This window comes from Cryptomeria japonica, chromosome 10, assembly GCF_030272615.1.
Source record: "Cryptomeria japonica chromosome 10, Sugi_1.0, whole genome shotgun sequence".
In the NCBI taxonomy this organism is placed as follows: domain Eukaryota; kingdom Viridiplantae; phylum Streptophyta; class Pinopsida; order Cupressales; family Cupressaceae; genus Cryptomeria; species Cryptomeria japonica.
The window spans coordinates 80,154,961-80,227,049 of NC_081414.1; positions in this window are offsets into that span (position 1 = coordinate 80,154,961).

Here is a 72,089-nt window from a genome sequence, read left to right on the forward strand (position 1 = left end):
CCTTGCCTATATAAGCAGGCTCATCTACATTGTATGTAACAACTATTGAACTATTGATCATTTTCTATTGATGAGAATACAGTTTATTCTTATCCTATATTGTGTCTCTATTTTGTACATTTCATTGACCCCTTGATCTTGGCAAAATCCAATAGTTATAGTATTACTGATACAACTTAATGCATGAAATAGAAAGAAAAAAAATATCCACAACACATGACACAAAGATTTTGATGTGGAATTCTTGTAAGGGAAAAAAACATGGTAGGAAACCTTACCCACAATCAGATGATACTACTGCAGAAAGTAAGTGAATACAATAATGGGGTCTGCACATGCAAAAAGGCCAACTGCCTAGAGCTCACTGCTCAATCACAAAATTAGGAGTCACACTGACTACACAATTGGCTGGTTAAATCCAATAACAATGTACTGCTTCAATTTAGCATATTCAATGCTGGATTCAGTATCGGTTTAAGCTTTGCACATGAGGACCAAACACCTTCATGACCTTTAACAATCTTCCTTCAACATTTAGATGATATATGCATGATTCGCACAAGGATCTGCTTATTTTCATTCTTCACAATTATCTTCAATATACGCACACACACTTCTTCCATAGCGTTATAATGGTTGCCAATCAGAATCAGAAATCTAGTAGATTGGGATATTGTATAGTGGCTGCTAATCAGAATAAAAAATCTAGTAGACTACGATGTTGTTTGATGAAATAATGATAGTGGTAGGTGTCAAAGTCAATCTCCTGACCTAAATGGAGGTAGTGAAATATTGTAATCTATTTCCCAGCATAATAAAAACCAAAAAAAATATGGTATTCTTGTATAAATAATGTGGAGAAAATTTACATTATTACTTATAACATCCCATGATCTCGTTGTTTTTTCAGAAATGTTGGGATTTTGTGGGAAATGATGCTTTATTGCCTCTTGAGGAATCTAGGAGAAATAGGTCCATTTTAAAAGAAATTAATACTACAATGATTGCAATTATTCCTAAAAAAGAGGATACTAAGACTTTTGCTGACTTCCACCCCATTGCTTTATATAACACTTTGTATAAGATATTTACGAAGGCAATTTCCCTCAGGTTGGCAAAAATTCTACCTAGGATCATTTCATTGGAGCAAGGTGGTTTTGTTCCCGAAAGGGAGATGACAGAGGGTGCAACTATAGCACATGAGGTGCTGCATTCTATTTCCACCCAAAGAACCCTGGCCATGATACTTAAACTAGACATGATGAAGGCTTATGATAGAGTAGAGTGGGGGGCTTTATGTGTTGTTCTTGAGAAGTTAGGTTTTTCCAAGGCCTGGGTCAAATGGATTCGTGCATGTATTTCTTCTGCAAGATTCTCGGTTTTAATTAATGGTTCTCCTTGTGGTTTTTTCACTTCCTCTAGGGGTTTGAGACAGGGAGATCCCCTTTCTCCCTTTTTGTTTATTCTCCTAGCTGAAACCTTTAGTTGGGCTATTAGGGTTGCTAAAGTGGGGGGGCTTTGGAAAGGTATAAGGATTCAAAATATTCCCCAAAGTATTTCTCATTGTCTCTTTGCAGATGATACTCTATTATTTGGACATTCTTTGTTAGTTGAGGCAAAAGTGATTAAAGGAATAATACAAAATTATGCATCATTTTCTAGTCAAAAAGTGAATGGTGATAAATCAAAGATTTTTTTCCTTAATACATCACAACTGGTTCAGCATAGGTTGCAATCCTTTTGGGGATTTGAGACTGGAAATATTCAATGTACTTACCTTGGGATTCCTTTCTTTGTTAAATAGGATAAGATTGGTTTTTGGGATAAGATTATTTTGGTCATTTCTAAAAGAATTCTCTCATGGAATCATAGATGGTTAACTTTGGCAGGTAAAATTTTTCTCATCAAGTCTGTTTTGAATGTTGTTCCCATATATCTCATGTCTATTTTGAAGTCTCCAAAAGCAACCATTGTTAGTTTACAGGATACTCTTAGATATTTTCTTTGGAACAATAATAAAGATGGCAAGAAGAAACTCCCTTTAGTTGCATGGGATAAGGTATGTTTGCCTAAGAAACGTGGGGGAATAGGAATTCGAAGTCTAGAGAATCAAAACTTAGCCTTAGGTGCTAAGCTGGTTTGGAAATTATATGACAATCCTAGCTCCTTATGGGCACAGATTATGTTTGCCAAATATTTAAATAATGGACCGAGAGAGTACATTTTTGAAGTCTCAAATTTGCCTTCGGGTTCTGCTATTTGGAATTTCCTTTGTAAATGAAGATCAATTATTTTGCCTCATCTCTCATGGATTGTTCATAATGGTAGAAAGGTCAAATTCTGGGATGAAGTATGGAATGGACACACACCTTTGGTGAATATTAGGGATTGGTCTCCTCTGATCACTGTTCTTTCCTCCCTTTGGGGTGTTTTTGTAGCAGATTATTTTGAAATTGTGACTAGTGGACCCCTTAAGCTAGCTAGATGGAAGTTGATTGATTTCTTAGATGTTGATCAAAGCATGAAATTAGATTTTGAAAAGATTTTGGGGGATAGAATTGTATTTCTTTCTGATTCTGAGGATGAACTTATTCGGACAAAGAATATTTCTAGTAAGTACACTGTTAAAGATGATTACAACTCTCTTATGGTTGCTAAAGATTTATCTTCTTGGCCTTATAAGTTGTTTTGGCATTCAGCTTGTCTTTCCAAAGCTGGAGCCTTTGCTTGGTTGGTAGTTCAAGATAGAGTCCTTACACGTATGAGACTAGACAGGCTTGGTATTACTACTATTTTCCCTTGTGTCCTTTGTAACAAAAATTTGGAATCTTCTTCACACCTATTCCTACATTGTGATTATGCTTATGAATGTTGGCAGTGGTTGTTTGAGAAGTTAAATATATCCTTTTTTATTGGTAAGGATCTCATTTCCCATTTTAGATCTTGGCCCTTTATGTTTGCCTCATCTTTTTATGCATGCTTTTGGATCATATCTCCATCTATTGTGATTTGGAATGTTTGGCTAGAAAGAAACAATGGGATATTTAAAAAAACAAGGTCTCCTATGTCTGAGGTTCTATTAAAAATTGAGTCTTCAATCTCTGAGGTTGCTTTTTCATTTATTTATAAGAATTTGGAAAATCTTACTTCTTTTTCGCACTGGGATAGTAGAGTTACTAGAGTTCGGAAGTTGCTGTTAGTTTTACCCTCTCATGGTTCAATTTTAAAAAAGAATGATGCAATAGGTAAGAGATGCTCTGCTAGATGGAAACCTCCTCTGCAGGGGCACTTTAAACTGAATTTTGATGGGGCCTCTCATGGTAACCCTAGGCCGCCTGGGGTAGGCATGGTAATTACGATCACAATGCAAATTTTATTCGAGCTAAGTATCATGCTATTGGTTTTAAAACTAACAATTATGCCGAATTTCATGCTTTGTCTTTTGGATTGGATATGGAAATCTCTTTAGGAATTAAGGACTTAATAATTGAAGGTGATTCCATGGTGATTATTCAATGTGTTATGAAAAAGAAATCGAATTGTTGGAATTTGCAGTATATACTTGATCCCATTTTACAAAAATTAGAATTGTTTGAATCTTTCTTGGTATCCCATTGTTACAGAGAAGTTAATAAGATTGCAGATTATTTGGCAAATTTAGCCATTGATAGCAATGCTAATCAACGAGAGGTGGGTTTTGAGGAAATTCCTTCTAGGGTATGGGAAGATTTGCAGCAATAGTCATATGATTTTCTTGAGTAACGTCGATGTAAAATTTTATGATGATAATTATTCATGCTTTCCCCTTTCCTTTCAAGTATTCATGTTTGTTGTCTGGAGAAGAGTTCGAGGTCATGGTATTTGATATAATAGTGTTTTTCCAAAGGTTTTTTGATACTTTCTGTTTTGGCAGGAAGGTTTTTGGCTCATGGGATTTGGCACAGGGCTTTGGAAAATTTTGTCTTCTTCCATTGATAACAGCTATGGAGTCTACATTTGAAAATTATCTGATGGGTTTTTTTTTGGCAAATTGTCATATGGGCTCTATGCAAAACTGATATTATATGTGTTGTGACTGCGTTTTGTATGTGGTTTTGGACGAGGTGTATAAATTGATCAGTTAGATACTATAGGTTTATTTTATGAGCTGTGACCAGAGGTTTTCTTCCCAGGATTCTTTCCTCTGGTATGCTCTTTGAATCCTGTGTAAAAAATAAAACATATTAATAAAAAAGTTTAGTGGAATAATCCACTTTTTTTGAAAAAAAAAATCCCATGATCTCATTTACTAAGATTTAATATACAACTTATTATCATTCTATTTATTTAAGAAGCATTTTAATATAAATTATAGTTATTGATTAATTACAGTTAAGTATGATGGAATATTTTCAATATTCTTATTTATAATATCATGTTTGAAATAAAGGAAGATATATAGTAACTAGATTGAGACAAGTACAATAATGCAAATGATATCGCTAAAATATTCATTAAATCTAACTTGTTCAAACCAAATACATATAAACATCATAATGATCAAGTGTAATGTTGATTGCTCTTGGTTCTCAAAACATGACGTTATGATCAAGATGATTTAATACACAAATGGACTACATAAGAAGATCACAAGATTGGATATCCAAATAAGATGAGAAGTTTCTAAGCTATATAATCTACAAGGAAACTAAGGGCCTAAATGAATTGGTGATGGATTGTTAGGATTGAATGAGGTTTAGGGCCTAGATCAAAAGTTGTATTAATGTGAAATGTCGCATGAGGGTTAAGGGAAATGGTTAGGAGGTGCATTAGAGTATATCCTTATGCAAAATATTGAGTTTTAAAGATTTAGTATGAAATGAATGGATGGGATGCAAATCTAGTTTGGTATTTGTGGCAAGTGTCTAAGTTAAATGAATCTGGACATGATCTTAATTAGTCAGCAACTAGAAATAATCAATTAAATAATGATAAAATTATTTAATTAATTGTTGCAAAAGGGTTATCTAGGAGGATAAATAATGAAATAATTTAAAAAATTAATTAATTTTAATAGATGGGAAAAATATTTAATTAATTAAAAAATCAATTTTATTTAATTAATGTGAGAAATAGGATAAATGTATCACATGGTAACACAAGACAGTGTTAGTAGAATGAATGTCTAGGTGATAATGATCTTGAAAGAGCATGATCAATTTCAAGTGTCGACAAATATATTAATAATTTTGTAATAATGACTCACATGAATCCATGACTCACAACATAATTATTCAATATTATTTCTTATTCATATATACATATTTTATAAATTGAGACAAACTCATTATTAAATTTTAATATACTTCTCTTTTAAATTGATACGTATTGAACATACACAATTTTATTAATATGTATCTTAATAGAGATACCCACAATCTGCATATATGTTTCGAAATAGACGTGCACTTTACTATTTGTGAGACAATATTTGAAAGAATCCTCACAATTATGTTATAGATAAAGACTCATAAACCTTTCCAAAAATACAATATATGTTAAGGGCATATCTCTTGTGAGCCAATATTTGAAAGAAGCCTCACAATTATATGTTATAGATAAAGATCGATAAACCTATCCATAAATACATATATATGATATAAGTTAAGGGCATATCTCTCTAATATGAAAAATTGGATCACTTTACTTAGATTAGTGGATCATCACTTTAACTACTTTATTCAAAAAGAGCTATACCATAAACTTTTTTTAATCAAATTATTGATTTGAGTGGATGATATTATTTGGAATTGATTGGTTGGTAGCAACTTTTATAGTTTGGAATGTTTTCACAACCACTCATTGGAGTTGTCAATATTAATACTAAGAAAGAAATGAATAATGGTGAAAGCTCCCTTTTATGTTGACATTTAAGTCATTAATTGCTATTGTGAAATCAAGTTATATACCATGTTGATTGGATTGCATATCATAATGATTAGTGATTTAAAGGTGGTGATACCATTTTGCATTAGAGAGATATGGGAGTATGATGAATTTAACACTTGAATTAATGCGTTTTATTTTTAATAAGTGGAGGACAAAAATATTATAATTTCTATATAATTTTAATTATTAAGCTAACAAATGTTAAAATCTTTATATTTAATAATTTTTAATGGCATTTCAAACACATAAATGAAAAGGTATTTGTTTTATGATGGTTGCATAGATGGTGTCAAGGATAATCTAAATATTCTAGAAACTACACAAAGACAACAACATTGTAACACTTGCTAGATTTTGCACCCTTTTATAATTTCTCAAAGGCAATATATTATGTTTAGCTTGCTTTTGTGTCTTTATTTACATTTCCATAGCACTATTTTATGATTCCTAAACACGTGTAGTATTTATAACCTTTATTTATATTGGTAGCATCATTATGAAATTTTTAATTAATATTTTGAATACTATTGTGTTCATCATTAAAAGAGGTGTAACCACTATGCCTAATTAATCATTTAGTATTAGAGCTAGTTAATTAGAATTTGAAGAGGTTTGACACAAGAACAAGTTCAAGTTTAAGTGATAATCTAAACCTTTTCAACTAGAGATTAACACAAGAGAGTAGACTTCATCTAAATGAGTCGTGCTAAGATGGAGAAAAGAAAAGGAGGTTTAGTTTAAATTGTTTGAAGATTTTCTATTATTAAGTTGTCTTAACCTTGCAATCATGTCCATAATATATATTCTTTAGGATAAATTAGTCCAAAGCACCTTATGCACCTTCTTATGGAGTTGAAGGTTCATCCATCATTGCACAAATGGTTATAAGAAATGTCACTTGATGTGAAGTAACTATTATATCTTGCACATATGTCCTATTAAAAATAGGGAGCCCCCTCTTTTTTTGTTTTTATGTTAATGAATTTTTCCATTGGGTTCATTCTTGTTCCTTTCTCTTAAGAGTGTTTTTTTATTAAAAGGGGTTTGTAGATTTACTAATGATTCTGTAGACGTATAAATCTAACCACTTTCCTAAATAAATATTCAATATTTATTTTAACCTCATTCCTTCTATTAATTAAATTTTATTTAATTTTTTTTTCATTTTCATCTATTTCATTAAATAATTTAATTAAAATCACCTAAACCTTTCCTAAGCCTTTAATTAAATAAATCACTTTATTTAATTAATTCCCATTTCTTCCCTTTTAAATAAATTTATATTTAATTAAATTTATCCTTGCAAATAAATAAATCTAATTTATTTATTACATCCCCAACTTGTATTTATGCAAGTTGCATCTATTTTGGTTGAAATAAAGTAATTTTATTTTAATTAAAATCATTTTCCCCCATCCATTTGCATTTTCCTACATCTCCCACTTGCCTCCTAAACCCCTTCTAGATTCTTCTAATCACTTCCAATTTAGCCTAATTCATATCCTAATTATTGTCACATTCCTAAGCAAAAGAAAGTCACTTCTCAAAGCCTCCAAAGTCTTCAATAACCATTAAAGGATTTGTGCCTTCAAATGGTTAACCTCTAAAGTCTTCAAAACCAATAAAGGCTCTTACATAACCATTTATGGTTAACTCATCTTTGACCTTTGGTTAGAGACTTTCTTTTAACTTAACCATCCTTTTGGCTCAAGGGTCTCATCAAACACTTATGGCTTTGACCCTAGTTATCCTATTAACCCTTGCACACGAGTTTACCCCTTGGATAAAAGCTTTATCCCTTGGATAACCCTAGATTAACCTTAACCCTTACCTCCTAGGGTAGCCTTCATGTCTTCTCATGCATTTAATGCTTCTTGCATCTCCTCTCACACAACCTCTTCTTGACAATTGTCACCATTTCATTGGTGAGAATTGTAAACATGGATTGATTAACTTTCAATCCTTGCCCTTTTTGAGATTATTCAATCTTGACCATCCATTGCCCTATTTTCCCTATAAATAGAGCTCTCATTCTTCATTATCAATAATATCCAAGTTTTCAAGCATCAACATTTTAGCCTAATTTACTAAAGCATCTTAGCCTCTCTTTGTTAAAACATCATAATAGCATTTAGAAGTAGTTTTCGTTTCATAGAATATTCATGCTAGGCTAGTATATCATGTTACGATAATTGGTTAACCTTTTATCATATCACTATCTTCATCTTAAGTTTAATCATAATAATTTTAACACATCATATAGATATTAGAATGCATTCATGCATGTAGATCAAATATCACTTGTTCTTGGAGTTGTCATTCCTAAGTCATTTTCTCAATGATCTGAGAGCAAAATATTGGCTTTAGGGATCCTATGAGATAGGGAACAATGGGACACCCCTTGGGAAGTTAAATAATTCATTTAGTTCATATACTTGCACCAAGAGTCTCATTGGTACATGGGTCTTTTGACCTTGATTTATTTGTTTTGGTCATCGCATTTTCCCGCATAGATTTTTGGTGCCCACCATGGGGCTCAACCCCAAAAATAACATCATTTTTATTGGAGGATAAGGATTGCAAGCATACTGGAATACTCTTTTAGTGCATTTGGAACATACTGTAGCACATCTGTGGAAAAATTTAGTGCATCAATCGCACTGTTTAGCGCATAGGAACCATCTCAGTGCATTTAAACTTCTTTTTAGCGCATAACCTTTTTTGATATCTCAATGCATAGGAGTATCAGTATAGCGTATTTAGGCATCAAAGTAGTGTGTAGGGATTTTATTTTAGCACTTTTACACCATTCTATAGCACATCTATGTGGAAGTTTAATGCATGGCTCTAATAGAAAGAAAAATGTTGTAACAAAGTCAAAAAACAAATTAGGCTTATGAAGCCCACCATATGATTTTTGATTTTCTAACTTATGTTTTCTTGCAGGTCTAAAAATTTGATGTAGGATTGAAGGAGTTAAAGTAGGATTTGATTTTTAACTTTTCTAGATTTTTCAAAAGTTGGTTAAAATTAACTCATTTTCTTTTCAAGCCAAAAAGGGTCTCATTAAATTTAAATTGGTGAAAGAATCTCACATTTCAATTTGGGGGTTTAAAAAGAATCAAATTTGCAAGTTTAAAAAGAACTACAACTTCACATTTTTCTTCTTGCAACTTAGGCTCACACTTCAAATTTTGGGTTATAAAAGGAACAACAACAATCTTTTATTTTCTTGCAAAGGTTAAAATTCATAATCAATACTTATTTGCAAGATTAAAAAGAACAATCCACATTTTGTTTTGCAAAGAAATTTTCATCTCAAAGCAACGTTCATTATTTTTAAGCTGACCAGGATTTCATTTCCTAGATTAAACAAAAAAAATTGCTTTGTGGGAATAAAAAGAACACCATGCTTTTTGGAGCAACATCTCCAAATACGTCTTAGCAAATCACTGCTTTGGAAGGATAAAAAGAACATTGTTTGTCTTGTCTTGAAAGTGGAAGGTATATGCTCTCCCCTTAATTGGGCGACCAGAAAACCAAACCACTCTTTTATGCTTTCTTTTACTTCAAGCAATTAAAACCTTTAGAAGGCCTACCCTCCAGCGTTGCCCTTAGCGTGCCATTAAGGTTGGTGAGAGGGGAATGACCTAAGTGGGAAACGACTTTATTGCCAAGTGTTCAAACCCACTATAATCAAATGTGGAGGCTGATGAAAGTCCCCTCCAACAGTTTTACTCAGTGATTAGTCTTCGCTCAGTATCTTTAAGATACGTAAAGCCTGTGTTCTAAAGGTTGGGAAGCCTCCCGAGGGAGTTTATCACTGAAGACCAAATGAAAACCTGATTAAAAACCATAGCATTAGAATATTTGAGCTGAGTCAGTTACCAAACATTGGCAATATCATAGTGCAAGGGTGGAGAAGAATCTATCCCCAAGATCACTTACCATATATCTCCTAGGATAACTACCCAATTGTGAAGCAATTCGCTTAGGGTTAATTTCTGGCAAAAGGCAAAAAACCGGGCGCCCCTAGGGGGTGACAAGGTTGTTTGAGCTGACAGAGTATCGAAACTAGTGAGCTATGATATTGTCAATGACCCTTGAATAAAGAGTCTTTTTGATCTGTCTTTTTGTAATCCAAACCAGTGAAAACATCAGGGATTTGAAAACATCCTCAAAAGAACATACACTATTTGTTTAGCATAGACAAGTTGTTATCTCTTCTATCTGCTATGTTTTCAAGTCATTATTCAGAAAATCATCCATCAAGTCACAAAATTTATTTCTCAACATCACAACAAAAACATCAAAACAATCAAGACAGTTAGCATGTAGGGGAAACATCCTACCACATCTCAACCATCCAATATGGCATTCCAACCAATAGTTAGCGCTTTCATCACTTGCATTAGTGTGCTTGTCAACATCATTGTAGCGCATAGGAGCATCAACCTAGCACATCTGAAGCATATTATAGCGCATATATACCAAACATTAGCGTGTCAAAGAGACATATTAGCGCATAACCTATCCAACAATTGTATTACTAAATAGTATAAAATAGCACATTTGAGAGACAACATAGCACATCTAGAACATTTTATAGTGCTTTGAGAACATCCTTTAGTGCATTAGGTCTTTGTCTTAGTGCATGGTTGAAATTAGTGAAAAACAAAGAGAAAACTAGCCACCTCGTGGGATTTTCATCAATAGTTTCGGATACCCTTTTAGGTCCTCTGACAAATCCAACAACAAAAATTTCAAAAAGGGATCATAAGTGAGAAATTTCCAAATCCAACAAAGCACTCTTAGAAAGAGTTTTTAAGTCTTCAACTATCTTGAGATCAAATTTCATCCAACAAAATTAAGGAGTATCAGAAGAGTGATCAAGAGTTCCACCATCCAACAATCTTATCAACATCAATACCTATTTAGGTCCTGAAGTTGTCAAATTAAGTTTCTACATCAAGAAAATTGACTCATATCATTTGACATACGTTGTCGTAGAGGTGAATCAAAATAAACCTCTACTTGACAAGTAAACTTGAGTTTCCAAAACAAAGTATCCATATCCAACATCAACATCAACATTGATCATTTGTGTATGACCACTCCCCATAATTTGAGAAGAAGAAGTCTTCATCAAAAGACTAAGTTGAAGAAGAGACAACCTAGTTCTACGGCACTTATAAAAAGGAACAAATTTCTCTATATCAACCGTTAACTCTTTACATCACATCGCCCATTCTTGCGTCATATGCAATTGTATATCCAAGGGAAAACCAATGAATTTGTAAAAGAACCTTTTAGAAGTAGGGCTTACATTCAGAAAGCGACATTCAACCAATGCCTTAATAGTGGAGGATGGATTAACCCCGCTTTGTTCCCAAAGTTTCTTATCACTTACAATGAAGCTTGATCTGAGCCACCAACTCCACCAAGAACCCCAATAGAAGAAGAAGAATTCACCAAGGTAGAGATATGTTAATGCCCATTGTCACTCGATCTTAGAGAAACAAGAAGAAGGAATCAAAACTTGAATCAATTATGAGTCATAGACTATCCAATCCTTTTGATGAATATGTGAATATGGGAGAAACAAATATCACCGATGAACTTCTCCAAGAATGTCAAGAGAACGTGTCTTTCCAAAAACTCATAGAAAAACTTATCGAAGCGGATAAGGAAAAATATCTACTCATGCTAATTAGCAGAGGAGTCAATATTCCTGAGGATTTTTACACAAAAAACTTAATGAATATAGATGAGAGAATTTCAAGAACAAGAGAAAGAAACTATGCTTATGAAGAACAATGGAGAGAAGAAGAGGCATGTGATCAAGAAAACATAGGCAACCAAGATCACACTCATGAACAAGACAACACTCACGAACAATACCATCCCCACAATCGGGACAATCTTAATGAATGAGGGGAAGCTCCCCATCAAAAGACAAATACACCCATAACTTCTCTTACACACCAACTCCAAACACTTCAAAGACAAATGCAGGACATGAAATAAGGGACCACAATACAATATTCCTTGGATGAAATGTGTCCCTATCCTTTTGATAGGAGATTGAACATGGTACCTTTTGCCCCAAACTTATATATACCAAAGTATGACAAATACGATGGTAAGAGTGATCCTCGTGATCATGTTCGGGAATTTTGTACCATGAGCTTAGGGCTTTCTCATGATGACACATACTTAATGATATTATTCCCAAGAAGTTTGGGACAACAAAAAATGGAGTGGTTGTCTAAACTCACACCTCCCATCAGATCATTTGATGTGTTGTTAAACAAATTCATCACACAATACTCCTATAACATCCAACACGAAATCACCATGCTAGATGTATGTAACATGAAACAGAATAACAATGAAAAATTCATGGTGTTTCTACAATGATGGAGGCACATGGTCTCAAGATATCCATGAGATGTGCTTGAAAAGGAAAAGATGGAAATCTTCATAGACAATCTAAATAGTGAGATGAGTTATCAACTCAAACTACAATGTATACCATCTTTTGCAAAATTAATAAAAAAAGATATTTAAGTAGAGGAAGCTTCCATCAAGAAAGGAACATTGAAGTTCTTTAAGGAAGGTTTTAATTTGTCAAACAATAACACTTTTAACAATCAAAACAATAACAACAATACATACAAGTCCAGATTTTGGACAAGGAATAAAAACATTGTTAATGATGGGGTAATCGATGCCAACAATGTGAATTCTAAACAACCAGTATTGACTAACACTTATTAGTGAAATACCAACCAAGGAGATTCAACATCAAACAACAACAAGAATCATAGAGGCAACAACAACAATAAAGGGAACCACACCAACTAAAGAGGAAACACTAATACTTTCCCATATCGACGAATATACCCACCATTAGGAAAAACCTTGCAATCAATGTTTCGAGAGCTATTAGCAAATAAGATCATCACATTTCTAGCCACAAGAAACTTTAAACCCCTAGTCAAACCATCTTGGTGGAATAACTCACATTATTGTGATTTTCATCGAAACAAAGGGCATAACACAAATGATTGCATGAGGTTAAAGAACATAGTGCAAGACATGATAGACAAGGGTGACTTAATGATCGATGGTCATAAAACAAATGGTGACCATGAAGCTTTCAAAAATCCTCTTCCCAATTACGACAAAGCAGGAGTGTCAACATCAAACAACACCAAGGAGCTTGCATTAATCACATTTATGAAAACACCATCAATCACATATCAGCATGTGACAATCAAGTGAATGTCATAAAAATCAAAGACAAACAAGAACATGCGTCTATAAATGTGACCACAAGAGTGCAAAAATATGTCTTGAAAGGGAACACATCAACATCAACAACTCTCCCTAAGACTCAATATAACTTGGTCGATCAACTACAAAGAACACCCACTCAGATATCTATACTTGAGTTACTCAAAATTTTTGCCAAAACACAAGGATATTTTGGAGAAAGCTCTTATTGAAACAACTGCTCCAAACAATCTGGATATTGATCAATTCCAAGCCATGGTGGCCCATATGATGGTGCCACACAACATATAAATTTTTGAACATGATGATGTCTCTTTGAATCATCTGCATAACACCCCACTACATATTGAGGTCTTAGTCTATAAATATCAGGTAAAAGGAGTATTAATGGATGGAGGAGTTGGTCTCAATATATGTACTCTAAAACTTATCTGTGCATTGGTCTTCTCTGAGCAGACTATTGATCCCAAAAAGAAAATCACTATCAAAGCCTATGATGATGAAGAGAGGTCATCCGAAGGAACTATAATACTACCCATTCAAGTAGGTCCTATAGAAAGAGACACCATGTGCCAAGTCTTGGACATAGAATTGACATACAATATATTATTGGGTCATCCATGGATCCATGAAATGCAAGCGGTGCCTTCCATGTACCATCAATGTATCAAGTTCCCCTACAATAGACAAGAATTTTCAATATCTACAAATAATAACCCTTTTTCAGTATTGCAATGCTATAGGGGAAGCTCAAGATAGACTAGTTCCACACAACATGGAGGCCCAAGTTTCCTCAACATCCAACTATCAAGAAGAACTCAAGCCTCTATCCCTAGACTTCAAGAAAAAGATGAAAATAAAGGACCAAGGCATGAGGGAGTACTCTTTTCAAGCCTTATGTCTATCTAAATTGCCAACTTCACCAGGGTCTTATGGACAACCTTCTACATCAAGACATTAGGAAACACAACCCATCACCAAGTTTGATGGTAAATTTATTCAAATGAGCACGCTGGCTGAAGAATTAGAAGATACAAACATCTGTAACTAGCTCTACAATTGGCAGAAATCAGTTTAGTGTGTGATTGTTGAACCGAAGAATGAGTCTGCAGTTTGAATAAAGGCAGATAGAAGCTTAGATGGATCTGATCAAGTAAATGTAGTGCTATTTAGATAGATCAAGAAACTCCCATTGTTTTCTAACAATTACAGCAGAATTGAAATCCCCTAACTGGGTAAGCTCTAACAAGCTTGGTTACTTATTAAATCCTCTAACAAGGTCATCCATTAGATTGGATTTTCAAATCCTCTACTGAGGCTACTCCTTACATGGTATTTTCTTCTAACAAGGCATTTGTAGTCAATCCCTTAACCAGGTGATTCCTAATAGGATTAGTTCTTAACAGGACTTTTGTACAATCTTTAACATGCTTGGCTCCTAATAGGGCAAACTTGACAAGAGTTCAGATATTATCTTGTGAGTCTAATCTCACCATAGTTTTTACCTATTTACGTTTTCCATGTATAAATACTTGTGTCATGTGGTGAATTTTTTTGTGTTTATGATCTTATGGTTGATTTGATTAACTATTTCTGATAAGGCATGATAACCGGAAGCATTGAGAAATGAAGCATTGGCATATGATAAAGCATTTGGATGTTTACAAGTTAAATGTTGTTTACTGTTAAGTTACTGTAACAGTCAACTGGTATTCTTATGAGTATTGATATTGATAGTGGTATTTCATTGATAAGTTTACTTTGTATGTTTGAATTTGAGTTTGGGAAACTTGTATTAGTTTTTCTATTTACTGATTCACTCCCCCCCCCTCTCAATAATCTACCGGATACTTATTCTTTCATCATACCATCAATTGGTATTAGAGCATCTTAGGTCCTCTAATGTCTAAGCCTAACAACTTGAGGTAAAGATCTGCTAGATCATGATGAAGAAGGAAGGTCTGAAGTTCAACAGAGAAAACTATAGGATATGGAGCGATAGAATGAAGATTTACATCAAGAGTCTGGGAAGTTAGTATTGGGATCATGTAGATACTAAGTGATGCTCTGCAAAAAGGATATTGTTAGGATGACAAACACAATCAACAAGCAAGAAACCAATTATTAGTGTTAGTGTTAGAAATCACAAATTAAAAACTATCCTAGGCAAGCATATCAAGAGAGACACTACACACAAAACATAAAGCTTAATGAAACTAAGAAATGCAACAAGACATATCCAAATGCCCTCCACCATGTTTGTAGCTTCTCCTCCCTTATTCCTCTCCTCTCCAAGTTCCCAAATGAGTGTAGCTCTCAGTAGCATTTTGCACTATTTTTTGGATGTCTTATGTAGGTTCAAGATTGTGAATAAAAGCTCATGAAAATGCAAACATGAACAAGCTAAAAATGAGATATTATCTAATCTAGTGTTGAATTTAGTCCAAAAGAGTAAATGTAAATGCTTATGATAAATGCTCTCTAAAATTCACTATAGGTAAAATTCATACAAGTTTTTAGGATTATAGATGTTCTTGAGAATGCTTGAGGATTTGAAAATGAGGAACGTGAGCTCTATTTATAGGTAAAATGGAGCAATGGATGGTTGACATTGAGTAATCTCAACAAGGGTTAGGATTGATGGGTTTATGATCCATGTGAGGGCTTTCAACCCAATCCCAAGATGACAAATGTCAACATGAGATGGGTTAAGGGGAGAGGAAAGAAGAATTAAATGATTGACATGACTTGATGGTTAACATGGGAGGTAAGGTTAATGTTGAGTTGAATGAATAAAGCCATTATCCAATAAATAATGCCTTTATCCAATAGATAAACTCTTGTGCAATATTTAGTGAGGATAACCATGTTCAAAGCAATAAATGCTTGAAGAGACCCATGGGTTAAATGAGGGTTGAGTTAGAGAGAAAGTCTCTAACCATGGGAGAAAGTGGATTTAACCATAAATGGTTATGTAAGAGCCATTAATGTTCATGTAAGAGCCATTAGTGGTTTGGAAGACTTTAGGGGTTACCTTGTTGATCACATAAAGTATTAAATGTTTTTCAAAGACTTTGGAGGCTTTGAGAAGTGACTTCAAGTTTCTTAGGAATGTGACAATATTTAGGAGATGGATTAGGCTAATTAGGAATGATTAGAAAGTGGTTAGAAGGGTCTAGAAGGGGATTTAGGATTGCAAGTGGATTTGGTGGGTGAGGGAAAATAGGATTTAAATTAAAATAAAATTAATTTATTTCAACTTGTGGTTGCAACTTGCATTTGTAGGGGAATGCAAGTGGGGGGGGTTTAATGATTTCAATAAATGTTTTATTTATTTATTTAAAAGAAGAAAGGGGATTAAATTAAATAAATAAGATTTATTCATTTAATTGATTGTGAATTTGGTTAAATGAATTATTTGAAATAAATTTATTTAATTAATAGGAGAATGATTGAAGATGAATTAATTAAATGTTAATTTAATTAACTGATGGCTAGTGGATTTATTAATCAAAATAAATAGTAAATATTCATTTAATCAAAATGGACAGATTTATGTGACTACACTAAGTATATTGCACCTACTAGAATTTTCACTAATGATGAGAAGAAAGAACAACAAGAAAATCATCAAGCATTGGAGGCTATTATCAGTTCCCTATCTGATGTTGAATATGTAGATGTTCATGGTCTTGAAACTGCATATGAAGTATGGAAAAAACTTGAAGAGATTTATAGCAGTGATGAACATGTTAAGATTGCTAAAGAGGAGAGTCTAAGAGGAAATTTTGATGACATAAGGATGTTTGAAGGTGAGAATGTCTAGCAGTATGGTTGAAGGATAAAGAGATAGTCAGTGAAATTAAGAGTGCAGGAGGGAAAGTGGAAGATGCCATAGTAATCAGTAAGGTACTGAGAGCCCTGCTACCGGTCTATGCTATTCGAGTTGCCACTATTCAGGAGCTCAAGTCCATTGATAAAACTAAGGTAACTCTTGACTCCATCATTGGCAACCTTACTTCTTTTGAATTAAACAGTTATGATGGTAGTGTATAAATATCCGAGTCTGCATTTAGAGCTTCTATTTCCAACCCATCTATGAGAAAAAGTAGAGATACTAGTCATGGTTATGAATCTAGATCCGGCAAAGATGCTGATGATGAAAATAGTTTAGTGGAGCTTGAAGCATTATTGGCAAAGCGGTTTCCTAGAGGCACTGGCAAATACAGAGGTAAATTACCTTTAAAATATTTTGCATGCAACAAGATTGGTCACATAGTGGCTAATTGTCCTAATTGTGATAATGAACACAAGAGAGATAAATTCAAGAAGTATAAGGGTAAAGGCAAAAGAGATTGTCTTATTGCTATTGATATTGGTATCACTGGTGAAGAATCTGATGATGATGCTTGTGAAGATATTGTGTTTGTAGCTATTAAGGAAGAGATATTAGATTAGAAGGCATTAGTATTCAGGATGGATAACTTTGATGATTGGATCATTGATAGTGGTTGTTCACATCATATGACCGGTGATCAGAGCAAATTTCTTTCCTTGAAAGAATTTGATGGCAATGTTGTTAGATTTGGCAATGACTCACCCTGCATGGTTAAAGGTAAAGAAGTTATTTCTCTTAATGGGAAGAGCAGTGCAGATGATGTCTACTGGGTTGAAGGACTAAAGCACAATCTTTTGAGTGTGGCACGACTTAATGATAAAGGATACCCACCAGAGTTTTAAAATGGTATGTGCAAAATCTTTGACAACAAAGTTGAATTGATTGCAACCAGGAAGCAAACTAAAGGTAACATGTTTCATCTTAATTCTAAAGTTAGCAATTGTTTTATTGCTAAAATAGATGATAATTGGCTTTGGCATAGGAGATTTTGTCATAGAAACTTTGATAACATTGTTAAAGTGAGTAAGTCCAAGATGGTGAGAGGTTTGCCTCAGTTAGACAAATTGGTTAATGCTTTTTGCAAAGAAGGTTAGTTAGGAAAGACAACTTCTTCAACTTTCAAAAGAAAATCCTTTTCAGCAGAGCACTTGTTAGATTTGGTTCATATAGATCTTTGTGGACCAATAAGAACAAAAATAATTCAAGGTGACATATATTTTATGATTCTCACTCATGATTTCTCAAGGATGATGTGGGTCACATTCTTGAAGGATAAGACTGAAGCTTTTGTTAAGTTCAAGGCATTCAGGGCCTTAGTTGAGAAAGAGAGTGGTAAGAAGATAAAATGTCTAAGGACAGATCAAGGCGGTGAATTTACTTCTAAGGAACTCACTAGGTACTATGAAGAGAATGGTATCAAATGACAACTTTCTGCACTGAGGACACCACAACAGAATGGTATCGCAGAAAGAAATAACCGATTCATTGTTGAAGCTGCTAGGACAATGTTGATACAAGGAGGTGTAGCAAAAACCTTTTGGAGAGAATTTGTCAGCACAACTATCTACACAATGAACCAGGTTCTGGTAAAGAGAGGTAAGGAGAACACTCCTTATGAATATTGGTATGGAAGATCACCTGATGTTAGCTATTTTAAGATATTTGGAAGCAAATGGTTTATTAAGAGAGGTGATTACATTAGCAAATTTGAGGCTAAGAGTGATGAAGGCATATTTCTTGGCTATTCCACCAAGAGTAAGGCCTACAAATGTTTTAACAACAGGACACAGAGAATTGTTGAGAGTGCTGATGTTCGAGTGGATGAATTTCTTGAAGTCTCAAAAGGAACCAGTTCAGAGAAAAAGGATGAAGATCCTTGAATTTTGATTTTAGAACCATAAACTATGAAATCTGAAACCGACAAAGAAAATTCTAATGCACCAATTCAACCAAAATAGATAAATTTAGAAGAAGATGATGACAACGAAGAAGCTGAACCTTAAGATAATGATCATGTTATTCCTAGATATGTGAGACTGAATCACAATCCTGAGTAGATTGTTGGAGATAAGGATGTTGTAGTGCTAACTAGAAGAAGAATCAAAGATAATTCTTGCGTGATCTCCACATTGAACTAAGAACTGCTAAGGAGTCATTTGGTGATGATCATTGGGTTAAAGCTATGGAGGAGGAATTGGATCAAATTGAGAAGAACAACACTTGGACCCTAGTATCTCAATCGTTAAATAAGAATGTTATAGGTACTAAATGGGTATACAAGAACAAATTGAGTGAAGATGGTGTTGTAGTTCGCAACAAGGAAAGATTAGTCTGCAAGGGTTATGCTCAAGAAGAAGGAGAAGATTATGGCAAATCTTTTGCACCAGTAGCAAGAATAGAAGGTGTCGGAACTTTACTTGCATTTGCAGCCCATAAAAATTTCAAGGTATATCAGATGGATGTTAAGTCTGCATTTTTGATTGGGATATTGGAAGAAGAGGTATACATAGAGCAGCCAGATGGTTATGCTTTGACTGATGAGAAAGACATGGTATGCAGATTGTATAAGGCTTTATATGGATTAAAATAGGCACCCAGAGCATGGTATGAAAGGCTTCATACACATCTAATGAAGATAGGCTTTCTAAGAACCAGTGATGATAGTAACATATATCTTGAGTCTTAAGGAGATGAAATACTAGTCAGTGAAGAATTTGTTGATGATATTATATTTGGAGGTAATGATGTCATGAGCAACATTTTTGCAAAGTAAATGAAAAATGAGTTTGAAATGTCTTTAGTAGGGGAAATAAAAAATTTTATAGGCTTGCAGATATAGCAAATGAAGAATGGTATTTTCATTATACGGTCTAAGTATGTGAAAGAGGTTTTGAAGACATTTGGCATGACTGACTATAAACCAGTTGGGACACCAGTGGTTATAGGTTGTAAGTTGTCCAAGGAAGATGAATCTAATTCTGTTGATGAGATGGAATATAGGTCAATGATTGGAAAATTGCCCATGTGGTTCGCATAGTTGCTAGATTCTAGAAGAATCCTAAGGAGATGCACTTGATAATAACCAAGAGAATCTTTTGATACCTGAAAGGTACTGTTGACTATGGATTATGGTATCCATATGAAGTAAACTTTGATTTGAAGGCATACACAGATGTTGATTGAGCAGGAAATATTGATGACCAGAAAAGAACAACCGGTGGAGCATTTTTTCTTGGAGGAAGGCTTGTTTCATGGAGTAGTAAAAAGTAGAGTTGTACTTCACAATCTACTGTTGAAGCTGAGTATGTTGCAGCTTATATGAATTGCACACAGGCTATTTGGATGAGGCAAATTTTGGAAGGTTTTAAGATGAAATTTTTAGAACCTACAAATATTTTATTTGATAACACAAGTTCCATAAATATTTCCAAGAATTATGTTTTGCACGCACAAGCCAAGCACATTGAATTGAAGTATCATTTCTTGAGGGAAAAAGTTCAGAGAAAAGATGTTATCTTAGAGCATGTTTCTACCAAGGAGCAGCTTGTAGATATTGTTACCAAACCTTTTCCTAAGACTACTTTTGAGTATCATAGAAGTCAATCAGGGGTTGTCCCTCTTCATGAAGTTAGTTGAACATTATTTTGACTACATTATTCCTTGAAACACTTGCAAAATTTTACAAGGGTTGATGTACAAGTGGATGTATTCCACAGCGGGAGCATCAAGTTGTACTATGTTGTTGATGCATAGTGAAAATTCCACATTACATGTTCTACTTTCAATTTAGCATTGCTATCAAAGAGGGAGAAGCATTATGTAATTATGGGAAGGAAAACCAGTGATAGACTTAAGACAAAGAGAGCATGTGAATACTTGGTAATGTAAACTAGGATTCATATTCACAATCATAGCAGCAAAACAATGGTGTTGATATTTTGTATTGCCATTAATGCCAAAGGGGGAGATTGTTGGAATTTGCATGAAGATTGCATTAATGATATGTTATGTTGTCATTGATGTCAATTGAACCAGTAATGATATTGTTTATATTGTTGTTATTGTTGATATTGTCTTGTAACTAGTAGGAAGAGCTTCCTAAAGGTTATTATAAACCGGTATGTAAGTTTGTGAGTTGAACCGGTAATCAGAGTAAAAGGTTAAACCCTTTCTATATTATGTAACCGGTAAACCCTACAAGGTTTTATTTGTTAAACCCTAACCGATTAAGGTTTTTGAATTGGTTATGTTGGTTTATGATTTGATGTTGAGCGGTAATGATGGTGACATGCAAGGTCATTGTATGAAGACAAGTTCAAAATATTTTGGTGCGATTGTTTGTCTAGGGAATGAGAAAAGTGTATTGCATCTAATGCAAAGCACATGATGAGTTACTGAGCTTGATGAAGTGGTAATCAAGGAGCGATTGATGCTTTCTTGATTGAGGAGTAGAGATTTCTCTAAAATCTAATGATCATGCTTGTACTGACTTCTTTGTAATCTCGATGAAAGAATTAGATTTTTGTTGTGTTACCAACCTAATTGATTTGTATTTAAGATCGATGAAGTTGTTTTGTTGAGTGTGTGATTGCCAAAACTGAGAATGAGTTTGCAGTTTGAGTAAAGGCAGATAGAAGCTTAAATGGATCTAATCAAGGAAATGTAGTGCTATTCAGACAGATCAAGAAACTCCTGTTGTTTTCTAACAATTACAACAGAACTAAAATCCCCTAACTGGGTAAGCTCTAACAAGCTTGGTTACTTATTAAATCCTCTAACAAGGTGATCCATTAGATTGGATTTTCAAATCCTCTACTGAGGTTACTCCTTACAGGGTATTTTCTTCTCACAAGGCATGTGTAGTCAATCCCTTAACCGAGTGATTCCTAATAGGATCAGTTCTTAACAGAACTTTTGTAAAATCTTTAATAGGCTTGGTTCCTAATAGTGCGAACTTTAGAAGAGTTCAGATATTATCTTGTGAGTCTCATCTCACCATGGTTTTTACCTATTTGGGTTTTCCACATGTTGGGACCTATAAGATTTTGAGGGTTTAGGGTTTTTGCTTTTCCATAAAAACATTTAGAAAAATTAAACCTTTGTAGTGCATTGTTGTAATTCACATTGAACTTGAACCTTTGAAACTTTCTGGTTAAAAGTTCAAGGTTCAAACATTTCTCTTGTGTGAGACGTGACTTTGTAATTTTTTTTCACTAAGCAAGTGAGAGTGCGTTATGTCTGTTTTGAACCATTTGCAAATCAGTTCAAGGTTCAAAATGTCCCTTTCTTTTTATCCAAAGTCTTTGCTCATTTCCATTTTCCACATAAGTGGAAGGGTATGTGCATCATCAAGAGGGGCCCCTTTTAAGTCTAGGCCTGGGTGGGTGTTGATAAGTTTTGATTTTTCCTAAGTCTTAAGTCTTTTCCTATGTCTTTGTCGGGCTTCCTAAAGATTGAGCAGGTTCCTATTGATCTCGCAGCTGTTGCTATACCACAACCCAAAAGTGCTCAATGGTTATTCGCCGTGACATGGTGACTAAGTGGTGGGACCCATGAGAAAGGTGGGGAGTGCAGAGAGTCCAAGAAGATTAGAAGTCAGGTTTTCAGACTATCCCAATGACCCGATGGAAAGGGCTAAGGAAAACCATTTATCCCACATTGGTGGTGGGGAGGAGTGTTTTAGTATTTAAACATAAAGCCTCACACATTCATAGTGTGAAAGCTTAAAGGATTTTGGCAGGTGGCAGCTCAGAAGCAGTGGGCCCCCTAGGCGCATCTCAAAGCACCCAAAATTTTGCAGTAAAAGGGCAAGTTAAACAACGAGCAAGTTGAATGCAGATCCATGACCATCCCTATATCGCAAGATGAAGGTGATCGACTATTAATAGTCGGGACTTTGGTGACTGATGAGCTAGCAGGCTAGGTGGCACCAAGGTAGGCATTGAGCAAGTCATGAGGTGTCGAGTGGTGACATGTAGTTGATGAGGTGTCAAACATGTGGCAGACATGTGATGACACCATGGTATAGGATGTAGCAGCTTATAGGGGCTAAAGGTCAAGCAGATCAACAAAGATCAATGGTGATCAAGATGGATCCAAGGGTTGTCACTATGTCACGACGTAAAAATGCTTGCTAGATATCAATTGCGACTTGGTGATAAACCACTAGCAATGAACCATGGCCAGTAGCTAGTGCAAGCAATTAAGGAAGGCAGTTCATTCTAGCAGTTAGTGGAGGATGTGCTAAGGTGTCATAGTGGAGAGACCGAAATGAGTACCCTTGTGATAGGTGGTGCCTAGTTGTAAATTTCAGAGCCAATCAAAGGGTGCCACATGGCAGAGAGGTGGCATATCATCAAGGTGTATATCGAGCAAACCATGGCTTCGATAGATCTCAAAGTGGACTCACTGAAGGCATCATTTTCATCGAAATGAAGGGTTTCAATAAAACTAAGGTGTCGATGAGATGTTAAAGCAGTTCACCGAATGCTCGGTTCCATGGACAAGCACACATCGAAGAAACATCAATCAGTTTCATCGAAAAGTGAAGGCATCAATGAAACTGCAATTTCTATGAGACAAAATGATGGCTAGCCGAAGAGGTAGTTTGGTCAAAAGGTTGATGCCAAACAAGCCAAAGGAGATAGTGGGTCTGATGGTGATGGCTGGGCGGTCTAGGAGTGTTAGGTTGCGAACTAGAGGTTGACAAGTGGGAGGCTTGACTAGACAGGTGGAGTCTAGGAAGATCTCAGAGGGAATCTAGAGAGGCCAAGTGGTGACATCGTGGCATAGGCGAGAGCTCTTCAGAGAGGCTAGGGCTCGAGCGGGTTACGAAAATCTGACAGTCGGGTGAGATGATTTAACGATTATCGCCATGTTGTGATGCGAAGTTGCTCACCAGCTATCCCATGCGACTTGGTTAAAAAGCATGTGCGCTAAAAGGAAAGTGGCCCTGGCATTAAGGATCCACCAACTTGAGGGAAGATCTAGGGCTGTCGCTATACCACCATGTGAAAGTTCCCGATGGTTATCAAATGCGACATAGCGACTGACTAGGTGGTAGCTGAGGTGGCAGTCTAGGTGGGCTCGAGGTGAGTCAGGACGTGCCATGTAGCGGGAGTATAAGAAGAATCAAGGCGGGCCCAAGTCCAATGGCAAGTCCAAGGTGGCGGGTAGATGGATCCAAAGGAAAGTCAGGGTGTGACACATGTCGGGCCTGCTAGAAGAGAATGTGATAGAGGGAGCCGCTCAGGCAAAGTAAAGGTCGAGCAACTTAGGATAGATCGATAATGATCCAAGGAATATCAACAGTTGTCACCAAGTCACAATGAAAAGTTGCTCAATGGCTAAAAGCTGCAACTTGGCGACCAAGCGGTGGGGCCCGATAGAAAAGAAGAGCAGTTTGGAGGAAGTAAAGAACAAGCAAGTTCAAAGAACATCTATGGTTGTCGCCATATCGCAAGATGGAGGTGCTCAGATGTTAGTGGCTATGACTTGGCAAATGATGAAGTGGCAAGATAGGTGGAATCTAGAGGGACTCGCGAGCAAACCAGGAGGTGACCTGTGGCTGAGATCTAGGAGGGTTAATTTTTGCCCAGATATGGATTTGTCAAATATATCAGTGGATGGATATCGATGCGAGGAATCTAATTTTGAAGTTAAGTGCAACCCACAACAATTATTTTTGTGACAGTGACCTTGATATCTTAGGGTTTATTCTTCAATCAAAAATATTGTATTTTCTATAGGCCAAGTGTGGTAGCGGTTAAGTTTTTAACAGGTAGAGACCAAAGTGGTGGGGCTCATTTCTAAGTGGATTACTTAAGAAAGTTAAAGGGCATGCTAGTTTCCCATGATCAGATGGCTGTCTCTATACTACAATGGAAATACATCCAAAATTTAAAGGCCGCAACTTGGTAACTAAAGGAAAAGTGCTTAGAGAGATGGCCTCCTGATCCGTTGGTGCCAAAGAATTTTAAATATTCAAAAGAAATATCATTAGAGCTATGCAAGTTGCATATGACATTGCTTCAAGATGAAAATGGGTTGGTCAGAGGTACCTAGGATATCTATAGGGAGATATGCGAATAACATAATGGTGCATTGCTCTGTGATAAGAACTCATCAATGCTCTAGCACAAGATGATCCACCGACATTATGAAGTTGTCAGTTGTTACAACCATTTTTCAGTAATAAGAGCCTGCCCTTTTGGCCATTTTCCAAGTGTGCCCAGTGAATTAATGATGCATGCATCCTAGAAGGAATATTAGATTTCTCCCTCAACTACAATGGCGAGGAAATATAACTTTTGCAATAAATGACTGTTAGGGTAAGATTTTTCATCTAGGTGATTTGAAGCTTGTTGCTTCCTGATTTCTGTAAAAGGATACCAAGGCTACCTAAAAAAAGGACATAGATTTTTGTAGATAAGCTTTGGAAAAATTAATATAGGCCTTTGTCTTAGCAATTTCTGAGTCAAATATGAAGTACTTGTAACCTTTTCATAGAGGAATGAAATATATAATCCAAAGAATTAAAATCCAGATTTGCATTGTCTCTATGTCACTATACTAGTGTTTATTTTATTTAAGTAATTAAGGATTGCTTATTTGAATGATTTGCTAGGCATCTAGTGAAGTTATTTTAAGTCTTTTTCTTAAGGAGGAAAATATAAAATACTTTGAACAAATTCATTGATATCAGTACTTTTGGTGTGGATTTGATGATGAAGTATGTTGCAAATAAGGACTCTATATATGTGAGGCATATCCAGAGTTAATAGATCAGGAATTTGTAGATAACTCTATTGTCGGGATAAGGCACTACTTTATCTGTTGGGTCTTTGGGTGCATTTTGTGATCCTCTTTTCAAAATTCAAATCAACTTTCCATTTAGGTTTATTTGTACTGGTCAGTAAGGAAAGTTTGTAGGAATTTACACTGGTTTTCTGCAAACCATTTACTATTTTTGTGAGAAAATAGTCTTTAAAAGGGTTCACCTACCCAAGATTTTGTAAGCTTAAAGTGTAGGAGGTTTCCTAGTTCTGGAACCTCATATTGTTGTCTTTATTTCAAAATTTTGTTGTTCTCTTCCATTGTAGCACAGAGGCAGTAATTTTCACTTTTAAAGAGAAGAAATAGAAGTTTTCAAAATGGAGAACAACAAAAATGGCAACTTTGTTGGGGAGTGATCTAAACATCTCTCGTATATACTGTTGAATTAGATTGTAAGTGAGTTTTCTCCTTGATTTATCTCATAGCATCTTAGAATACTATTCAGTTCTATTCTAAAGTTCAACAATTTCATTCTTAGGTGTCTTGTAAGTGATTCACTGTGTTAAAATATATTTTATTCCTAAGATATTGGGTGGTGACTCTGAAGTAAAAAAAAAAACCAGTGTTCTTTTAAAAAAATCACAGTCACTTCACAAGGTTAGCAAGATGAATAGGAGAAGGAATACTAGGTCTTATATGAAAAAAAACCCTCAAGAGAAGTTGCATGAAGGGTTACCTAAACCAGTTAAGAAGGGCTAGAGAGGAACTGTTATTCCTAATCAGTCAAGTCAGTCATGGAAACAAAAGAGTAAGCAGACAGATAAGTCTTCTGAGAATCTTGTACATGCAAGGTCTAATGCCTCTTCTCATGACTTTGACCATAATATTATGGGTTTTCATGTTGGCCTGTTTGGCACTAATGATGATATCCAAACCTTTCACCAAAGATTGCGTAATGCCAGTGTTTTTGGCAGAGATAGGCATAATACAAGTAATAGAGCCAATTTCATTCCCAAAACTTTGGAAGGAAATTTTAGCCTGATTGATATGGACCAGTTAAATGTGTCTGGTTCAGATGAAACTTTGTCAGACCAAGATGAAGTGTCTTAGGAGATTGAGGTACTAAATCAGAGAGTACATCAATTGATTTCCATAAGAAAAAAGAAAGACAAGAAAAAGGAGAATGAAACCAAAGCCAAACTCATTGAAAGAGATAGCTCATTAATATAGATTGCAGAGCTTGAGTTATTTTCTCAAGAAGAACCTAGGAGTAAAGAGCAAGGTCCTGTTATTAGGGAAATCCTTGATCCTAAAATTGTTTATGCACCTAATGTTGTACCACAACCTAATAGGGAGGTTCACAGTGATCCCCTACCTGCCAGACCTATTATTGACAAAGAAAAATAGAAAGTAGTGGAGAATAGATCTGTGGGTCTAGTGTCAGGAAGTGCAAAAGGACCCCAGGGAATGATGTCGCATGAGATTGACGTAGAAAGGATAAGGAAAAAAAATGAAGACCTGCAAAGGGAGTTAGAGAAGGCTGAAATAGAACCACTAAATGTCGAATTCAAGAGAAAGATACAATGCTTGAAAGCTCCTATTGTAACTTTCCCACCTGTAGATCATAGCAATCCTATGTCCCAGCATACTTCTGCCTCTTTGTTGAACACTCAACCAATAATACAAACAAGTTCTATCCCACCCATTAACCATTCTAATAATACTGCCCCAAATAATTCTTCTACCCCTCCAAGGACAATTCCAACAAATCAAGCCAGTCACGGATTACCCCATAATCAAAGCCATCAAAATCCTAGAGTTGGTGGATCGGGCCCAAGGGTGAATACTAGAAACAACTTTATTGGAAATCAGTTTCAAAGGAGACTAATAAATGTTGAGTTGTATAGGCCGTTGTATTTTGATGGAATTCCCGGATATCCAAACTAGGTCCCTATTGAAATGAGGGATAAACTCCAGAGGTTTGCTAGGAATAATGTTGTTAGTGCTGAAGAGCATCTGAAATCTTTTGGTGACATGATTAATGACTATGAAATTGCACATGAAGATGTCATCATGAAGCTATTTGTGCAATCCTTGATTGAGGATGCTAGAGATTGGTACAGAGTGTTACCAGTGGACAGTGTTGGTTCATGGGAAGAGTTCAAAATTTTCTTTTAAGAGAAATATGGAGACAAGACAAATGTGAGCTTCATGCTCAATGAATTTAACAACATCAGGAAATTTGATAGTGAAGCTGTCATAGATTTTAATGCAAGGTTTCAAAAGGCAATGCATATGATTTTTCAAGTAATGCGGCTAGATGAAAATGTGTGTTTGACTACCTATTACAATGCATTCAACCCCAAAATGGCTTACATTCTTAGAGATAAGAACCCACATAGCTTGAGGGATTCTTTCAGAATTGCAATCAATGTAGAGAGTAATAGAAAAGCATCGGGTAAAGTAGGAAGAAGGACTGATGGAAGATTGTGGTAGGAACAAGAACCACAACAAAATAAATCCTCAAAAGAAGAGGATAAGATAGAAAAATTAATGACTGTGGTCAAGGATCTTACTGCTAAAGTAAGTAAACCTGAGAGGCCTCACTACAACTGGCAATACAAACTTGCTAGATTGCATGATATGCCATATAACATTGCATGGAAAGATGGCAAACTTGTGTAAGATAGATCAAAAGGCACATAAAATTAGAATACCCCTGATCCTTTGAAGGGAGGAAACGTACATAATGTGGAAAATACCCCATGGTGTATGGCATGTGATGGGCCACATTCCCCCTATCAATGTGTTGTGGCTCCAACTCTCAATGAATCCATGAGAAGTGAGGATGAACCTGTAGTTAATATGTTTGAGTATATTGTAGAAACTGACTATGAGTCTTCAGAGGATGAAGCAATGCAAATTTCTAGGAGCAATTGACAATTGATTGGCATCCCACTTTGAATGTATTCACAATAGATGATCAAGAGATTCACCTTAGAAGGCCTAGTGAGGAGGAAGTCAAGAATCTCACTAAGGTTGCAATAGCTAAAGCTAAGCATAATTATAATCTGAGAAGTAGCAAGGATGATGGAAGTCAAGGTATGCCTGGTTCTTTGTTTTTTAAAGAAACTTATTCTAAGAGGTCCACTGAGAACAAAACTTTTTTGAAAGATAATCAAGCTAAAGGTGATCAGTCAAGTAGTTTAGCAAAATCTGGTATTGCTGATACAACTAGATGTAAGGCAGAAACCACTCGTGACAAGAGAACCCATCTCTAGAAGGCAGAAAAGGTTAAAACTCATGTTGAGTCTAATGTTAACACTACTTTGGACATGACTCAAGCTTTAACACATATGAAGGTTTCAATACCTTTGATAGAGCTACCAAAAATAAAAGAACATAGAGAGGCTTCCTTTTCTCTAATTTCAAGTATATCAGATCGAGATGCTTCTTCTAAAATGGGAAATGCAAAGGATGAGAATGATGATGAACAAGGAGTCCTAGAAGTTTATGTGGGCACCACTATTAATCAGGAACCATCTTAGATATATCCCTTTTATGTCACACTGTTAGTAAATAACAGGCTGATAAAAAATTGCATGATAGATTATAGTGTAGCTGCTAATGTGATGCCTTATGGGGTTATGAAGGAGCTAGGTTTGTCAATATACACTTCATATGGGAGGTGTTATGCCATGGATAATAGAGAAGTGCCTATTGTGGGTACTATGAGAGATGTAAAGGTAAAAATAACAACTTTCCTTGAAGCTACTTATAAAATGGATGTAATTGTTACAGACACCAAGCCACATTATGGCATGCTTTTGTCTAGGTAGTGGGTTGCTGCTGTTGGAGGACATCTTCAGCTAGATTTGTCATATGAAACTATCCCAATGTATGGGAATTCCTTAAAATTATACAGAGAACCACGTGCCCCAGTGGTTATTGAAAAAAATAGACCCAAACATGCTTAATTGCATGATTGATGTGGACCTTGATAATTTCATAATAGAACCAATTCACCCTCAGTTGAACAATATTGATCCTATTGTTGGTGAGCTACAATCACAACAAGAGGGCCTATGGAAGATGTACTTTGATGGAGCTTGGTCTAAGGAAGGGTCTAGAGTGGGAGTGCTATTTGTTTCTCCATTAGGTATTACCTTCAAGTATTCTTTTCCGTTAGCATTCTAATGTACAAACAATACAGTTGAGTGTGAAGCTCTATTATTGGGTTTAGAGATTGCTAAAAGACATGGGATCAAGTTATTAAGGGTTTATGGAGACTCTGAACTTGTAGTGTCTCAGATAAGGTCAAGATATGCATCTAAAAACGACAAGTTAAAAAGGTACAAGCATGCTGTTTGGGATGTCATTGAACACTTTGATGCATTTTCCATTGATTGGATTGAAAGGTCTAAGAACATTATGGTGTTAGGATTCCCAAAGATACTGAGAGGGGGGGTGAATTAATATCTTGTCGGTTAATGGATTTTCTAAACTTATTAAATGAATTGCATCTCAAAACAATATACCAGTAAACAAGAATTGATGCAGTAAATAAGAACAACAACCACAACATAGAAAGTGCACCATAACATAATATTTTTAATGAGGAAACCCAGTGTGGGAAAAACCTCAATGGGATTTGTGACCCACAATATTCGCTTACTGGCCAATAAGTAAATATTACTGTTACAATAGGGGCCTGCACATGTAGGAAGGCCAACTGCCTAAAGCTCACTACTTAAATACAAAAAAGAAGTCTCACTAGCTTACAAAAGTGGATTATGAAAATCCAATGTCATGTACTGCTTTGAATTAGCATCTGCTATGCCAGGTTCAGTACCGGTTTAAGCTCATACAACTTCCAAAACCTTATTCCAAACTCTGCCTTAATATTCACATCTTAGTTCTGCAATAATCTAACCACATCCACATGTCTCCTAAATGATTTACAAGAGCTCATACTTATATGAGTCATATTACAACTCGCCTTGTTGGCTTACAAAAATATTTTATAATTAAATACAAAATACAATAAATAAAATCTTGTCGGCTAGGATGTCAATGAACATCTTTGCCAATGCTGGTGCCAGTGTCTGTACCTGTGGCTGTGCCGGTGTCTGACGGTGCCATAGGATTGTAAGGTTGCCATCAATGAGAATACCTTCAATCACGTATGATTTCTCATTGGAGAGTGCATTTGCCAACAATCTCCCCCTTTGGCATTGATGGAATCACTTATGAGAAAAAGCCAAAATGTGTATCCAAAACTATTGTCCAAAAATGTCTTACCAAAACTGTCGAAAATGTGTGCTCCCCCTGAGCTGGTGATCTCTTCTATCATATCCTTTTTCTCATCTACTACTCCCACTTTGGCATCAATGACAGAGTTTGTCATTAAATGTCAATTAAGTGTAGTTCCTATTATGATCCCTGTAACCGATTGGTTACAATCTGATATAACTCTGCTTAAAGCAACATTTAGACTATTGTAGAATCTCTCACTGTCTTTCAGTGCTGCTTCAGTCCTTTGAATTGTACCAGTGAGAAAGTGCATTTTCTCTTCTGGTGTCTTAAGTCCTGGAACAAGAGCCTCAAAAATCTCTTTTCTCAAAGAGATGAGGATATCTAGTTTAGGACTTAGTCTGCACTTCAGTTCTTTTGCCTTAAACCTTAATCTTTCCTTATCTTTTTCAAGTTTTTCTATTTTCTCTTCAAATCCGGTAATTTCCTGTTCTACTAACGATATTGAATCCGATGAAGCTATCAAGTTGTCAGCAATATCATTGATTTCCTTTTGAGCTATGTTGATTTCTTTGTCTATATTCTCTGTCAAAATGTTAGTTTTGCATGTGTCTCTATACAATTTCTTGAAGTCCAAAATTGTCTTACCTAATACCGGTAATAAGGTATCCATATGTTCCTTATTTTTCTTGACTGTCTCCTCAAAGAATTTTTCTTTCTCTTTGATCATTTTCTCTCTGAATGTCTCCTCATTGATTTGATCAATTGTTAGTAGGTTGTTGGTTATATACTTAGACAACATGTCTAATTGGCTTAATGAATCTTTATTCTCTATATTACACATAGGTGCTATCAATTTCAAAATTGGTAATGTATCATCAATAGCCTTATAAGCTAGTGCATTACACTCTGTTATTTTCTTGATTGAATCTAGCAATATCTCTGTCACATTAGTAGGTCTAAATTCAGATATAGAGGTTCCAGATGATTGTCCAACTACCTTCACAATTTGTAATTTGTCGGTGGTGGTAATAGCTTTGTTTTCCTCTTTCTTTGGAGGGTCGGTTTGTGTCTCCATTTCCACTACCAAAGGTTTAGGTTTTTCTATTGTAGTCGGTCACATTGTTTTTGACTGTACCTATGAATCATGTTGCTCTACCTATTTTTCTATATGTGTCTCTACCGATTTATCTGTGCTCTCTACTGATGGTTTCTCTGATTGTGCCCCTAATGATTTTATAGTGGTATCCACTGTCAGTTTCTCTGTTTGCACCTCAGAAACATCTACATCTGGTATCTCAATAGATTTTTTACTACTATCAGTTGTTGGTTGCTCAGTATATACTTGAGTATGTGTACCAATGATATCTACAATTCCTATATTCGGGAAATCAGTTGCCTATTCAGTTTGTTGCTCAGTTCCAATCTCAAGGTTTCCAACTATATCCTCAATATTTGTGTCAACTGTTGTGTCTTCTAGTGGTGGCTCAGTTGCCACATCCCTTTTCTCACTAGATTCCTTATCAACCACAATGTTCACTTCCTCTATGTCTATATTCATTGTGTACAACACCTCTGAATTGAGATTTGTATCCTCATGTGTTGTCTCCATACTCTCTGTTGTTGGTGGAGTATCAGAACGAGGTGGGGGTAATTTATCTATCACCTTTATTCTTGGAGGTCCACCTACCTTACCTTTCCCTTTATCCTTGTCCTTTTCTTTTTGATAGACTTTAAAACTATTTGGTCTCTTAAGCTCTTCTTGTTTCTCTTTTTCAACAATGAATATATCCCACTTGTCTGTAGTTTCTTCTAATATTTTTGATGAATATTAAGAAGGGGGGTGAATTAGTATACCAAAAAATACTAAACTCAAACACTTAAATAGTTTAGTAGTTAACCGGTATAACAGATTTACTAACAAACCGGTTAAGACAAATGCAATTCAAACAGCAAATAAAGCATTCATCCATAAGAGCACAATCACCATAACACGAGATTTTGACATGGAAACCCAAATGGGAAAAACCATGATGAGATGAAACTCACAAGTAACTATCTGTAGAATAGTAACCAGACCGGTTAAGGTCAGACCGGCTAAGGTCATACAATGTTCTTCACTAGAACAAATCCTATTAGGAATCTAGATCTCTATTAGGAGATAAGTCCTATTAAAGAGTACCTTGTGAGAGGTTTTCATATCCATAGTTGTGAACTACCTTTTTTGAGGATTTACAAAGGCTTTGCCAGGCCTACCCAGTTAAGGGTTTCAGACTTGTCGAAGATGTGAGAAATCAGCAAGTGAGTGATCTAGATACTAGCATAGTATGCTTGGTTAGATCCTTGATAGCTCATTGTTAATGCATTTCAGCATTACTTCAATCTTCAATATCTCCACACTCTTTTTCTTCACACATACCTAATCTTCTTCTATGATCGCACATACAAAAATCTCATCAATCACCTTAAACCCTCATAACTTCTAAAACCCTAGACATGGTGTCCTTATAAAGGAATCTGATTTCATGTCGGTCCAATAGGATTACATTGCAAGTTCCTAGGTTCAATGCATCTAGACACATTTGGTAACATGACACAAAATCACCACCAAAGTGTTGGTGGATGATAACTCATCACAAAAATATCGGTTGGTAACTCATCACAGAGTAATACCGATTACCGGTTCACACATTTTACCCATTACAGGTTTGTCAAAATGAAGACTGGGAAAAATGATTACTGCCACTTTATTCCTACGTTTCGCTTGAGATCCTTGAACCGCTTGAGGTCTTCATACCACTTGGGTCTTCATACCGCTTGAGATTGGTAAACACTTTCTGCAAAACACCGATAGTCTAAAGACTATAATACATAATACCGGTTGGAACAAATACTGATTGAACATAACTCATACATACAAAAAGTGATCTCAAAATAAGTGTGTGTCCATCAATGACAATCACAACATCATCAAAATGCCAACAATCTCCCCCTTTGGCATCAATGGCAACTCTTAGGAAAATTTTGACCTCTAAGTGTTTTTCAACAAAAATATTCCATAATCAAAATTACTCCCCCTAAGCATATACACTATCTCTTTTGTAGAAATTACAATGTATACTACTCCCTTAAAGAGATAAACATGAAAGTATACATAGCATTCACCAAAATTTTGATACTACTCCCCCTTTGCCAATAATGACAAAGTACTACAGAATAACCCCTGTTTCTCATTATCATTAAAATAATAAATGTTTATGACAATAATGAGTGAAACTTATCAAAAACCAATTTAAAATCCTGCATAAAAGTCTTCATGGATAAAGACCATGACTCAATTAATGAGGTAGCAACCTCTACCTCACTTTCCGTCTGCATCTAAGATACCTATTCTTCCATGGCATCAATTGTGCTCATCTCTTGAGTAACCGTTAAAGCTTCCAGATTGAGAAAGCACTTCTGAAGTATTTGTAGTCTGGGTAGTAAAACCAATTGAAGTTCCTATAGATATCTAGTCTGGTTTCTAATCTCCAACTCTATCCTGGCCGACTAGAGCTGAAACCGGTGAACAGTTTGCCCATATGTAGTAAAAGAATCATAGGGCATCTTAAAGGTGCTTATGTATGCCTGCAAATCAGATTGCAGTTTTTCCTTCTATGCAAGCACCTCATCACAAAATAGATGGGGTTGGCTGATTTTTCTTAGCAGTAGATTTCCCTCATCCATAGCATCTCTTATGTTCTTCTGTTGTTTCAGAAGTTCAAACCGAAGCTCATTCAGTTTCTTCACTAAGGCAGTGTTTAGTGCCTTTTGATGCTTCTTTTGTGCATTAGCTTCAACAACTTCTTCTAGACATTGTACCTGGTCCTCTACAACTGTACATAGAAGTTTTAGTTGGGCCAAAGAGGAATCGGTACTAGAGAGGTTAGTATCGAGAATCAAACTGGTAAGAGTGTCAACCGCAGTTTGAATAACATCTTGATCCTTTTTCCTCCTTAATGCTTCCAGTCGCTCTTGTGCAAGCTTAATGCTTTGGAGCAGCTTCGATTCATTTGTAGATTGGATGTTAATAGGACTGGTGATGTCAGCCAATTTGGCTTGACCACCGGTTGCCTTTGGGGTCTCCACTTGTGTGCTCTTTGGCGCTTCCTTCTTCTCTTCAGCTCTTTGCTTTTCCTCTTTTGCCTTCTTTTGCTCCTCTTCTTCTTTATTTTTCTTCTCTTCTTCCTTCTTCCTTTCTTCTTCCTTCTTCTTCTCCTTGTTTTGTTTCCTCTTCTCCTCTTCTCTCCACTTCTCCTCTTCTTTCTGCTTCTCCTCTTCTTTCTTTTTCTCCTCTGCTTTCTTTTTCTCTTCCTCTTTCTTCTTTTCCTCTTCCTTCCTTTTCTATTCTTCTTTCCTCTTTTCCTCTTCTTTCCTTTTCTCCTCTTCTTTCCTTTTCTCCTCCTCTTCTTTTTTCCTCTTCTCTTCATCTTGTTTCCTCTTTTCTTCCTCTTTCCTTTTCTCATCTTCTTTTCTCTTTTCTTCTTTTTCCACTTTCTCTTTGTCAACCTTTTCTTTGTCTAGCTTCTGCTTCTCTTCTTTTTATTTATCCTGCTCTTCCTTGTCTATCTTTTCTTTATTAGCCTTTTCCTTTACTACATTTGGAGTGACATCTTCACCATCCAAAGCATCAACATCAATAGTGTCCATCTATTCAGTAACTGGTTCTCCTTCACTGTCATATACCTCATCTAGTTTTCCAGTTTCTGGTTCTTGTTCAGCCTTCTTATTAGCCTCAGACACTTGGTGCAATCTCAGAGTGGCTTTGGAATGGGAGTGTGTATCTTTCACCACTTTAGAGACTTTGCCTTCTAGTAAGAAGAGTCTTCTTCTTCTCATGAAGAAGAGGCCTTTCTACTTATCCATGATTTCATAGAGCTCAGAATTTGACACATCAAGAAAATATTGTGCAAATATTTCCTCTCTTATTTCATGTTCCTTTTCAATGGCAATGCGCCATTTGTTATCTAAAGAATTGTATAAGAATCTGGTGTCACCGATCTAATTTTTGATGGCGATCGGTCAATAATTCATAGATATTGGATGACTTCCTATTCAACTTCCTCTTTTTCATTATCATTAAAATCATCAAAGTGATCTAATAAATCACTTAGCACTTTTCTCCTAACATTCTTGATAGTCCTTTGACAATCTATCAAAGGTTTGTAAGAGGAAATGTCTATATGTACTGGTGTTGATGATGTTGGTTCATTGTTGGTTGTCTTTTCCTTCTTCCTTGTTCTCCTAGTCTTCTTAGGCTGCACTTCAGGTTCTGTATCCTTAGAATCTGGTGAGTTTCTCTTAGTCTTCTACTTTCTTTCAAAAACCTTGGAGGGTGCAACCTTCGGTTTCTTTTTGGCTGGTGACCGCTTGGTCACTTTAGGACTTGTTGAGGTAACCAGTGCCGATACCGATGGCACTGTCTTTCCCTTATTCACTGAAGGTTCTTCAACCGGTTTTATCGTTTCCAAGTAGGTATCAGTTCTCTTCTTCTTCGGATCAAGAGGCGAGGCATGTAGGGTAGAGGCATACCCATCTAGCATGTCATACATCACCTCATATCCCATGGGTTCAAATTTTTATTTTCTGGGCTCCACCACCTCCATTATGCACTCATCTACTCTGATGATAGAGTAGATGTCCTCTTCATACTTCTTAACAATATCACCAGATATCGTCATCCGTTGGCTCATCTTCGGCTTGAATTCATCAAAATATTTATTCAAGACTTCAGGATACTTGGTTCCAACTGCTTGAAGACTTTCTCTAATTTGTTTGGTAACCGGTTGGTCAGTAGACCATTGAATATCACTGACTCCCATAAAATAGCCTTGAAAGTACAAAAATAGACCCACCAAAAGTTGTCCAAATTTGAATCTCAGGGCACTGTCCTGTTTGATAGACTTCAGGTTTATTAGAAGTTGTTTTTGCATATAGGTGCATAGATCAAATGATGTATCTTTCATGATCATTCTTGTAAAGCGGAAAATCGAACCCTAGGTGTTCCCCCCACTCCAAGGAGAGAGAAGGTCACTAGGATTGACGGTTTTCACTTAGGAGGGACTTTACATTCAAAAGAGGGGTTGAAACTCACAAGATCCAATCCCACACAATGCAAGATTGAATTCTAAATGAGTTTCAAGGGTTGAGACATCAAGGATACCCTCTTTTGTAAAGAATGTAGATAGAAGGATTGAACTAGGAGTGCATGTAAAGTAAAAAGATTCGCTTATAAACGGAGATAGGGATACGGGATGAAGCTGCGGACCTGAAATTAGCAGTAAAATGTTGAGATGATGTTGTTCTGCAAATTTGAGCGACAGTTGATGGGACGATGGCGCCCGGAGTGCACACAGTCCTTAGAAAAATCCGCAAAACAGAGGGGGATCTATTCGTCTCTGCACAAGGATTCCAGATCTTCAATTACAGCCGCGTACCTACAACCTACACATAGAAAAGAGAGGACGATTGGGGGGTTAGGGATTAGGGGTTTGCCTTTAGGTCAAACCCCAGTTTTGGAATTAACCAAGAAATGAGAATGCTGTAAATGTAAATGTTTGTAATGTAAACAAGTACTGATACCTTGTTGTAAGAAAGTTTGTATTCTTACATGCGAAGGTTTAATGAATGTTGTATTTTGTATGTTGTAAGTGATCTCCTCTTCAATGGTTGAATCCTTGTCTTGAATGCAACACCTAGCCTTGAATGGAGACTTAGAATGCTCAATTGCTTGAAGGAATGCTTGAATGCTTGAATGTTTGAATGTTTGCCTATCGCTTCCGCGTCTTGCACACATATGTTTTTCCTCTTCTTTTTGGGAGAGGAAATGTAGTTTATATACTTGTTAATTAGGGTTGAGAGACTGATTTTTCTGACCTTAGGCCGACCTAGAAGCATTATTTTCCAAATTGCAAACTTAAAGACCCGATGCCCAAAAAGAGACCTGGCCCAAAATAGGGCTAGGGACCAGGGTGCTGGGAGCCATGGTCCTGAGGGACCAAGGTGCTAGGCACCATGGTCCTGAAGGACCAGGGCACTGGGCGCCATGGTCCCACCTCCCAAGATAGCAGGGTGCAAGGAGGATCAAGCCAAGGTGCAAAAATATGCAGTTTTTGATGTCACAAACAGGTTTCGGGGTCTCCATTCAGGTTCAACATTGCGCCGCCATCGTGAAGACCAAAATGCAGTCGAAATTGCAAGTGTCACAATTTTAAGACGCTACATTTAGCCCCCACTTTAGCGGGAGTATAAGCGTACGCCCATACTTCCGGTAAAGTACAAGGAAACAACATTGAAAGACTTTCTCTATGTCAAGGAGGCAAGATACCCCAAGCCCCCAGTGGACTAAGGATCTTATGAATTCGATTGACAAAGTAAAAGGGAAGATCATGAGGGAGAACCATGACTATCAGTAGTAAGGTTCCCTCACTATGAGTCATGCAAGAAAGATATCAAAAAAAATTTCAAAGCAAAGCTAAATTTGTCAAAAAAAATTCAAGTATCTTGAAAAGATATGAATGGGGTGTATGCCCCCCTACGTTAAAGTGATCGCACATGCCTCATCAGGGGTGATTGCTTTAAGGTAGTGATACACATAAGAAATGAGAAGGTAAAGGACCACGTTATCACAAAGATTTAGCCCCCAAGTGTGAGATAAGCCCAAGGATAATAGACACAAAACACAAATCACGAGGTGACTTCGCTTTCCTTGGGGTTAGTATGCTATATGATAATTCATGTATATCATATGTATGTATGCATAATTGTTCTTCATTCCCCAATCAAGGAAGGTCACCTAGAAGAAGGGAACGCATGTGTCTTTTGAGTCAACATGAGAGAGACCAAGAGAGATCTCAATGCTTTGCATCATCCTCAAGTAGACAACACTAAGGACAACAAAATAGAAGAATGAGAATAACACATAGAAGAAGTAACAAAAGAGATCAAGAGAGGAGGAGAGAGTCTGCTATGCTAATGAACTAGTCTAGCACGTCATCTACCCCCCGATCTTGCTGATCAATATTTCAGGAAGGCAGGAAACATGCTAGAGGAGGAACATCCAACACAGCAGATGGTGCTATCACAAGATCCAAACAAGGGCTATGTTCATGTTCCAAGCCACGTTGTTCTTGTCTAGGAGCTAGGATAAGTGCTTTAGAAAATTCGTTAGATAAATGGTTATCAACATCAACATATTCATATTCACTATCAGAATGAAAAGAAGTAACATTTTCATCATGAATAACATTTTCATCTATATCATCATCAAGATTTATAAAAATAGGATCTTTAACTCGCATAGGATCAAGACCATCATGCATCTTATGTTTAGGAGATTTTGGCTCAATTTTCGGCTGAGGAGAAAATGGAATAATACTAGCTGAAGGTGTTTTTGGGGATTGCAAAGTTTGAGAAGCAGCTGCCTGAGCTCTAAGATGACGCTTTCATCAGCGTTCACGTGCAGAACGATTTCATCTAGTCTTAGTAGGAAGTTGAGAAGATTGAGGAGGAGGAATGTTCTCATCCTTATCACTTGGGTGTTTAGGTTGTGGTCTCTTAGGTTGAATAATAGGAGAAGATGAAGGTCTCTTCTCTCTATAAGAGGAAGGAGGAGGAACTGCTCCATATAAAGGAGGAATATCTGGTTTAGGAAGGAGACCAAGTCCATCATGGCGAGGAGGTATAGGTCTACCTTTAGGAAGTTTATTAGGCATAGACATAGTCACATCCATAGGGATGGGTTGGGAATCTTCTTGAGGAAAGACATTAGTTTTATCTTTCAAAGGAAGGACTTCCTTCTCAAGAATGATAGGAATATCAAGTATGGGTGTTCTAGGTTAACTTAGAGATAGGATCATATCTTTTTTCCACTTTTGATAAGATTTGAAAAGATGATCACTTCGCGGTGGAAGAGATTGGAATTGTTTAGGCCAAAAATAATCAATAGGAATGCTAGAAGTTCTTTCAGCTGGTTTAAAGAGACTATGATTGACAGTAACAACTTCACCATTATGGGGAAATTTCAAACACTTGTGAATAGGAGAAGCAATAGCTTTCATGGAAGATAGCCAAGGATAGCCTAGCTTCACATGAAATTGTTTGGACGATGGAATAATAGCAAAGCTCACATCAAGGGATTTGTTATGGACCTCAATAGGTAATGTAATAGAACCAATTGCAGGAGAAGAAAATGCATCAAATAATTTCACAACCACATTTGTTTTGTCATAGATCACTTGATTCAATTGCAAAGTAAAAAGAAATTCTTTAGTAATGATATTAACCACACAAGAAGGATCAATAAGCACTCCACGGCAAGGTGTATTCTTGACTTTTGCAACTATATATAAAGGACCATCAGGTGCCCTGATAGTTTCACTAGAATCAAATGTGATGGAAGGTTCTTTAGGGATTTTCTGCTGCTCTACAAAGTTAATCACGTTCGGAGTCATAGACACAAGACTATCAGTTGAGAAAGAGGAATCACTAGTCTCAATCACATTAGAGGTATGAGAAGGTAATGGATCAATAAAAATCTTAAGATTTTGGTTAGGAGGAGCTACAGATGTGTTGCCTTTATCATTCACACCTGAAACAAAGATAGTATTATTATCAATCAAGTCTTGAATCTTACCCTTTAAAGCAAAACATTTTTCGGTATCATGCCCAGGTTGACGATGAAATTGACAAAAAGATTTGTTATCAAAATAGGGTGAATTAATCTTTGCAGGATCTATTTGCTTTATAGGAGGGAGAGTAAGCACATTTTGTTCCAATAATTTATTCATAATACTATGCAATGATTCATTCAAAGGAGTAAACTTTCTTTCTTTATTGAAAAACTTAGAAATAGGAGGCACACCTGATGCTGCATTCACATTGTTGTTGATGATGTTTTCATTGAACTTAATGGACTCTCTGTTCGGTTTAAAATTCCCAAATGGTTGTTGACTACTATCACCCTTATCACTCGGAGCCATAGGATTTGCTTGTTCCATTTGACTCACAGTCAGTTGATAATTGTGAAGAGTTGCTCACAACTGTTGGAAAGAAGTAAACTCAGAAAACAAAAGTTTTTCTCTAATATCTTTTTGTAAGTTAGAAATAAAGATTCTTTGGATATCATTGTCAAGCACTGGAAAAGAAATTTGAGCACACAAATGCTTATATCTACCAATGAAATCAGTCACTTTTTCTTTAACACCTTGTTTACAATGCATTAAATCAATCAAAGTAACTTTAGGACTTATATTGTTTTGAAATTGTTGAATAAAAGCATTTTCAAGTTGTTTGAAAGAAGTAATAGAATAGGAAGGCAACGAGCAATACCATTGTAGAGCCTTATCTCTTAATGTTCTAGTAAACAGTTTTGCAAGCAACCTTTGGTCATGAGCAAAATCTGTACATATTGTTTGAAAGGTCTTAACATGTGTTAGAGGATCACCTTTACCATTATAAATCTCCAATTGCAGGATTTCAACATGCTTAGGGGGAATAGCTCGAACAATGTCAAGAGAAAGCAGGCTCGCAACATCAAATGTGGGCACACTAAACTTAGATTGATTCATAGAGGCAATTTGTTGCTATAAAGAAGAGACAGTTTGTGCAAGATTGTTAATGGTCGCTTCAGTCGAAGAGTTCATATTAGACGTGTTAGATTGTGATGGAGGTATTATGTTATTGAAAGAAGGTATTGATTGAGAGTAAGGTGGCATGACACTATGATAGTTAGTCATAGGAGATGATTGGAAAGAAGGAACACTACAAGGAGGAATAGAATGGTTAAATGAATTGCCCCCTTGAGCCATGTTCATTTGTGGAGATATAATAGGAACACTTATTGAAGGAATGAATGAAGAAGTTGGATTGAATGAAGGAAGAGGGTTAATTGAAGAAGAAGGATTGCCCCCATGACTGGTGATCATAGGCGGAATTTCTTGTATTGAAGTAGTCATTATGTTTGATGTAAAAGTAGGTATACTAGCAATAGAAGTTGTTAAAGGAATAGAATGATTGACTTGAGTAGGAGGTTGTGTATAACCTAAAGTTTCAGCACAACTCTTCATAGGCATCACATTCGAATCCACAATGTGTGCAATACCATGCAAAATATCAATTCCATTCTTATCACTTTGAACCATGCGTTTTAGACCCTCAATTAAGGAAAGAGCTTGACTACCGGGGTATTCTTGAGATATCCATTGCTGAAAATCATCAAATTGGTTATCCAATTTCGAAAGTTGTTCTACAGAAACCTCATGGAGAGCTTCTTCATTATTAAGAGGATTAGAGGAATTACCAGTGTCCTCGTTAAAAAGGCCATTCAAATTAGGTTCCATCTCCTCAGTAATTAAACCTTGGAAAGACTTAATTCTAAGGCTTCGCCTAATGGGAATAGTGTAAGTAGGGCTTATTGTTGTAAAACTCATGCACTAAAGAGAGAGAGAAGATTTTGAATTTTAGAGGTAGCAAATTTCAATAAAATCAGCCAATCTCCTAGATTTAAGCTGTTAAATACAATCAGGACAATCTCCCAAAATTTTGGAAAAAATGTCTGGGACCATGGCGAACGGAGTGCAGACGGTCCTTGCAACTTTTTTCAAAATTTTCAGGGATGAAAGTTATGATGATTTTAAAGCTAATCTGAAAAAATTGAGTGATTTTACGATCTGTAGATAGGCCAAATTAAAGATGCAATCTCAAAATCGAACCCTACCAAGATTGTTGAAAAATGTAAAATTTGAATTTTGAAAAAGAGAGGGAAACTGAAATTTTGAATTTTATGATTTTAGAGGGAATACCAAAAGCAATGCAGGCTTTGAAATTTAAAATTTGACTCAATTTCATGCAAAATTCAATTTTGAAAGTGGAAATCAAAGTTGTTGCAATTAAACATTTAATTTCAAAAGTCACAAACCGCAAAAATTTGAATAAAGCACTGAAATTTCGAATGAATGCCAACACACTTTTCAGATTTAGGACAGTAAGAAATACAATTTTGACACAAATTTCAATTTCAACAAGTTTTTGAATGATTATTAGCCTTAATTCAAGCAATCACTAGACCAACTTTGACTTTAATTTTGAAAGTGTTAGAATTGATGAAATCAGCCAAAATTCTGGATTTTAGCAGAAAAATACAGTAAGATCTAACTCCCGAAATTTTAGAAAAAATGTCGGGGACAATGGTGCTCGGGGTGCACACGGTCCTTGCAACTTTTTTCAAAATTTTCAGGGATGAAAGATATTATGATTTTGTTGCGAAATCCAAAGTTACAGCTGATTTGGAGATATTTTGATCAGTGAAATCATCAGTCAAAGGCTGAATCAAGGGGGTTTTTAAAAATTAGGGTTTTGACACTTAACCACTTAATTTTCAGAATTAAAGCACAAATATGAACTGACAATTTGGAATAGAAGGATAGATCTGAAACAAGCATTAACAATTAAACATTTCACAAGCTCAATTACTAAAAAGAAAATTTAGGGTTTTTATGCAATTAACCTCTAAAATTTGCAAAAGATCAAACATGGAAATGTAATTAAGGAAGCAAAAATTTTTTTTTTCAGATCTAACCATGAATAATCAAAATTAGGATGTTCACGTCGGGTTCACCAAAATGTAAAGCGGAAAATCGAACCCTAGGTGTTCCCCCCCACTCCAAGGAGAGAGAAGGTCACTAAGATTGACGGTTTTCACTTAGGAGGGACTTTACATTCAAAAGAGGGGTTGAAACTCACAAGATCCAATCCCACACAATGCAAGATTGAATTCTAAATGAGTTTCAAGGGTTGAGACATCAAGGATACCCTCTTTTGTAAAGAATGTAGATAGAAGGATTGAACTAGGAGTGCATGTAAAGTAAAAAGATTCGCTTATAAATGGAGATAGGGATACGGGATGAAGTTGCGGACCTGAAATTAGCAGTAAAATGTCAAGACGATGTTGTTCTACAAATTTGAGTGAAAGTTGACGAGACGATGGCGCCCGGAGTGCACACGGTCCTCCGAAAAATCCGCGAAACGAAGGGGGATCTGTTCGTCTCTGCACAAGGATTCCAGATCTTCAATTACAGCCGCGTACCTGCAACCTACACACAAAAAAGAGAGGACGATTGGGGGGTTAGGGATTAGGGGTTTGCCTTTAGGTCAAACCCCGGTTTTGGAATTAACCAAGAAATGAGAATGCTGTAAATATAAATGTTTGTAATGTAAACAAGTACTGATACCTTGTTGTAAGAAAGTTTGTATTCTTACATGCGAAGGTGTAATGAATGTTGTATTTTGTATGTTGTAAGTGATCTCCTCTTCAATGGTTGAATCCTTGTCTTGAATGCAACACCTAGCCTTGAATGGAGACTTAGAATGCTCAATTGCTTGAAGGAATGCTTGAATGCTTGAATGTTTGAATGTTTGCCTATCGCTTCCACGTCTTGCACACATATGTTTTTCCTCTTCTTTTTGGGAGAGGAAATGTAGTTTATATACTTGTTAATTAGGGTTGAGAGACTAAATTTTCCGACCTTAGGCTGACCTAGAAGCATTATTTTCTGAATTGCAAACTTAAAGACCCGATGCCCAGCAAGAGACCGGGCCCAAAATAGGGCCAGGGACCAGGGCACTGGGCGCCATGGTCCCACCTCCCGGGACAACAGGGTGCAAGGAGGATCAGGCCAAGGTGCAGAAATATGCAGTTTTTGATGTCGCAAACAGGTTTCGGGGTCTCCATTCAAGTTCAACGTTGTGCCGCCATCGTGAAGACCCAAATGCAATCGAAATTGCAAGTGTCGCAATTTTAAGATGCTACAATTCTATAGGAGACATTCACCACAATAGTAGAGATAGAGTTTATTCTTCTAGCATAGAATGTCCGGTATTTGATCACCATGCAAGCATACTTGACCAAATCATCCTTGATGGTGTTGACGGTCATTCCCCATTGGTTGCTCACAAAACCGGTGAGATTAGTCATTTCAGTCTTGATGACTTTTCTTAGGGCTGGCACCTCACTAGTGTTGCAGAAACCAGTGATGGTATGAATGGCTTTAGGCGTAATATCATGTGTCCTCTCAAGATACATCTTGTTGCCATGCACTCTGCTCAGGATGATGCGGATGTGATCTTCTATTAATTCTTCAAGAAAGTACGCTACATTGTGAAGTTTCTTCCTCTCCAGGATGTTGTATTCTGGTTTGATCTTTTTGTCATCCCCGCAAAATAGACCTAGCTGGGAATGGATCACTAGAGATCTTAGGTCTTCTAATTTACAATCAATGTACCCTAAAATATCATCTTCCACTATGACTCTAGTGGGTATCTGGTATAGGGAATTATATTTCATCTTCCATTCGATGAAATCCGCTGAATCAATAGGTGTACTAGGACTGGAGTGTGATGCAAAAGCCATGATTAATTGAAAACAAGAATTTTGAGAAATACCTTCAAAATTTTAAAATTTGGGGTTTGTCAATACATCACACACTTCACCACTTCGATTGTTTGAATACCACTTAGTGTTCTTCACTGATAGGTTGCAAGTACCTCAAAATTCTTCTGCAAGATTTCAATTCACTCTAAATCTCAACTCGAGTCGCCTGTGGTCACTCTGCACTTGAAAATTTCTTCACTCACAAATTAATAAGTGAAAATGACTTGAAAATCCCTTTTAAACAAATTCTTCACCTACCATAATTTTGCCTTTTACCATTTCTGGTCTTCTATCGATTGACAGGTAACACATACCAGTTAAGGTCTTTTACCTGTGTAAACCGGGGGTTCGAAACATTTCACTGATTTGTTCCCCCTAAGATTTTCTGAAGCTTAATTTGTCGGTTCAGCAACTTCCACACTAGGTGCAAAAACCGGTTCTTCTTGTGACACTTCTTCAGGTTTCTTCTTCGATGGTGTCTTCATATCCACTTGAACAATTTCAACATCAATCTTTCCTTCTAGAGTGACTAGTATGTCATCTGATAGGTTCTTTCTCATTCTACAGATTCTGGTAGGGTGTCCCGATTTGTTGCAATGATAGCATACCATTCCAGGTGTTATCCATGGTCCATTGTTCATTCTACCATTCTTCCTCCTGCATGTTGCAGCAGTGTGACCACTACCATGGCAAATCAAATAGGTTGATCTCCAACTGGTTGCCATTTGATAGCCACCACCACCACCTGATTGATGGTCATAGGCATTATACTAGTTTGGATTCCGGTTCACAGAGGATTCAAGAAAAACTCCTTGACTCCTTTGAGGATATTTTCTAGTGTTTTGTATAACAGATTTGCATTCAAATGCTCTATGCCCAAAATTTTTGCATGCATAACAGTTACCATTGAATCTATTGGATCTAGGCTTATTGTTTAGAAAGTAAGGAAAATTATTGTAAGCCGTATTTCTACATACATTAGCAGTATGTCCTTCCTTGAGAGAATTAAAGTAAACAAGTTTAAACTTTTTCTTACCTTTATCCTTTGGTGTTGATTGCTTCTTTGATGCTCCATCTTTTGTTCTAGAGGTCTCACCATCCTCATAACCAAAAAAACCAAGTCCAATGGTATTCTTTACCAGTTTTGCTGATTCATGCTTTTGTTCTAGCTTAATAGTACTCTTATTGAATTTGGCAAGTATTTCCTTTGACTCAGTGAGTTCCTTGGAAATAGCAGCATTGGATTCCTTCAAGGTTGCATTCTCAGAAATAGCCATGTTTAGTTCACCTTGCATTTCTTCTTTTTCCACTTTACTCTCTTGGAGATGAGCAGCAAGGGCACTAATTTCTTGCTTCAGCTTGGAGATCTCATGATCTTTGTCTTTCATGAGATCTTCTGCTTTCCTCTGGTTCTCAAGCTCTTGGCACATTTTGATAGTCAGTCCTTCCAATTCCCTTCTCAGGTTAGCATTAGATTCATTCAGTTTTTCAACTTCTTCAACTAGGGCTTCCATGTTTGCTTCATTAGAAGAACTATTTTCAGTAAGGTCCATTAGTTTCTTAGCATGCTCTCTTCTCTTTGCTAGAGAGGCTTTATATTTGACTTTAAGTTCATCAAAGGCTTTCTTAGTCTGAGTGAAATGATGAGTAACCTCCCTCATAGTGTATTCCCCCATATCTCCTTTCAAGTGGTTAAACTTATAGAAAACTTGGCTCTAATAATACCAATTGATGAATACTAAGAGGGGGGGTGAATAAGTATACCAAAAAATACTGAACTCAAACACTTAAATAGTTTAGTAGTTAACTAGTATAATAGATTTACTAAGAAACTAGTTAAGACAAATGCAAACCAACCAACAAATAAAGCATTCACCCACAAGAGCACAATCACCATAACACAAGAGATTTTGACATGGAAACCCAAATGGGAAAAACCATAGTGAGATGAAACTCACAAGTAACTATCTGCAAAATAGTAACTAGACCGGTTAACGTCAGACCGGTTAAGGTCATACAATGTTCTTCACTAGAACAGATCCTGTTAGGAATCTAGATCTCTATTAGGAGATAAGTCTTGTTAAAGACTACCTTGTGAGAGGATTTCAAATCCATGGTTGTGAACCACCTTGTTAGAGGATTTACAAAGGCTTTGCCAGGCCTACCTGGTTAAGGGTTTCAGATTTGTTAGAGATGTGAGTAATCCAAGTGAGTGATCTAGAAACTAGCATAGTATGCTTGGTTAGATCCTTGATAGCTCATTGTTAATGCATTTCAGCATTACTTCAGTCTTCAATATCTCCACACTCTACTTCTTCACATAGACCTAATCTTCTTCTATGATCGCACATACATAAACCTCATCAATCACCTTAAACCCTCATAACTTCTAAAACCCTAGACATGATGTCCTTATAAAGGAATCTGATTTCATGTCGGTCCAATAGGATTACATTGCAAGTTCCTAGGTTTAGTGCATCTGGACACATTTGGTAACACAACATAAAATCACTACCAAAGTGTCAGTGGATGATAACTCATCACAAAAATACTAGCTGGTAACTCATCCTAGAGTAATACCAATTCATATATTTAACCGATTACTAGTTCACACATTTTACCAATTGCCGGTTTCTCAAAATGAAGACTGGGAAAAATGATTACTATCACTTTATTCCTTCATTCCACTTGAGATCCTCAAACCACTTGAGGTCTTCATATCACTTGGGTCTTCATACCGCTTGAGATTGGTAAACACTTTATACAAAACACCGATAGTCTAAAGACTATAATACATAATACCGGTTGGAACAAATGTCGGTTGAGCATAACTCATACATACAAAAAGTAATCTCAAAATAAGTGTCTATCCATCAATGACAATCACAACATCATCAAAATGCCAACAATTTCATTTACTCTGCCTGCCATTAGTGCTACATGCTGGTGACCGATTGAGAATACTGTCCAATTAGCCTCATTGATTAACTCATCAATCTCTTGAGTTGAGTTCACTGGGTGAACTGCAAGTAATTTTTCTATTTTGATCTTTTTACCTAATTCTACAATTGCCACCCTTCTAGCTTCTAGTCTTCTATACAAGTCATTTGGTATATCATCAACAACTTCCATAAAACATTTCTTATAAATATCAAGATGTAAAATAACACTATTTTCTATACTTTCATTTTCATCATCTGATAGTGTGTTACACAACTTGTTGATGTTAGCCAATTTCCCATCTTCAGTTATTTCACTCAGAAATTTGTCAGGTGGAGGAACAACTTGTTTTTGTTTCTTCTTCTTAGGTGTCAACTTCCTTATTGGAGGCCTAATTGCCTATTGTATTTGTGTTGTTCTTTTTGGTGTAGGAGCAGGTGTCGGTGAAGGTTTTCTTTTCCTGACTACCCTTTTAAACTCTGCTTGTATTTCACTGTCAGAGGAGGTAGCAACCGATGAAAGATGTGTTTCTGGTTGTAGTCCTTCTAAGTCACTCTCCTTGATACCAGTTTTATTTAATACATCCTCTTTAATTGCTTGTGCATGCCTTGTTCCTTTCCTAACTATCTGCTCAGTTTTCTTTATTCTTTTCTAGGATTGAATTTTTCTTTCTATTGTTTTAGCACTACCAAATATTTCTTCAGTTGGTTCTCTAGGTGCTTCTAAGAGGACTTTTGCATAAGTTTCAATTATATTGTCATCTGCCTCATATCCCATTTTAGTAACCTAGATAGTCCTTGGGACCACTGCCTCCATCTAGATCTCATCTTTCTTTATTACAAAGCATATCTCCTTTTGATATTTGTCAACAATAGCTTGAGATAGCCTTATCCTACTTTTCATTCTAGCCTTTAATTTCTAAAAGTATTCATTTATGTTATTTTCTCTGTTATCTCCCATGTTGTTTGGAATGTCGAGTAGTTGTTTTCCTACCAGGATGTCAAAGCCAAAATCCTTTCTTCCAATACCGGGAACTTGCTTGGTTATATACAACATTAAACATACAAGTAGGTTGCCAAATCTTAAAGTTCCTTTCTTGTCTCTTTGATTTTCTTCAGATTATCTATAAATTCATCCTTCAACCATTCACATATGTCAATCATTGCATTGTTATTTATCAAGTCATAGGCACTTTTGATACACAAGCTAGAAATAGAGTTTAATTTGTTGGCATGAGTAGCTTTGTATCCAAGTATCATGCTTATGAACCTTACATTGATATCCTTTACGTCATTTACTCTCAAGGATCTCTTATCAAATGTTGCATCAGTTAGGGTCATTATAGTGTCATTAGGAACCTTTTTCCCTATCTCAGGTCTACTACTAGTGGAAGGTAATCCAGTCACTACCCTAACTGCTTCTTTGGTTATCTTGTGAATTGAATCCAACCAAAAGAACTCTCCATGAACTCTGCTTAATACTATCCTAATAACATCCTTGGGAAAATCAGGGATACTTATAATTTCCACAAAACCTAGGGTTTCAACTATCTTGTGTTCTGGTTTAACATTTCCATTATCATCACATATAATAGTCTTGTACATGTTCTTAATTTCATCATCTCCTAGTTCTTCTATATGACAATGTATGTAGATTCTAGGATCCTCAGCATAAGTAACTCCATTGGGTATTTTTGAGAATGCTCCTAGGGTATCATCTTTCTTCGTAATTTTGGGAATAATTTTAAATGCGGGCCTAGGGTGCTTAACAGCTTCAACTACAACAGGGTTTGCAATGAATTCAGGTGTAGAGGAGGAAGCCATAGTTATAAATATCTTATTCTACCTTTAGGTAAGAGTGCTTGAATTATTTGCTTCACTTCTCGCTATGGATTCCTTCGCTCGGGATTTTTGCACTCTAAGGAAGTTTGAATGCTCGGTGAATGCAACGAGAGCCAAAGCACTTGCTTTATAATGTCAATTCCTTCAACTACCACATTTAATTCTTGTCGATTAAGTAAAAACTTAACTCATCTACCAGTAAATAAGTATTTCAACTTCTCACCATCAACTGAGGGTAAATAAGCATTTTTTGCATTAGTTGCCATACCCCCCAGGGATTATTTCTCAGTTAGATGAAGAATCTCCTACCGATGGAGTGATTCTATGTTCTACCAATGAAGGAATAGATTCACTAACATTCATATCTGACTTTTTGATCCATTGTTTTGAAAATTCTTTCTTTACTTCTTCAATCTTTTCTTTTCCTTTCAAACTGGGTCCTTTGTTATTTGTCGGTGATGCCTTACTTCTACAAAATTTTGCAATATGTCCAATCTTGTTACAAGCATAACATCACATTGTTTTTCTGAAAAGATTTTCCATATCCTATGCTGGTATGTGTTCTGCATTGATTAGATAAGTGTCCAAGTCTTCCACAAACATAGCATCTTACATTCAGTCTGCAATTTTCTGAATTGTGTCCAACATTGTTGCATTTAGAACATTCACCAGTGGGTGCATTGGTGTTCTGATAGTTTCTAGATCTACACTGATTTTCTCTATGACCATACTTGTTACAGTTAAATCATTTTCCATTAAATTTATAAGCATTAGGTTTTCTTACCGGTTTGTTGTGATCATGTTTGTTTGCAGTGCTAGAGCTTTCACCAACTTCAAAGCCAAGTCCATTAGTATCTCCATTAGGTTTCTAATTTTTCAACATGTCATCAAGTTCTTATGAACTTTTCTTGAATTTCTCCTTGTGTTGATTTGCAGTAGACAACTCATTTTCCAAGAAATCCTTCTGTCTCATGATTTCAGTTTTGTCATGCTCCAAGTGAATCATATCTATTTTTAACATATCATTCTCATGACTGAGTCTTATATTTTCATTTGTAGCATCATTGATTCTTCTAGCTAGATCATCTTCATTCTTCTTTTTGTTTTAAGTGTCTTTACAAAATCTCATGGTCATGTCTTGTTAGGGTTCCCATAGATACTGAGAGGGGGGGGTGAATCAGTATCTGATCGGTTATGAAATTTTCTTAAAACTAAATATGCATAATATAAAGTAACAGTATACCAGTATGCAAGAATTAATGCAAATAACAAAATCAAAAGCATCCACATGAAAAGAACACCATAACACAAGATGTTTAACGAGGAAACCCAGTGTGGGAAAAACCTCGGTGGGATTTGTAACCCACAATATTCACTTACTGGCCAATAAGAGAATATTACTTACAATAGGGGCCTGCACATGCAGGAAGGTGAACTGCCTAGAGCTCACTGCTCAACAAGAAGTCACACTAACTTACAAAGAGGATTTACACAAATCCAATATTCTGTACTTCTTTACAATAGCATCTTCAATGCCAGATTCAATACCGGTTCTTGCTCTGTTCTTTACATATACCCTTGACCTACAATTCACACATTAGGTCTGCCTTACAAATTTTTATTACATTCTCTTTTTCATATCTACAAATGCCTACAATGATCTCTTTTATATACAAGAGTCATTTTACAATTTGCCAAGTCGGCTTACAATGATAAACAAAATATTACATATCAAAAGTCCTGTCAGCCTCTGTGCCGGTATACATATTTTCTTCTATGCTGGTGTACATCTTCTATGCTAGTGTACATCTTCTGTGCTGGTGCCAGTGTAGATTGATTTTATTGATGTTGGAGCACTGTTCTGTTTGAGTAATGCTTTGCCAATATAATGTCTTGTCGGTGCCATAGGATTGCAAGGTTGCCTGTGTAATGCTTTGTCAGTATAATGTCTTGCTGGTGCCATAGGATTGTAAGGTTTCCATCAATGATAAAACCTTCAATCACACACAATGTCTCATTGGAGTGTCCATATGCCAACAATCTCCCCCTTTGGCATTGATGGCAACACTCATGAGAAATTTCAAAAAGGTATCCAAAAATGTGTATACCAAAAAAAATGTTACCAAAAATATGAGGACTCCCCCTGATCATGTGATCCCTGTGTTTTGAATTTTCTCATCTACTACTCCCCCTTTGGCATCAATGACAAAGGTTAGTAGATTTGTAGTTGTACCAATACATAACCTCAACCTTGTAGTTGGGTAGTTATTAATTGAAGAATATCTCCCAAAATTAAGTTTATACCATCCATAAACTTCTTGCTCTCCTTTATTGCTATCGTAGTTCTGTGTACTGTACCAGTGAGATGCTTCGAGTGCTCTGCCAGTGTTTTGCTACCCTGTGTTAGTGCCTCTGAGATTTCCTTATGCAGAGATGCTAAATAGTCCAATCTTGGACTTAGTTTAGATCTCAAAAATTTTGCCTTGTTTATTATTTTCTCTTTCTCTCTTTCTAATTTGAGCAATTTTTCCTCAAAATTTGTTATCTTTTCCTCAAAAACTGATAATGTATTGGGTGAGTTAACAAAATTATCAGCAAGTTTATTGATCTCTTCCTATACCTTGCTCATCTTTTTGTCTACATCCGTTGTCAAAAAGTTTATCTTACAGGTGTCTTTATATAGAGTTTTGTGCTCTTTCAATAAATTGCAAAGTTCCGGTAGAAGTGTGTCGAATTCCCTATTACACTTCTTTATTCCTTCCTCAAAGAATTTTTGTTTTTCTTTTTCTACACTTTCCTTTACAGTTTCTACCTTTGTTTGCTCAAAATTTCCAGAAATATATTTACAAAGTGTATCCAACTGGCCTAAAGAATCTTTGTTGGCTATATTACAATTTGGAGCTATTAATTTCAAAACTAGAATTGAGTCATCTATTGCTTTATAGGCTTGTGAGCTATAATAAGTTATTTTCTTGTTAGAATCGAGCAATACCTCTGTTACATTTGATGGTGACCTAGTAAACTGAGTGCTGGTGGAGGGGACCATGCTGGTATTAACCTTTGGTAGGTCTGTTTGTGTCTCTACAGTTTTTCTTGCACCATTTCTTACCGGTGGCATCTGTTCGGGAGCCTTTAGCTCTGTTGGTTGCTCTGTTTGTGTTCCAAATTCCTTCATTTTCTCTGAATCTACTGTCGGTTGCTCTTGGTTTCCTATTGCCGGTTGCTCTTTATTATCAGATTTATCTGTGGTATCCTTATCTACCACTATGTTGATTTTTTGAGTATCAACATTCATAGTATAGAGGACTTCAGGATTAGGATTGTTATCCTCTATGTCCATGCTCTCAGCTACCGATTGATCTTCTGCAGTTGTTTTTACTGATTGAGTATTTAAAGGAGGTGGGGGTAAGTTGTACCTAATCTTGATGCTTGGCAGTCCACCAACTTTACCTTTCCCTTTGTCCTTTTGATATACCAGAATGGGCTTGGGATTCATATATTCTTCTTGTTTTTCTTTTTCAACCAAGAATCTATCCCAACCATCTTCTATTTCAGTTGAAACTTCGGTAACTCTACCTGCCATTAATGATATTTGCCGGTGTGCAGTGGAAAAGACTGTCTGGTTGGCCTGAGATATCAAATCATCAATTTCCTTAGGTGAGTTGGCCGGGTATACTGCAAGTAATTTCTCTATTTTAATTTTCTTATCCAACTCAATTATTCCTTACCTTCTGGCCTCAAGTCTTTTATATAATTCATCAGGAATTTCATTGAGGACTTGCATCAAAAACTTTTTATACATGTCCATGTGTAGTATAACACTTTCCTCAATTTGTCCTTTCTCATCTTCTGATAGGGTGTCATAGATTTTCCCTATGTTTTTCAATTTACCTTCCTCTATGATTTCATCCAGTAATATGTCAAAAGGGGCCAAGTCAGTGTTTCCCTTCTTCTTCCTTTTGGGGGTCAGCTTTTTCTTAGGTGTGGCTTTCTTGACTAGAGACCTTACAGCTTGTTTCTTATGTCATGTCCTTCTAGGTGAAGGAGTGGATACCGGTGAGGGGTCTCTTTTCCTAACAACTCTTTTGAAATTTGCTAGCATATCTCCTTCTGAGGAGGTATCTACCGGTGATAGATGAGTTTTAGGTTGTTGGGCTGCCAACTCTTCTTCTTTTATGCTGGTTTTCTTTAGTACATCATCTTTTAAGGCTTTTGCTTGCCTGCTTCCTTTCCTCACAGATGCCTCAACTTTCTTTACTCTCTTTTTAGATTGAATTTGACTTTCAATGTGCTCAGCACTACCAAATACTTCTTCCTTTGGTTCATGGGGGGCTTCCAGAAGTGCTTTGGCATAAGTTTCCACTATATGGTCATCTGTTTCATACCCCATTTTTGTAACCCAGATTGTTCTTGGGATGACTGCTTCCATCCAGATCTCATCCTTTTTTATTACAAAACATATGTCATCCTTATATTTGTTGACAATTTCCTATGATAGTCTGATCCTCTTATTCATTTTGACCTTTAGTGCTTGAAAATACTCATGGATATTCTTTTCTTTGTTTTCACCCATGTTGTTGAATAAGTCGGACAATTGTTTTCCTACCGGTATGTCAAATCCAAAATCCTTGTTGTCTATACCGGGAGCCTGTTTGGTTATATGTAGCATTAAGCATACAAGAAAATTTCCAAATCTAAAGGTTCCTTTCTTATCCTTCTTGATTTTTGCTAAGTTGTCAATTAACTCATCTTTTAACCATTCACAGATATTAGTTTTCACATTGTCCTTAACCATGTCATGAGCACTCTTTATGCATAAACTGGAAATAGAGTTAAGCCTATTTGCATGAGTTGCTTTGTAACCTATAATCATGCTATTGAATCTCACATTTGTATCGGTCACATCATTAACCCTCAATGATCTTTTGTCAAATGTTTCACTAGTTAATTTCATTACTAGGTCATTGGAGACCTTCTTGGTTTTGTCAGGTCTGGTACCGGTGGAAGGTAACCCTATTACTGCTTTCACAACTACCTTTGTAATTTTATGCATTGAGTCAAGCCAAAAGAATGAGCCATGTACCCTGCTAAGAACTATCCTAATCACTTCCTTGGGAAATTCAAGATTGCAGAGGATTTCAGTGAATCCTAGGGTTTCAACAATTTTATGTTCAGGTTTCACATTTCCGGCATTGTCACATATAACAGATTTGTACATGTTTTTTATTTCTTCATCTTCTAATTCCTCTATGTTGCAATGAATGTACATTCTAGGGTCTTCTGCATAAACAACACCCTTTGGAATTTTGGAAAAAGCACCTGTGTTGTCATCTTTCTTAGCTACCTTAGGAACTAGCTCAAACACGAGCCTAGGTCATTTTATAACCTCGACTACTATAGGGTTTGCTAGGAATTTAGGTGCAGAGGAGGATGCCATGATGATAAATACCTTTTTCTGCCTTTAGATGGATTGATTGCTGAAGTGCTTTGCCTCTTTGCTCGGAATGCTTTAGCTCTGAAATCTTCGTGCTCTCTGAAAGTTTGAATTCACGGTGAAATGAAATGGAGCCAAAAACCTTATTTTATAAAGTCTTTTCTACCACCTACCACATTAATTGTTTGCCGGCAATGTATTAACTCAACTTTATTTGCCGGTAATGAAGGATTTTCAACTTCTTTTCTCTAACCGAGGGAATAATAGCACATGTGTCATTAAATTGCCAAACCCTCAAGATAATTTTCTTCAATTTGATGAAGAACATCCTGCCGATTGAGCATTGCTCTGTCCTACCGGTGGAGCATCATATTGTCCTGCCGGTGAAGCATTTGTTGGTTCTACTGGTGGAGGAGTAACCCCAATATTTAGATCACCTTTTCTAATCCATTGCTTTGAAAATTCTTGCTTAACCTCTTCAACCTTTTCTTTACCTTTCAAGCTAGTACTTTTGTTATCTACCAGTGTACCTTTACTTCTACAAAATTTAGCAATATGACCAATCTTGTTGCATGCATAACAGGTTACATTATTTTTTTGAATAGCTTTCCCATAACCTATGCCAGTTTGTGTTCTGCATTTATTTGATAAATGACCAAATCTTCCACAAACATAACATCTTACATTCATTCTACAATTTTCAGAGTTATGACCAATTTTGTTGCATTTGGTGCATTGACGGGTGGGAGGATTGATGTTCTGATAATTCCTAGATTGACATTCATTTGCCCTATGACCATATTTATTACAGTTAAAGCATTTTCCATTGAATTTGTAAGTATTAGAGGGTCTTACCGGTTTGCTTTGATCCTGGGTATTTGCAGTACCAGAGCTTTCTCCAACTTCAAATCCAACTCCAGAAGTGTCACCTTTGGGTTTTTTATTCTTCAATAAGGTACCAAGTTCTTCTAAGCTTTTCTTGAATTTTTCTTTGTGTTGATTTGCAGTTTCCAATTCCCTTTCCAAGATCTCTTTTTGTCTTATTAGTTCATTCAATTCATTTTGAGTGTGCATCAGATCTATCTTCAACATGTCATTTTCATAGCTAAGTCTTGTGTTCTCATTTGCTGCATCACTTAGTCTTCTGGTCAATTCTTCTTCATTCCTCTTTCTGTCCTCAATCTCTTTGTAGAATCTCATGGTCATATCCTGCATTTCATTTTTTGTTGTCATGATCTCTTGTTTCAATTTTCTTATCTTATCATTTAATGATTCCTTTTCATCATTTTCATTTTGCAATTTTTCACAAAGTTCTCTTCTCTTGTTTCTTGTAACAGTAAGATTTTCTTGAAGTGCCTGAATAATGTCCTGAGCTGCTTTTAAATCATCTTCTAATTTGATATTTTTCAACTTCTCTGCATCATAGTCAGTAAGAGCTCCTTCAAGTTGCTTCATCAGATTTTCCATCTTTACCGGTGTCAAGATCTTCCTTAAGCTGTTAGGCTTTTGAAAATAAAGGACCAAGCTCTGATACCAATTGTTAGGGTTCCCACAGATACTGAGAGGGGGGGATGAATTAGTATCTGACCAGTTATGAAATTTTCTTAAAACTGAATATGTAGATTATAAAGTAATAGTATACTGGTATGCAAGAATTAATGCAAATAATAGAATCAAAAGAATCCACATGAAAAGAACGCCATAACACAAGATGTTTAACGAGGAAACCCAGTGTGGGAAAAACCTCAATGGGATTTGTGACCCACAATATTCACTTACTGGCCAATAAGAGAATATTACTTACAATAGGGGCCTGCACATGCAGGAAGGCCAACTGCCTAGAGCTCACTGCTCAACAAGAAGTCACACTGACTTACAAAGAGGATTTACACAAATCCAATATTCTGTACTGCTTTACAATAGCATCTTCAATGCCAGATTCAGTACCGGTTCTTGCTCTATTCTTTACATATACCCTTGACATACAATTCGCACATTAGGTCTGCCTTACAAATTTTTATTACATTCTCTTTTTCATATCTACAAATGCCTACAATGATCTCTTTTATATACAAGAGTCATTTTACAATTTGCCAAGTCGGCTTACAATGATAAACAAAATATTACATATCAAAAGTCCTGTCGGCCTCTGTGTCAGTATACATATTTTCTTTTGTGCCAGTGTACATCTTCTGTGTCGGTGCCGGTGTAGATTGATTTTGTTGATGCTGGAGCACTATTCTGTTTGAGTAATGCTTTGCTGGTATAATGTCTTGCTGGTGCCATAGGATTGCAAGGTTGCCTGTGTAATGCTTTGCTGGTATAATGTCTTGCCGGTGCCATAGGATTGCAAGGTTGCCATCAATGACAAAACCTTCAATCACACACAATGTCTCATTTGAGTGCCTATATGCCAACATGTCTTGCATCTCATTTCTCAAAGACATATTATATTGTTTCATTTTTCTTACCAGATCTTTAAGAGTCTCTTTTTCATCATCATTACTATGTATCTTCTCATGAAGTTCTCTTCTTTTGTTCCTAGCAATAGTGAGATTTTCCTGAAGTCCTTGAATGATTTCCTGTGCAGCCTTCAGATCATCTTCAAGTTTTATATTTTTCAATTTTTCTACACCATTATCTGCAAGAGATGTTTCCAATTGCTTTCTTAGATTCTCCATCTCTACCAGTGTCAAAATCTTCCTTAAGCTATTAGGCTTTTGAAAATAGAGGACCAAGCTCTGATACCAATTGTTAGGATTCCCAAAGATACTGAGAGGGGGGGGAATCAGTATCTTGTCAATTAATTGATTTTCTTAACTTATTAAATGAATTTCATCTCAAAATAGTATACCAATAAACAAGAATTAATGCACTATATAAGAACAACAACCACAACATAGAAAGCACACCATAACACAATATTTTTAACAAGGAAACCCAGTGTGGGAAAAACCTTGGTGGGATTTGTGACCCACAATATTCACTTATTGGCCAATAAGTGAATATTACTATTAAAATAGGGGCCTGCACATGTAGGAAGGCTAACTGCCTAAAGCTCACTGCTTAAATACAAATGAGAAGTCTCACTGACTTACAAGAGTGGATTGTGAAAATCCAATGTCATGTACTGCTTCGGATCAACATCTGCTATGCTAGGTTCAGTATCAGTTTAAGCTCATACAACTTCCAAAACCTTATTCCAAACTCTTCCTTCATATTCGCATCTTAGTTCTGCAATAACCTAACCACATTAACATGTCTCCTAAATGATTTACAAGAGCTCATACTTATATGAGTCATATTACAACTCGCCTTGTCGGCTTACAAAAATATTTTACAATTAAATATAAAATACAATAAATAAAACCTTGTCGGCCAGGATGTGGGTGAACATCTTTGTCACCGTTGCTATTGGTGTCTGTGTATGTGCCTGTGCCTATGTCGGTGTCTACCAGTGCCATAGGATTGTAAGGTTGCCTTCAATGACAATACCTTAAATCACCTAAAATTTCTCATTGGAGTGTGCATTTGCCAACATATGGCAGATTTTTTAGCTAATGTTGCAATAAAGAATGATGATGTAACATTGATTGGAGTCTCAATAATTGAGACAAAAGCCAGACCAACCATCCTAGATAATGTGTACAATTGGAAATTTTTTTAGGATGATGAAGACATCCTTAGATTTGTACAATGCATAGATGACTATGAAGGTAAAAAGATTGATTGTAATGCATTGGTGGAGGTAGTAGATGGGCAGGAAACAGTTTTTGGAAGTGACATAGTGCAATTAGAGACAAATGAAATACCTAGGGGACTAGTTGAACTAGATGGTATGTTCAATTATAGTGATTGTCACTTACATCAAGCATCATCTACAAAGTTGGAGGAATTGGATGAGGTGAACTTAGGGACAGAAGCCTCCCCTAAGTTGGTGTATATTGGGAAGAACTTGACTCCCCATATTAGGACCAACCTCATTAACTTATTAAAAGGATATAAATATGTTTCTTCTTGGTCCTATGAGGACCTAAAGGCGTATAGACAAGACTTATTTCAACATGAAATTACTCTGCATCCTAATGCTAAGCCTTTTTGATAGAAGAAAAGACCTATTAATCCCCTTTTGGAGACCAAAATGCAACAAGAATTAACCAAGTTAAGGGAAGGTGGGATTATAAAACCTATAAGACATTCTTCATGGGTATCCAACTTGGTCCTTGTCAGAAAGAAGAATGAGGATATAAGGCTTTGTGTGGATTTTAGAAATTTGAATGTTGCCTCTTTAAAAGACAATTATTCTTCCCCAAATATGGAGGCCATGTTATAAAGGGTAACTGGTTGTGATTTATTATTAATGATGGATGGGTTCTTAGGTTATAATCAGATATTAGTAAAGGAGTCTGAGAAATTTAAGACTACTTTTACTACCCCTTGGGGGACCTATGTGTATGTAAGAATGCCATTTGGTCTAAAGAATGTTGGAGCTACTTTTCAAAGAGAAATGGATGTAGCTTTTAAGGAGTTTATCAACATCATAATGGTTGTTTATCAGGATGATTTGACATGTTTCTCAAAGAAGGTAGTTGATCACTGCGATCACTTGGAAAGGGTCTTTTGCAAGGCTCTGGAGTTTGGTGTATCCTTGAACCCAAAAAAATGTCATTTTTCAGTGACTGAAGGAAAATTATTAAGGCATATTGTCTCTCCAAGGAAGAAGTTAGGATAGACCCTGAAAGGATTGAAGCTATAAATAATGTACCTCAGCCAAAGAATGTTAAAGGGATTCATGCTTTCTTGGGCAAGGTGAATTTTGTCAAAAGATTTATTGTAAATTTTTTTGAAATTGTCAAGCCCATTGTGAAGATTTTGAAGAAAGATGCAAAGTTTTCTTGGGATGAGGAAGATGCACAAGCTTTTGACAAAATTAAGAAGGCTATTCAAGAAGCACCAGTGCTAAAATCACCTAATTAAAGTAAGCCTTTCTCATTATTTTCTTTTGCTTCTTATCACGCAATAGCCATAGTTCTAATACAGAAGGATGATAAAGGATATGAACATCCAATAGCTTTCTATAGAAAATCTTTACAAGCTACTGAGTTAAAGTATGAAATCATAGAAAAACAGGCGTATGTTCTAGCCAAGGTTGTTAAAGTATTTCATCCTTATCTGGTAAATGCCCAAATTGTAGCCTATATACCACATGCAGTTGTCAAGGATATCCTGTCCCAGTCTGAAGTAACTAGAAAAATATGTAGATGGATAAGCAGAATACAAGAGTTTGATCTTGAGATCAAAATCACAAATCTGGTAAGAGGTCTAGGCTTAGCCAAGTTAATGACTGAGACAAACTTTAAGGATATTGACATAAATAATGTTGAGATTGAACAAGCTTTTGTAGCCAGCATTGAGAGGCAACCATGGTATTCAGATGTGTATACTTCCTGAAGAATACCTCATGTCCAAAAGGTGTGACACATAGCTAGAGGAGAACATTAAAGTTAAAATCACATAAATATGTTCTTATTCAAGGAGACCTGTATTGGAGGAACATTGATGGGATGCTACTAGTCTGTTTGGATGAATTCCAAGATGAGAAGGTTTTGAAAGAGATGCATAGTGGGGTGTGTGGGGGCCACTATTCAGCTAAGACTACTACTCATAGGATAATCTGAGTAGGGTATTATTGGCAAACTTTGTTCAAGGATGCTCATAAATATGTTAAAAAACATGATCCTTGTTAAAGGTTTTATTCTAAACTAAGGTATGCTAGTGCTTTGCCTTTGAATTATGTTACTATTGAAGCCCCTTTTGTTTAATGGGGCATTGGTTTTATTGGAGAGATAATAGAAAAATCAAGCAGAGCTTATAGATGGATTCTGGTGGCTACAGACTATTTCACCAAGTGGATTGAAGCCATACCTACCAAACAGGCTACTAGTAAGGTAGTCATTAGTTTCTTGATGGATAATATAGTGACAAAGTTTGGTGTGCTAGCTAAAAAGTCATGGATAATGCTATGTGCTTCAGGTCTGAAGAGTTTGCAAAATTTTGTGCTAATTATGGGATTATCATGTCATACTCTTCACCCTACCACCCATAGGGAAATGACCAGACATAATTGAGTAATAAAAGTCTCCTAAATATCATAAAGAAGATCCTAGAGGAAAATAAAAGGTCCTGGGATCAAAATCTCAGATTCACTTTATGGGCTGATAGGGTGACTATAAAAAAGGCCATTGGTACGTCCCCTTTTGAGCTAGTTTATGGAGTGAAAGCCAGATTGCCTGTGAATAATTTGCTTCCAGTTTACCAATTTCTGCAGAATGAAGAAATAGAAATGTCTGAACCCATGGAAGAAATAATTATTCAGTTGGTAGAGCTAGAGAAAATGAGGACTGCAGCCCATAAAAGGAATATGAAACTTCAATTACAGTCAAAGTACCTTTTTGATAAAAGGACTAGTGCAAGAAATTTCCAGATTGATGACATCATTATGCAGTGGAGTGCAGAAGACCAAGACAAATGCAAGGATAAGAAATTTGAATCACTGTGGATAGGCCCTTTAATTTGTGATATCAATGGAAAGGATTCATACTTCTCACAAAGAATGAATGGTGAAGTACATGAATTTTTAGTGCATGGACAATTCCTGAAATATTAATTCTCCTGATCTATTTCAGTCCATACATAGTAGTTGTAGGCTGTATATATTTGCTTTTAATTGTGTGTTTTTCAATAAGGAACCCCTATTTTGAATTGAGGAGAGGTCATTTGTTCCTGTTGGTCTATGTTCCAAAGTTTTTTCCAGATTCTTGTGTTGGTCTTGCATCCAACCATCCCTAGTCAAAGCCACTGTTGTGACCTATAAAATTCTAAGGGTTTAGGGTGTTTTCTTTTTCATAAAAATTTTTAGAAAAATTAAACCTTTGTAGCGCATTGTTGTAATTTATATTGAACTTGAACCTTTGAACCTTTTTGGTTCAAAGTTCAAGGTTCAATCATTTCTCTTGTGTGAGACGTGACTTTGTAATTTTTTTTATAAGTGAGAGTGCGTTATGTATGTTTTGAACCATTTGCAAATTGGTTCAAGGTTCAAGGTTCAAAATGTCCCTTTATTTTTATCCAAGGTCTTTGCTCATTGCCTTTTTCCACTTAAGTGGAAGGGTCTGTGCATCATCTAGAGAGGCCCCTTTTAAGTCTCGGCCTAGGTGGTTGTTGATAAGTTTTAATTTTGCCTTAGCCTTAAGTCTTTTCCTATGTCTCTGTCGAGCTTCCTAAAGATCGAGCAGGTTCATGTTGATCTCGCAGTTGTCACTATACCACAACCCAAAAGTGCTCGATGGTTATTCTCTGCGACATGGAGAATAAGTGGTGGGACCCGTGAGAAAGGTGTAGAGCGCAGAGAGTCCAAGAAAATTAGAAGTTAGGTTTTCAGATAATCCTAATGACCCGATGGAAAGGGCTAAGGAAAACCATTTATCCCACATTGGTGGTGGGAAGGAGCATTTTAGCATTTAAATATAAAGTTGCACACATTCATAGTGTCAAAGCTTAAAGGCTTTTGGCAAGTGGCAGCTCAGAAGTGGTGGGCCTTGTGTGCACATCTCAAAGTGACCAAAATTTTGCAGTAAAAGGGCAAGTTAAATAGCAAGCAGGTTGAATGCAGATCCACGGCCATCGCTATGATGGAAGATGAAGGTGCTCAACTGCTAACAACCATGACTTGGCGACTGATGAGCTAGCAAGCCAGGTGGTGCCAAGGTAGGCACTAAGCAAGTCATGAGGTTCCATGTGGTGACATGTAGTTGATGAGGTGTCAGACAAGTGGTGGACACATGATGACACCATGGCATAGGATGTAGCCGCTCAGAGGGGCTAAAGGTCGAGCAGATCAATAAAGATCAACGTTGATCAAGATGGATCCAAGGGTTGTCGCTATATCACGACATAAAAATGCTTGCTAGATATCGCCTACGACTTGGAAACAAACCACTAGTAGTGAAACATGGCCGACAGTTAGTGGAAGTAGTTAAGGTAGTTGATTCCAATGATTAGTCAAGGTTGTGCTAAGGTGTCAGAGTGGAGAGCCCGAAATGAGTACCCTCATGGCAGGTGGCACCCAGTTGTAAATTCCAGAGCCAATCAAAGAGTGACACATGGCAAAGAGGTGGCATATCATCAAGGTGTATATCGAGCAGACCATAACTTTGATATATCTCAAAGTGGAGTCACCAAAGGCATCAGTTTTATCAAACTGAAGGGTTTCGATGAAACTAAGGTGTCGATGAGATGTGAAAACAGTTCACCGAATGCTCGGCTCCATCGACAAGGGCACATCAAAGAAACATCAATCGATTCCATAGAAAAGTGAAGGCATTGATGAAACTGTGGTTTTGATGAGACAAAATGATGGCTAGCCAAAGAGGCAGTTTGACTGAAAGGCTGATGCCCAAAAAGCCTAAGGAGGTGGTGGGTCCGGTGGTGATGATTGGGTGGTCTAGGTGTGTTAGGTGGTGAACCTGAGGTTGACCAGTGGCATGCCTATTTGGACAGGTGGAGTCCAGGAAGATCTCAGAGAGAATCCAGAGAGGGCAAGTGCTGACACCATGTCATAGGCGAGAGCCATTCAGAGAGGCTAAGGCTCAAGCGAGTCAGGCTGATCTGACGATTGGGAGAGCTGATCAAATGGTTGTCGCCATGTCATGATGCGAAGGTGCTCGCTAGCTATCCCATGCAACTTGGTGACAAAGCACATGCGCTAAAAGGAAAGCGGCCCTGGCATTAAGGATCGAGCAGCTTGAGGGAAGATCTACGGTCATCGCTATACCACCATGTGAAAGTGCCTAATAGTTATCACATGTGACATAGTGACTGACCAGGTGGCAGCTGAGGTGGCGGTCCAAGTGGGCTCGGGGCAAGTCAGGATGTGCCACATAACGGGAGTATAAGAAGAATCAAGGCAGGCCCAATTCCAGTGGCAAGTCCAAGGTAGCGGGTAGATGGATCCAAAGGCAAGTCAGGATGTGACACATGTTGGGCCTGCCAGAAGAGAAAGTGATAGAGGGAGCTACTCAGGTGAGGTAAAAGTCAGGCAAGTCAAGATAGATTGATGGTAATCGAAGGAAGATCAACGACTATCACCAAGTCACAATGAAAAGTTGCTTGATGGCTAAAAGTCATGGCTTTGCGACCAAGCGGTGGGGCCCGATAGAAAGGAAGAGTAGTTTGGGGGAAGTAAGGAACAAGCAAGTTCAGAGAAGATCTACGGTGTCGCCATACTGCAAGATGGAGGTGCTCAGATGTTAATGGTCATAACTTAGTGACTGATGAAGTGGCAAGATAGGCGGAGTCCGGAGGCGCTCACGAGAAAACCAAGACATGACATCTAGCTGAGATCTACAAGGGTTAATTTTTGCCCAGATATGGATTTATCAAATATTAGTGGATGGCTTTCGATCTGAGGAATCTGATTTCGTAGTCAAGTGCAACCCACAAAAAGTATTTTTGGGACAATGACCTCAAGATCTGAGGGTTTATTCTTCAGTCAGAAAGATTGGATTATCTACAAGCCAAGTGTGGTAGCGATTAAGTTTTTAACAGCTAGAGACCAAAGTGGTGGGGCCTGTTTCTAAGCGGATTACTTAGGAAAGTTAAAGGGCACGCTAGTTTCCCATGATTGGATGGCTGTCTCTATACCGCAATGGAAATACATCCAAACTTTAAAGGCCGCAACTTGGCGACTAAAGGAAAAGTGCACAGAGAAAAGGCCTCCTGATCCATTGGCGCCAAAGAATTTTAAATATTGAGAAGAAATATCGATAGAGCTATGCAAGTTACATATGAAATTTCTTCTGTATGGTGGAAAAGTGGGTGAATAAAACTTAAAATGTGAAAATTACGAGAAATATCAGTCCACACACACACACAGGACTTCTTGATGCAATCTATGGAGTAACGTAGTGTTACTCAGCTTCCCAAGGAGGGTCCCATGGTTCTCTATCTCACAATGTCCCTCAAACCAACATTTTTGCTCTCAGATTACTGAGCAAAATGGTTTAGGGATGGCAAATATGAGAACGAGAGATGCTTTTTTAGATTTTAGTATGAAATGTGTTGTAAGCTATGTATGGTCTTAAAATGCAATAATCTAGATGATAAGATGACGAGATTAGTATGAATACTATCCTAACATACTATATTTAGTCTATGATTAAACTAAAATGATAAAGAACTTATTCTAAACATGCATATTAGTCTAATTTATGATCTAAAAGAGGCTAAATGATGAGCATATATGAAATGAGAAAGCTTGAAAGAATTTGAGCATAAGTGTGATGCTTCAAATTTGAAAGATGATTGTTAAAAATGGAGGAATGAGAGCTCTATTTATAGCACAAACAGGGCAATGGATGGTCAGGATTGAAAGGTTTAATCAAGGGCCAAGCTTGAAAGTTGGGGATCCATGTGCACAATTTGTACCAATGAAATAGTGAAAAATGTCAACATAGGATTGGGTTGAGAGAAGAGGTTGGAGGCATTAAAGGCTTGAGAAGACCTCATGGTTATCTAGAGGCTAAGGGTCAAGTCCAAATTAGGATTACCCACTGGATTAGGAGTTAATCCAAGGATAAACCTTTGTGCAAATGATTAAGAGATAATCATGGTCAAAGCATTAATGGCCTTATGAGACCCTTGGGTTGGATAGAGGTTGAGTCAAAACAAATGTTTTAACCATGTGGGAGGGTTTGAGTTAACCATTAATGGTTGTTGGAGACTTTGTGGATTAAGTGGTTGGAGGTTGGAAGCCTTCAAAGATTATCAAAGACTTTAAGGGTTTTGGTGGTTGAAGGTTGAAAACCTTCAATTGTTATCCAAGACTTTGGGCCATTTGAGAAGTGACCTCCCTTTGCTTAGGGATGTGACAAAGTTTAGAGGAGGGTTATGTTAATTAGAATCGATTAGAAGATTCTAGAAGGGATTAGAAAGGGGTTTGGGATTTTGCAAGTGGATGGGGGGATAATAGGATTTAATTGAATTAAATGATTTATTCAATTTGGTTATAATTTGGGAAATTAAGTAAATTAGATTTATTCAATTTAGGATAACTATTTAATTAAAATTGAATTTAATTAAAAGTGGATAGGAGGATTTATTTGAATAAAATGATTTATTCATTAAATGGGTATAGTGAATTTTATTTAAATAAATTGAGTAATTTACTTAATAAAATAGAAGAATGTGGATAATTTAATTAAATTGGATTTAATTAAATAGGGAAATGAACATAAAATATTCATTTAGGAATATGGTCATTTTTATACGTCTACATTTTGCCCCTCTTTGAAGTGACGTGTGTGCACATGTTATTTCAAAGAAAATGATGTCCTATCATGATTTATGATTAAATGCAATTTTTGTAGTGTCGCTCTTTTGATTTGTCAGTCATGCCCCAGATTTGATTTGATGTGTGATGCCCCAGATTCGATATTTTGATGGTGATGCCCCAGATTCGATATTTGTATCGTGCTGTCATGATTTTATGTAGTTGTCCAATATGAGTGTCGGTATAACTTGTTTTGATGTGAGATATTTCAAGTTATGTAGATATCAATGTGTTGTTTTGATTAAAATATGATTTATTTGCGTGTTCTATTTCAAGTTCGATGTGGCAAGCCTGATGTGTATTACAAGCCGATATGGGTTGGAAACTTGAGTTGTGTTACAAGCTGATATGGGTGGGAAACTTGAGTTGTTTTACAAGTTTATGTGATTTTGGTACTTGAGTTGTTTTACAAGTTTTGATATGGTTTTTGAGAACTTGAGTTGTTTTACAAGTTGATATGGAATGATAGGATTTTGAACTTGATGTAGATGAGCAAATTTGTTTCATGTTGTTGATGTAAGTTTGATTTTGATATCGTTGTTTTGATGTGGAAACTGATATTGGATTTGTTTTGAGATTTGATATGATAATGCCCCCTCGGGAGATCGTTCATGCCCACAAAGCATGAATGATCTCTCGAAAGAAGAAGAATGTTGTTTGAAAGATGGAAGAGTAGATAGTGATGGCATGCATGGGTTTGATAAGATTGATTAGATTGATTGGAATGAGAGCAAGTCTTGTTTCAGGTATGACACCTCCTGTATAAGACATGGATGATCGAGCGTCAGGTTTCAAGAATGATATTGCCTGTATAAGAGCTGATAGAAGATAGTTTGGAAGAATGATGAAGATAGTTTGGAAGAATGATAGAAGATAGTTCGGAAGAATGATAGAAGATAGTTTGGAAGAATGATGAAGATAGTTTAGAAGAATGATAGAAGATAGTTTGGAAGAATGATGAAGATAGTTTAGAAGAATGATAGAAGATATGAAAGTGAAGAAAGATTCCATGATGATGTGATAGATATGCATGCGAGGGATGCAATGATGAATGATGAATGATATTTTGAAAATGAGATGTATGATATGATATGCAATTAATTGTAAAATGATATGCAGCTATGTTAAAATGATATGCAACTAATGCTCTTTTTTTTTTTTTTTTTTGATTTTTTGTTTGTTTTTGGCTTTTTCCGTGCACTAGGCTACCCTAAGTATAGTACTTCTTCAGATGAATGTTGTTAGTTGGATCGTCAAGCACATCTCCTTCATAATTTGTTAGCTGATAGGCACCTGATCCATAGACTGAAATGATGACATAGGGACCCAACCAGTTAGGTTCAAATTTCCCTTTCTTTTCTCTATCTTGCTGATTTCTTGGATTTTCTTTTAGGACCAGGTCGCCAACCTTGAAGTTGCGAGGAATGACCTTATGATTGTAACTCCTGCACATGCATTGCTGATATGGTTTGAGATGAGTATAAGCATGTTGGCATCTTTCATCTAATAGTTCCAGTTCTTGCAGTCGGTTAACTCGATACTCCTCATCTGGGATCAAACCTTTCAAAGAGACTCTAAGAGATGGAATTTCTACCTCCAAGGGTAAAATAGCCTCTGATCCATATACCAATGAATATGGTGTTGCCCCTGTAGGTGTGCGGATGCTGGTCCTGTAGGCCCAAAGTGCTGGATTGAGTTGTACGTGCCAATCTTTGCCTGCATCATTTACTGTTTTCTTGAGGATTTTTAGGATTGTTTTGTTAGATGCTTCTACTTGACCATTTCCTTGTGGGTAGTATGGTGTAGAAAACCAATGTTGGATTTTGAATTTTTCACATAGTTCTTGTACATCTTGGTTTTTGAAAGGTCGTCCATTATCTGTGATGATTGAACTTGGAATACCATATCTGCAGATCAGATAATTTAGGGATAAAGAGGCAATTTGTTTCCCAGTCACTGTGGTCATGGGAACTGCTTCGATCCATTTGGTAAAGTATTCTGTTGTAGTTATAATGAACTTGTGTCCATTTGAAGGTGAAGGATGTATTTTGCCTACCAGGTCCAATCCCCACTGACAAAAGGGCCAGGATGTGGTAAATGGTTGCAGTTCCTGTGCTGGTGCATGTATCAGATTGCCATGGATCTGGCATTTAGGACATTTCTTGGTGAAATGATATGAGTCTTTCTCCATTGTAGGCCAGTAGTATCCCATTCATAGAAGCTTTTTAGCAAGAGTGGTGCCACTTGAATGTGTGCCACAAATACCTTCATGAAGCTCGTGTAAAGCTGAATCAGAATCATTACGATCAAGACAATGAAGAAGAGTACCATCTAGACCTCGACAATATAAGGTATCAGCGGTAAGGGTGTAACGGGCAGCTTGTCGGATAAAGTTACATTTTTGGTTACGGGATTGGTCAATGGGTAAGATATTATGCTTGAGGTAGTTGTATATTGGTCCATATAATGGAGAATCTGAACTGGTTAAGGCATATATAACTTGGGATTCAGAGTGGTTATAGGCGGGAGAGAATAGTTGCTCTACCAGGAACTCATAACGACTCTGTTGTTCTGGAATTTGTAGTAATGAAATGATTGTAGCCATTGCATCGGCTGCTTTGTTACTCAACCTTGGTATTTGTTCAAAAGTGATGTGCACAAAATACTGTTTGAAGTCATCCACCATCCGTTTGTAGGGTAGTAACTTGTCATCCTTTGTCTGATAGTTGTTGTTGATTTGATTGATGACCAGTTGTGAGTCTCCGTAGACTTTTAATTCTGTGATTTTCCATTCGACAGCCATTTTGATGCCTATGACCAATGCTTCATATTTAGCCACATTATTTGTACATGGAAACATAAGCCTGTATGATTTCGGCATAGTGTGTCCTTCAGGGGTGATGAATAGAATGCCGGCCCCTGAACCATGTTGCGTATAGGATCCATCAAAGTATAGGGTCCATTGTTTGGAGGAAAGAGTAAAAACGTCCCTGTCGGGAAATTCAATGTCCATGGTTTGTTTTCTTGGTAGCGGTGCTTCAGCCAGCTGATCTGCAATTGCTTGTCCTTTGATGGCTCATCTTTCTGTGTAGTGGATGTCGAATTCACTGAGAATCATGACCCATTTAGCCAATCAGCCTGTGAGAGTTGCCTTGCTGAGTAGATACTTGAGAGGATCAATTTTGGCTACTAGCTTGATAGTGTGTGCTAGCATATAATGTCAGAACTTTTGAGATGCAAAAACAACTGTTAAGCAAGCTTTTTCAATGAATGTATAATTGAGTTCATAGTCATTCAATGTTCTACTGATGTAATATATGGCGCGTTCCTTTCCTTGTTGATCTTCTTGTGCCAATACTGCCCCCAGTGAAACATCTGTTGTTGAGATATACAATATAAGAGGCTTTCCTGCAATTGGTGGTACTAGAACTGGTGGATTCATCAGGTACTGTTTAATTTGGTAAAAAGATTCTGCACACTTAGTCTCCCATCTAAATGGCACATTTTTATGTAGCAAGTGGTTAAATGGCAGAGTTTTATCTGCTAGTTGAGCGATGAATCGCCTGATTGATTTAAGTCGTCCTTGGAGAGATCGAAGTTGACTGATATTCTTTGGTGGTGGCATATCCATGATGGCTTGTACCTTTGCTGGATCAACTTCAATACCTTTAGCTGAGACGATGTAACCTAGTAACTTGCCTGATGTAACCCTGAAGACACACTTCTTAGGGTTGAGTCGGACTTTGAATTTCTGCAACCGATCAAAGATCTTTGTTAGGATGCCAAGATGTTCAGCTCTGGTGAAAGATTTTGCTAGTAAATCATCCACATAGTCTTCCATAAATGTGTGCATCATATCATGGAATATGGTTGTCATTGCTCTTTGATAAGTGGCTCCGGCATTCTTTAAGCCAAAAGGCATAACATTCCAACAGTATGTTCCCCAAGGACAGGTGAATGTTGTTTTGTCTTGATCTTCAGGAGCTATTTTGATTTGATTATAGCCTGAGAAACCGTCCATTAAGGAGAGCATTGCATGGCCTGCTGTGAGATCTACAATTATATCAATACTTGGCAGAGGAAAGTCATCCTTTGGGCAAGCTTTATTGACATCTCTGAAGTCAGTACATATTCTGATACTACCATCTGGTTTTGATACTAGAACAATGTTAGAAATCCATTCTGCATAGTCAATAGGTCGGATGAATCCGACATCTAATAATTTCTTTAATTCCGTTTTGACCATGAGTGCTACCTGTGGATTCATCTTTCGTAGCTTTTGCTTGACTGGCTTGACTCCTGCAGAGATGGACAAGTGATGCATGATTAGGTGTGGATCTACTTCGGGCATGTCAGCATATGACTAGGCAAAGTTAATTTGTTGTCCTTTAAAGAAGATGATGAATGCTGATCTTTCCTCCTCTGTCAAAGATTCTGCAAGGTGAATGTGTCTGGCTGCTTCTATGGTACCAATGTTGATTGATTGAGTGGGCTCAATCAATATGGGTGATCGCTCATGAAAATGTTCAGGAAGAGTGTCAAGTCTCCCATTGTTAGGTTCCTTAAAAAGGTTTTCACCCTCAGATGCATCCTTTATTTTTACTTTTTTGTGATCTATAGCTGCCATTGACTGGTTTTCAGCATTAGATTCATTATTTGATTTATTTTTGCGACTGAGAGACTTGGCACTCCCTGAAGAACAAGCATCGTTATTTGTTTCACTGGTAGAGCCTGTTTCAGGATTGACGATGCATAAGTAATGGATAATAGATTCATCATCTGGAAAAATTGGGATATCATGAGTCTCAGGTTCATTCCAGTCGATGAGATCAGGGAAGACAAGCGGTAAGGAATCGTTGGGTGGG